General features: G+C 47.4%; 1 long non-coding RNA gene across 1 annotated transcript; it reads left to right on the plus strand.

Annotated features, from left to right (window-relative positions):
- Positions 1-16,431: 16,431 nt before the first annotated feature.
- On the plus strand, positions 16,432-29,055 carry LOC144175990 (uncharacterized). The gene is made up of 3 exons (XR_013323745.1): positions 16,432-16,783; positions 17,187-17,329; positions 27,187-29,055. It is a non-coding gene; the product is annotated as an uncharacterized LOC144175990 (long non-coding RNA).
- The last annotated feature ends 43,034 nt before the right edge of the window (positions 29,056-72,089 follow it).

The raw sequence follows: 72,089 nt of genomic DNA on the forward strand, positions 1-72,089 counted from the left end.
GGCCACGCAAACCGTCGTCTCTCAATATGATAAAAGGCAATTAAAAGGCTATGTATGGACTATATACATACACACTCAGGTTATATACAGACTATTTACATACACGTACGCACGCGCACGCACACACGTGCACACACACACACAAAGGGCAATGGAATATTAGGAATATGATAAAAGGCAATTAAAAGGCTATGTATGGACTATATACATACACACTCAGGTTATATACAGACTATTTACATACACGTACGGACGGGCACGCACGCACACACGCGCACGCACGCACACACACACGCACACACACAAAGGGCAATGCAATATTAGGAATATGATAAAAGGCAATTAAAAGGCTATGTATGGACTATATACATACACACTCAGGTTATATACAGACTATTTACATGCACCTACGCACGCGCACGCACGCACACACACACACACACAAAGGGCAATGGAATATTAGGAATATGATAAAAGGCAATTAAAAGGCTATGTATGAACTATATACATACACACTCAGGTTATATACAGACTATTTACATACACGTACGCACGGGCACGAACGCACACACGTGCACGCACGCACGCACACACACACAAAGGGCAATGCAATATTAGGAATATGATAAAAGGCAATTAAAAGGCTATGTATGGACTATATACATACACACTCAGGTTATATACAGACTATTTACATACACGTACGCACGCGCACGCACACACGTGCACGCACACACACACACACACACAAAGGGCAATGGAATATTAGGAATATGATAAAAGGCAATTAAAAGGCTATGTATGGACTATATACATACACACTCAGGTTATATACAGACTATTTACATACACGTACGCATGGGCACGCACGCACACACGTGCACGCACGCACGCACACACACACGCACGCACACACAAAGGGCAATGCAATATTAGGAATATGATAAAAGGCAATTAAAAGGCTATGTATGGACTATATACATACACACTCAGGTTATATACAGACTATTTACATACACGTAAGCACGCGGACGCACACACGTGCACGCACACACACACACACAGATGGCAATGGAATATTAGGAATATGATAAAAGGCAATTAAAAGGCTATGTATGGACTATATACATACACACTCAGGTTATATACAGACTATTTACATACACGTACGCACGCGCACGCACACACGTGCACGCACACACACACAAAGGGCAATGGAATATTAGGAATATGATAAAAGGCAATTAAAAGGCTACGTATGGACTATATACATACACACTCAGGTTATATACAGACTATTTACATGCACGTACGCACGCGCATGCACACACGTGCACGCACGCACGCACACACACACACACACACACACACAAAGGGCAATGGAATATTAGGAATATGATAAAAGGCAATTAAAAAGCTATGTATGAACTATATACATACACACTCAGGTTATATACAGACTAGTTACATACACGTACGCACGGGCACGCACGCACACACGTGCACGCACGCACGCACGCACACACGCACACACACACAAAGGGCAATGCAATATTAGGAATATGATTCATAGGCAATTAAAAGGCTATGTATGGACTGTATACATACACACTCAGGTTATATACAGACTATTTACATACACGTACGCACGCGCACGCACACACGTGCACGCACGCACACACACACACACACAAAGTGCAATGGAATATTAGGAATATGATAAAAGGCAATTAAAAGGCTATGTATGGACTATATACATACACACTCAGGTTATATACAGACTATTTACATACACGTACGCACGGGCACGCACGCACACACACACGCACGCACACACAAAGGGCAATGCAATATTAGGAATACGATAAAAGGCAATTAAAAGGCTATGTATGGACTATATACATACACACTCAGGTTATATACAGACTATTTACATACACGTACGCACGCGCACGCACACACGTGCACACACACACATACACACACACACAAAGGGCAATGGAATATTAGGAATATGATAAAAGGCAATTAAAAGGCTATGTATGGACTATATACATACACGCTCAGGTTATATACAGACTATTTACATACACGTACGCACGGGCACGCACTCACACACGCGCACGCACGCACGCACACACACACGCACACACACAAAGGGCAATGCAATATTAGGAATATGATAAAAGGCAATTAAAAGGCTGTATGGACTATATACATACACACTCAGGTTATATACAGACTATTTACATGCACGTACGCACGTGCATGAACACATGCACGCACGCACACACACACACACACACAAAGGGCAATGGAATATTAGGAATATGATAAAAGGCAATTAAAAGGCTATGTATGAACTATATACATACACACTCAGGTTATATACAGACTATTTACATACACGTACGCACGGGCACGCACGCACACACGTGCACGCACGCACGCACACACACAAGCACACACACACAAAGGTCAATGCAATATTAGGAATATGATAAAAGGCAATTAAAAGGCTATGTATGGACTATTTACATACACACTCAGGTTATATACAGAATATTTACATACACGCACACACGCGCACGCACACACGTGCACGCACACACACACACACACAAAGGGCAATGGAGTATTAGGAATATGATAAAAGGCAATTAAAAGGCTATGTATGGACTATATACATACACACTCAGGTTATATACAGACTATTTACATACACGTACGCACGGGCACGCACGCACACACGTGCACGCACACACACGCACACACACACAAAGGGCAATGCAATATTAGGAATATGATAAAAGGCAATTAAAAGGCTATGTATGGACTATATACATACACACTCAGGTTATATACAGACTATTTACATACACGTACGCACGCGCACGCACACACGTGCACGCACACACGCACACACACGCACACACACACAAAGGGCAATGCAATATTAGGAATATGATAAAAGGCAATTAAAAGGCTATGTATCGACTATATACATACACACTCAGGTTATATACAGACTATTTACATACACGTACGCACGCGCACGCACACACGTGCACGCACACACACACACAAAGGGCAATGGAATATTAGGAATATGATAAAAGGCAATTCAAAGGCTATGTATGAACTATATACGTACACACTCAGGTTATATACAGAATATTTACATACACGTACGCACGGGCACGCACGCACACACGTGCACGCACGCACGCACACACGCACACACACACAAAGGGCAATGCAATATTAGGAATATGATAAAAGGCAATTAAAAGGCTATGTATGGACTATATACATACACACTCAGGTTATATACAGACTATTTACATACACGTACGCACGCGCACGCACACACGTGCACACACACACAAAGGGCAATGGAATATTAGGAATATGATAAAAGGCAATTAAAAGGCTATGTATGGACTATATACATACACACTCAGGTTATATACAGACTATTTACATACACGTACGGACGGGCACGCACGCACACACGCGCACGCACGCACACACACACGCACACACACAAAGGGCAATGCAATATTAGGAATATGATAAAAGGCAATTAAAAGGCTATGTATGGACTATATACATACACACTCAGGTTATATACAGACTATTTACATGCACCTACGCACGCGCACGCACACACGTGCACGCACGCACACACACACACACAAAGGGCAATGGAATATTAGGAATATGATAAAAGGCAATTAAAAGGCTATGTATGAACTATATACATACACACTCAGGTTATATACAGACTATTTACATACACGTACGCACGGGAACGAACGCACACACGTGCACGCACGCACGCACACACACAAGCACACACACACAAAGGGCAATGCAATATTAGGAATATGATAAAAGGCAATTAAAAGGCTATGTATGGACTATATACATACACACTCAGGTTATATACAGACTATTTACATACACGTACGCACGCGCACGCACACACGTGCACGCACACACACACACACACAAAGGGCAATGCAATATTAGGAATATGATAAAAGGCAATTAAAAGGCTATGTATGGACTATATACATACACACTCAGGTTATATACAGACTATTTACACGCATGCATGCACGCACTCACTCAGAGCACGCACGCACACACACACACACACACACACACATGCGCGCGCGCACACACACGCACACACACAAAAGGAATAAAGGAAAAAGGGGTTGGATAGTAAGTTGGGTTTGACTTTGACAGTTCACGGGTGGGTGTTGAGGCCCGATTCCTCGAGGTACGAGATGGGCAGCCTGAAGACCTTTCGGTGCATCATGAGGGGTCCCCGAGGACGCAGGATGTCCTCTGGAGTGCTTGAGGGTAGCCCCAGCGCTCGCGTGCCCCGCACGAGCGCTTTTTCGCCACGGGAAGCGGCGGGCAGGCGTGCGTCGGGTCAGTGTCCAAGGAGCGGCAGTTCCTTTTTCGTGTCAAAATAGTAGAGACTGCTATTAATGTACCAAGGTTTTTATTGGAAGGGTGCCTACGTCGTGTATTTACTGTTTGCTCGTTTTTTTCATCACATTAGGCCAACCGAGCAGACCCCGCGCGCCGTGCTTTAGCCATCGGGGCTAGAGTGCGGGTACTTTTTTCTTGGTTGTTTGATTAGTTTCTATCGTGTTGTGTCAACTGAGGGATCAGCGGCGTGCTTTCGGCTGGCCAGCGTACGTCAATGTTTTCTGCGTTTGTCTTCATTTTTTGCTGATTTTTCCATCACGTTTTACATACCGAGCAAACAGCGTCGTGCGTACGCAAACGTTTACGTTGTCTTTTTCCAAATTTTACCCACACAGAACATATGACAGATGTCTTAAAACTTCAGTCAATTCAACGAAAAGCGTGCAAATACAGGATTCGCGACCGCAATTCTCAGAAAAGTACCGAGACACACGGCATCATTTTACTGGGCGACCATTTTAAAACTGCACACTGAACACCCATAAACATAAAATAATTACACATTATTTACATTTAATTAGTTACATCCACGTTACAAACAATTAAAACACAGAACCAAGAACACTTAAACAAGTGTGGTTCCTGCTAGGCTCCTCTTACAATTTCACAAACCAAGATCTTGTGCGGCGACCAGCTGGTTTCGATTACCTATGAGGATCATGTGCAGCGACCCAACAGCGGAGAGACAATGTCATTGTGTTATCTGTTTATTGTAGGTGTTCGCTTTCCGAACTTTAAATAATTACCAGTGTGTGTGCGCCCACCCGCCCACGCACCAAACGTGCGGAGCGCTTAACTATACACTATAGGAACACGATGGGAGAAGCAAAACGGAATTACCACATGTGAGAGTCGAAATGCAAGTGCGAAAGATAAGCTCGGGGCTCTTGAAGCAAGGACAGGTACGGAGAAAAAGGGCCCATCTCCCCGCGAGGGGGACTCGAGTATATGCGTCGCATAGGGGGTGGGTGTATTGCGTTAACGTTTAGTGTTTGGGGAGTTGGTGGTAGTGAATGCGTTGTATCAGCAGCTTCTTGACGTAGTTTGAATGAGTCAAGGATATAAGGCGCGTTCGTAGCCTTCCATTCTGTGTCGGCTTTGTGGCGCAGTGGGTAGAGCACCATGTACCTTGCGTTCCGCCCGCAGGGTCGTGGGATCAAAACCAGGCGCCGGTAAGTATTATTTTTTTATATAGTGTAGGGGGAGGGGTGCGGACCTGTTGTTGAGAGTGAGGAGGGTAGCGTGATGCGGGAGAGGAGGAGTGGGGGAGAGGGCGCGCCTGCGCGCTGAGCTGTTGCGGAAGCACGGCGGACGCTATTTGTGAGTTAAAGAAATGCTCTGCATTTAAAACAATCAGTACCACACGAAAGCGTCCACTCGCCGGAGCGCGCGAGCAACGCCGAACGGGTCCCGGTAATGCGCGCAAACGTCCCGCGTGGGTGAAAACACACAACACACAATACAGAGAACGAAAGCAAAAATATAACGCCACCCGCACCGTTCGTTGTGGACTGTATTCGAGGGGTAGCAGTTCTATTTCAGTGTAAATTCATCGCTGGTGTGGCGAATACGCGTTCAATAGCTTTGCGAATGCTATTAGCAATATAGCGAGGCTCTTATGGGAAAAGTACAGCTATGTCGTGCGCATGTACTGTTCATTTTTTCAACACATTTGGCCAACCAAGCAGACTGCGTGTGTCGTGCTTTAGTGATCGAGGCTATACGTGTGGATACTTTGTTTGCTAACGTTTCTGTCGTTTAGTGTCAGCCGAGGAAACAGCGTGGTGCACTTTTCACGTTCTTTTTTTTTTCGAATTTGATGCAGGCTAGAGCACTGCACAGGCCGCAGTTCCCAGGTCCGGCCCGAGCCCGACAAAGTTTTCAAATATAAGCACGAGCCCCGCCCTTACCCGACAAAATTTAATAAAATAAACCTGAAACCGTCGGTCTGTTTTGAAATATCAGCCCGCGTCCGACAGACTATAAACATGAGTCCGGAAACATTTGGTATTTTCAACCTGACAACGTAGCATAGAGCGAGTATATTAGACTTCGAATTTTTAAAACTTGGACCGAGCTAAATATATATCCGTACACAGAAAAGGAGTTTCGGGATTATCGGCGAAATATATTTTCATCGAAGCTGCAGTGACTTCGCACTTCGACTTTTTTTTTCATTCAACCTCATTCAATGAGCAAACTTGTTGGTATAAACAATCACGAATTTGCGCGCCCGACTGCGGGCTTCAGACACTGCGTGCATGCGCCCGGGCCACCACGCCCCCCCCCCCCCCCCAAAAAAAAAAAAAATCTGTTGAAGGTCGAGCGGTGCGCCGTGCCTGAGAAAATGCGTGCCACCTAGCCCTGGAACTTGCAGTGCACTAATCCACGCAATCACAAGATATGTTTTTAATAACTTCACTCGAGCGAAAAGCATAAACATTCGCCACTGTAATTCTCAGAAAAGCACCATACGGCACACTTTATAGCGCGCGATCATTTTAAAACTGTAAAGTTCATTGGTACGCTGGCTATCCATTAACATAAAAGAATTACCCTATTAAGTTCATAAAAAGTGCTGCCCTCGTCTTGCTGACGTAAGATATTATGAAACAGTTAGGAATTCAACAAATAAAATCAGGCTAAAACAAATCGCAAATACAAAACCTTTATAGCAATCACATAAATTTATTAGGGGTACACTCCCACAACACGCTATTGCACTATCCTTTCAAACTACATGGGTCATGGCCCTTCGGAAATAATAGACCGCGTAAGCATATGCCCTCTCCAAATTACAAAAAAAAGAAAGAACCAAGAACATTTAAAGATCAGCGTAGTGCCGCATATAGGCTGCTCTTGCAATTGCGCACACAAAACTATCATGTGCAGCGGCTTAAGAAACATCAAAACGGAGCGTGAATTACTCAACAGCAGCATAGCGGCAACGCGCGCCGCCTCGGGATCTCCTCGGGCGGGGCACACCAGCGCCACGCGCGGCGGTTAACAAGTTCGGCTTCAAGGGCTTCAAGGGAGAAGGCGGCGCTTTTAAATGCAGAGCATTGCAGTAACTCACGATGTCACCCGCGTTGGCGTCCGTAGTCCGCATCGCTCCCCGTACACTATAGAAAAAAAAATTTCCGCCGCGCCAGGTTTCGATCCCACGACTCTGCGGGCGGAACGAAGGTACATGGCGCTTTGCCCACTGCGCCACGACGCCGACACAGAACGGGAGATTACGAACGCGCCTTATATCCTTGACTCATTCAACCGTCGGCCACAGGTGTGCCCTTTCCCCCGCGTCCTCCTCCCCTTCTCTCCGCTCGCAACACCCTCTCTCGCCGCTGGTGAAACGTGAAGTCGCTGGTGAAACGTGAAACGTGCCGTGAACCCCCTGCCGCGGCTATGACGCAACGTGGCGCGGCTATGACACAACACAATCCACTTTAATCCAATCCAATCCAAATTCAAACCAATCCAATCCAAGCCAAGCCAAGCCAATCCAATCGAATCCAATCCAATGCCCCTCGCGAAAGAGTGTTATAGCGCCAAAATCGCGCCACCACATAGAGATGGGCAAAACGGCTCACTTCAGTGAGCGGCTCAGAACGGCTCAGTTCACTGAAGTGAACCGGTTCATTTGAACGGTTCAGCGGTTCATTTAGGTTTGTAACCTGTGTTAAGCATCCATAATCTAAATTATTACTCAATTGTTATTTAGTCATTTATTTTGTAACAACATCCGCTGTATTTGTGCTGAAAAGAATTGGCCTCACCATCATTACAAAGGTTTTTTATGTGTCAGTGGTATTTCAGAATCACTCTCGGTCGATATATATAGAAGAAAATGCAACTTTTTGTCAACTTTATAACCTCACAAATATGATCTCTACTAGTGAGCTGTGACGCCAGAAAAAATGATTATGGACATAATACAAGAAACTAATTTTAATATTGTGGTGGTGAACAACACTTTGTTCAGTTTATTCGAAGCGAGGTCGACGGGTCCGCTTTCTGGCAGCGATAATAGATGACGCGAAAGTTGCACACAAGACCCAGCTGGGTCGGCCGATACGCCTCTAATAACTCTACCGGAACGTGCCGACACGACTCCTTCAGAGCCATGCTCAGCACGATTCTCTAATCGAGCGAGCAGCCGCTGAACGTCGGTTCTTAGGAGAGCCGCTCTGCCAAAGAACCGCCGGGAGCCGATAATCGCCGCGGAACTGAGCGGTTAAGAAGATGCGGCTCGTTCCTGATTCGGACAACACCTACACGCACAAATGTAACTGTAGTGATTCTAGTGAATTATATGGTCACAGGAGTTTATTTTCCTATTACTTTGAAAATACAGACGCAGTTCGTTCACTGCTGCCATTGCGGCCTCCCGATCTGTCATTCACCGCCGCCGCCATCGCGGTTCCCAAATGGCGCCTCAGAAGATCCGCTTCGCGAGGAGCGGCTCTCGAAAAGAGCGGGAGCCGTTCTTCGGTTCTTCGGTTCAGTAACTGAGCGGAAAGAGCCGGAAGAGCCGATGAACGGGTCAAAACTGCATCCGGTTCTCCTGGCTCGAATTGTCTACTCCCACGACAGTTCGCGCGCTGGAGGAGTTTGAAAAATTAGCCCCAGCCGGCCCGGCAGTACAGTTGCTTTCCCGCGCCGATAACAGATGGCGCAGAGCGACGGCTCATTTGACCCGGGTCTTCGGTTCTTTCGCTCACTGAGCGGATCCGCTCACCGGAAGAGCCGATGAACGGGTCAAAACTGCATCCGGTTCTCCTGGCTCGAATTGTCTGCTCCCACGACAGGGGGCGCGCTGGAGGAATTTGAAAAATTAGCCCCAGCTGGCCTGGCAGTACAGTTGCTTTCCCGCGCCGATAATAGATGGCGCAGAGAGACGGCTCATTTGACCCGTGTCTTCGGTTCTTTCGCTCAGTAACTGAGCGGATCTGCTCACCGGAGGAGCCGATGAACCGGTCAAAACTGCATCCGGTTCTCCTGGCTCGAATTGTCTGCTCCCACGACAGGGGGCGCGCTGGAGGAATTTGAAAAATTAGCCCCAGCCGGCCCGGCAGTACAGTTGCTTTCCCGCGCCGATAACAGATGGCGCAGAGCGACGGCTCATTTGACCCGGGTCTTCGGTTCTTTCGCTCAGTAACTGAGCGGATCCGCTCACCGGAAGAGCTGATGAACGGGTCAAAACTGCATCCGGTTCTCCTGGCTCGAATTGTCTGCTCCCACGACAGGGGGCGCTGGAGAAATTTGGAAAATTAGCCCCAGCTGGCCCGGCAGTGGAGTTGCTTTCTCGCGCCGGCAATAGCTGGCGCGAGGGAGCGTTGACCCGGCTTTTAGGCTCCGTTGGCTCTTTCTCCATGGTTTGCAGTGCTGTGGCTCGCCCCGTTCAACACTGATCACTGAGGGGGCGAGAAGGGTCTCCCCCTCTCCAAAAGAACCGCCGCTCACTTTTACTGAGCCACGGCTCACTCGTTCTTCAAAAAGAGCGGCTCAAAAGAACCGGATCACTCCTGAGCGACGCATCTCTACCACCACACGAACGCGTGATGTTGACGTCACGATCACGCCACAGATGTTAGCGACCGGAGCACGCGCGAACGACATATGTGGTTGGACACATGTACGATTTGTACACGCGATTCGCATGCGACTGATCGTCACGACTGTCACCACGACTAGTCGTACGCGTGAATTTGAGACACATGACCCGATGTGTGCATGCGATGCGTCGTCGGCGTCGCTCCGCCCACCGTTTTTGCTCCATGGTCAACTACGACTATCGCTGAGCTGAATTTGTAGATTCCGCGCGTTTAATCGCAAAAAATGGATAAAGCAGGCAATCGTGAAGCGTTTCCTGCCTTCGGAAACAGTTCGCGCACACGCCGGCCGCGCCTGCCAGCTCGGACACTCAGCGGCTCGAACCGGCGCAGACCACGGTAGCAACCGCTTGTCGCTGCTCTTCTGAATCAATCTGGTCGTTAAAATGAAGTTCCACATGCGAGAAAGTAGGTGTTAGTGTGGTGAAAAATTGTGCTTGGGATTGTTATCAGGGCTTATTTTAAAAGCGGCGATCAGATATCTGCCGCGATGCAAGCGTATACGCTGACCGGCCCCCGCGGCGCGCGGCGGGCGGTGCGCCGACCGGTCGAGAGATGGCAATACCTGCGCGGAAGCATCGAAACAGGCTACGCAGATGTTCAACTACGACGATCGCTGAGCTGAATTTGTAGATTCCGCGCGTTTGTTCGCAAGAAATTGATAAAGCAGGCAATCGCGAAATGTTTTCTGCCTTCGGAAACAGTCCGCGCACACGCCGGTCGCGCCTGCCAGCTCGGCACACTCAGCGGCTCGAACCGGCGCAGACCACGGTAGCAACCGCGCTTGTCGCTGCTCTTCTGAATCAATCTGATCGCTAAAAAGAAGTAGCTTATGCGAGAAAAGGGATGATACTGTGGTGAAAAGTTGTGTTACGGATTGTCATTCGCAGTTAGACAGATAGCGGCAATCAAATATCCGCCAGGATGCTAAGCCTAGAGTTTCCAACACCCGAGCCGACCAGAGCAACGCACGCCGGTTGCGGGGTGTTGGGGCTCAGCGGGCTCTCATTGGCTGTGGCCTCACGACGATTGCAACGATGGCACGACTGCATCTGGCTTGCCAGACGCACGTCGTGAGCCTCCTCCGACCTGCGATCGACGCCAAAACGGGTCCTAACGATCAATCGTAACGATCAGTCGCATGCGAATCGCGTGTACCAGTCGTACATGTGTCCAGCGCTATGTCGTTCGCGCCCGCTCCGGTAGCTAACATCTGTGGCGTGATCGTGACGTCAACATCACGCGTTCGTGTGGTGGCGCCATTTCGGCGCTATAACACTCTCTCGCGAGGGGCATTGGATTGCATTTTTCCACTACCTAAGTATTCTAGTTCACTATTCTAGTTCACTATAGGCCTCTTGCGCTGCCCAGGGGGCGCTGCGCAAGCGGCTTCCGGGCAGTACTTCGGGGTAGTACAAAGCTGCGCGGGTCCCATAGGATCCCGTGTTAACAGAAGCAAAATGAGCTCGACGCTCCCGATTATTTTGCGACGTGGTCACCAGTTCATCCCCGACGCGTCCGATCTATTTCAGCGATCAACTTGGCATTAGGGGAAAAAGCTTTGCAGCGCTTAACACGTTTACAGCGCTGACGAAAGTGCCGGGACCGTGACGGCGTCTGCTACTCGCAGGTTCACCGATCGATGGTCGTACGAAGTGAAATTTTAAGTGAAATTTCTAGTTTAAAGTAATCGTCTAGGTGACAGAGACTTCTCAAAAACAGCCAAGAAGAGTGACGCAATCGGTGATGATCGCGCTTTAAAAAGCGAGCGAGTCCGGCGGACCGCAGGCTCGCCTGCTGCGGTGCGCCGCTCTTTTGCGTACCTGCACACTATGCGTGCACTTTCATTAAACAGTGCTCGTTTGCGTCGCCGTTACGAATACACGGTGCAGCGTTAGCTTGCCGTTTTGTTGCGTGTCTCAGTTACAAATTGCCGCGACCGTCAGGAGCGTGAAATCTGTTTTGCGATTCCGAAATTAGTGGCCGTAAAACAAAGTGGTCGGGCGAACTAAGAGGCCGCTCGCTTTCCTTGTTTGCTCTCGCTTTACTTAATTACGCTCTTGCAGTATAAATTCCCAGTTCGCACTTAATCGCCTAGAATGAGGGTCAGCAACGGCCGAGTTCCATGCAGCCGACACGGCGGAGGGCTGGACGGCAAATCGGAAGGGGGGGGGGGGGGGAGGAGGGGGGCTTTGATGCAAAGACAAAAAATGCAGCGAATTTCTAATAATATTCGACAATAATCCGGCGAAGTGTGAAGATGGGGGTGCAACTCAACTGGAGGACGCCAATAGACCCTATGCAAAATGCGCCCCGCCATCTCACGTCGACTCCAGTAACTAGGTCCGCCATTTTGGTACGGTCGTTTGAAACCGAAACCAATTAGCAAAACATAGAAAGCGGGCATTGACCGCTCTTGGTGATGGACTACAATGCCGGGGCATTGCTTCCTGCCGCAGTGCACGCAATGCGGACCGGTCCAAATGGAGAAAAGGTCCGTGAAGTTCCACGCTTTTGAACTTTCTGACGCGAACTATGCCGGCGCGCACAACCTTTGTGACACGCTGCGCGTGGTGCGCTGGGAGCGAATATTTGTCGTTGGTTCGCTAAGCGCGGGATTCCGTAGTCGCTGTCTGGATGAAAAATACAGCTACGTTGGAGTTCTGTGGTCCAACCTTTGTATTCTAAATGAAGCCTGAGCGTGCGCCACCTATTCATGCGACTGACAGCGGCGCTCGACCGGGAAAACAGTACCACACGTTGCCAAAATTAGGCTGTTTCTTCACTCGTCCCTGTGGCTCTGCGCCCGCTTCATTTTATTGTTAAATGGTACCGATTAGCCCCTACACGAGCCTTTATCTTACCTAGGGCTATAAACAAACTTTTCTTGTCGCACTACGTCGTCACGGCGCGGTTGACAATTTTCTCTGTGGCGGGCGCGCACGGTCCGTTGCATTTAGCTGCGTGTCGTTGCAGAAGTGGCGTACACTGTTTTATGATGATCTAACGGTGGAAAATTCGAGCTTTTGCACTTGGCTCCCGATTTGCCGGGCTGAAAGGTTTGTTGTTACGTCAAGTTAACTTGTTGCCCCTTGTCATTTCAGCCACGATGTATTTACTGTCGAATATTTTCTAAAATACACTCACTCCTCTAGTTTGTCACATGCTGCATGCATGCCTCCGTCGTAATGATAGTGGCCATTGATGTAGGTAGCTGAGACAATTTTCAAGTTTTATTCAAAAAGGACGTTTATCCGCTTCCTTGGATTGATGACGCCCTAGATTGCCTCCATGGTGCATCGTACTGTTCTTCTGTTGACCTTCGGTCGGGGTATTGGCAATTTGGTGCTGATGCCCCGGACCGCGAAAAGACCGCATTTGTGACACACGACGCGCTTACCACTTGAAGGTAGGTCGCGAAGGCCACAGTAATCAACATGATTAGTGGCAGTACAGGACATAGCTCCTGAACAACTATTAAGAGTGCCTGCAATAAGGCGCCTTGTGCCTCAATGGCTGCTAGCTGGCGGTTCAACCCGGCAGCTACAGTCTCGAGCACAGCTGTCTGGCGCTCCTCTGTCGACGCAAGCCTGGCCAGCACCTCCTCCAGAGCCCTGTGGTGGCGGGCAGTCTCCTGCGCAGCAGTGCATACACAGCAAACATTTCTCCTATGCTCCATTACACGGCATTCGTAAACTTTTTAATAGAACCTACAAGCATTACAGCTTGTAAGAAACAATTGTGATGTAGCAGCAGCAGCACAGGTGAGGCTGTGTTTCATTTAAATCAGAGGTAAACTGGTTATGTTGGACTGTTTCTTTAATTTTTCCTTCTGCGTGCAGATGTCAAGATGAAATTACAGCTTGTAAGAAACAATTGTGATGTAGCAGCAGCAGCACAGGTGAGGCTGTGTTTCATTTAAATCAGAGGTAAACTGGTTATGTTGGACTGTTTCTTTAATTTTTCCTCCTGCGTGCAGATGTCAAGATGAAAAAAATTTTACACGGCAACGCAAAGTTCGGCTTATAAAGTTATAATACTAAATGTACCAAAGCATTCATGGCTTTCCATAGAGCAGAACAGAAATGTACATAAATTTCAAATCACGCGCCATCAGCCGCAAAGGGTTCGCACAACATCCGACAGATGGCGACGAGTGTACTGGCCAGTAGGAAGCCGCAGTGAAACATGCCCCTCGCGAGGGGCACGATCAAATGCAGAGCATTTCCGGGGGCGCACGACGTTAAGTAGTTTGCGTTACGTTAATGTTGTTGCACTTGTGGTAACTGCTGACGAAAGAGCGCTCGTCAGCAGTAATTTGAAAGAGTCAACGATATAAGGCGCGTATATAGCGTCCGATTTTGTGTCGGCTATGTGGCGCAGTGGTTCCACCACAATGTACATAGCGTTCCGCCCGCAGGGTCGAGGGATCGAAACCTGGCGTCGGATAGTATTTTCTTTTTATATAGTAGGGACAACGACGGTGCGGACTACGGACGCCAACGCGGGTGACATCGTGAGTTACTGAAATGCTCTGCATTTAAAAAATTTTACACGGCAACCCAAAGTTCGGCTTATAAAGTTATAATACTAAATGTACCAAAGCATTCATGGCTTTCCATAGAGCAGAACAGAAATGTACATAAATTTCAAATCACGCGCCATCAGCCGCAAAGGGTTCGCACAACATCCGACAGATGGCGACGAGTGTACTGGCCAGTAGGAAGCCGCAGTGAAACATGCCCCTCGCGAGGGGCACGATCAAATGCAGAGCATTTCCTGGGGCGCACGACGTTAAAGGGACGGACAACCGATTTTTGTCGAGTATATGTTCTCTAGCTCATATGAAAGCCAGCGTTTTCTATAGTCCGGTAACCACAAGCAATTTTTAAAAAAACTGGCGGAAATAATTTTAATTTGGAAGCAAACTTCCTGAAATCGGAAGGGTGGCGGTTCGTAGTGTCGAAACTTTACACTACAATATGTGTCCCTGTCACGTGACCTGCAAACCTAGCAACTACTGTAACTGCCTGAAACGTTTATTTACGTATTGAAAACCTTTTAACACAAGTATTTGTACAAGCTTAAATAGTATATGTATTTCTAAACATTACTTTGAAAATTCTAATGACACGCCGCCCGCCGCCGCTGGGCTGCTCTCAGTGTGGCTAACTGAGCCACCATGCCCAGAATCAACGGCAGCGTTCAGCAAACAGACCCAGCAAATGAGCTTTGACTGTTCTGTCTTAGTCAGGGTTGTTTGTTCTGCCAAAATATTTTATTTCAGTCTCCAAATACGCCAACGGCAGCTTCAAAAAAAAAAAAAAAAAAAAAAAAGTCGCGCCCGGGGAGAATCGAACTTCCCGCCTCCACAACGTGTAGCCAGATTCTACCTATCGTCTATCCCAACAGATGGCGCATTCGTACAAAATAGACCGTTGGATTAAAAAAACACATAAAGAAACAGGAAAGCCTGCGATTCAAACTTTTTTAGCTGGGAACAAGTTTTTAAATATTGTTTTTCATTTCGCATACAGACAAAAGTATGTTGCCGAGCTACTCTATGTCATGGTTGCCAGCATTAATTTTGGGAGGGACACATACGACTCGTAGATCAAAAAATTCGATTTAAAAAGTTCTAGAGCGTTATTAGCAAAACCGTTTCTCGTCAAGGTGCTTTAAGTGATGCCCTTTCATTTGGGATAGAGAATATATACTCGACAAAAATCGGTTGTCTGTCCCTTTAAGTAGTTTGCGTTACGTTAATGTTGTTGCACTTGTGGCAACTGCTGACGAAAGAGCGCTCGTCAGCAGTAATTTGAAAGAGTCAACGATATAAGGCGCGTATATAGCGTCCGATTTTGTGTCGGCTATGTGGCGCAGTGGTTCCACCACAATGTACATAGCGTTCCGCCCGCAGGGTCGAGGGATCGAAACCTGGCGTCGGATAGTATTTTCTTTTTATATAGTAGGGACAACGACGGTGCGGACTACGGACGCCAACGCGGGTGACATCGTGAGTTACTGAAATGCTCTGCATTTAAAAAAATTTACACGGCAACCCAAAGTTCGGCTTATAAAGTTATAATACTAAATGTACCAAAGCATTCATGGCTTTCCATAGAGCAGAACAGAAATGTACATAAATTTCAAATCACGCGCCATCAGCCGCAAAGGGTTCGCACAACATCCGACAGATGGCGACGAGTGTACTGGCCAGTAGGAAGCCGCAGTGAAACATGCCCCTCGCGAGGCATCCGACTAAAACCCGCCCGCGACCGCCGCCAAATCGGCCTAAACGCACCAAACTATGCTGGCAACGCTGTCGTTTTTGCCTTAAAACGTCTCCAACTTTGGTCTGAAAAATCGAGGGCCTTTGGCCGTGCTGACAACATTGTTTTGCGCATTTCTTGCTGGTCCGTCCGTGGGGGCCGTGCTTCTCCCTGCTTCTCCGGCACCGTTTCGACTTAGCGGCCGGACGGCCTGTGCGCCTTCGTGGTTTGGAATCGCAGCTTTTACTCCAACTGAAGTTCCTAGGGTCCTACTGTCCTACCGAGCCTCACGTCAGTCTGCGCCTCAGCTTCGACGGCGCAAAGTCGGAGACTTCGCTAGCTCGGTTTCGTGGCCGTCAACGTCGGTGGTAGCAACAAGGTCGTGAGGAGGTAAGTGTTTAGACTTGTCTCATCGCCCTTTTCATACGGAGAAGAAAACACACAAGGTGATGTTGCCTTTAGTGTTCGTGGTAGAAGTGTAGGCTAATTTCAAAGTGGATAAGCTACGTGCCATTTCTTGCGAAAGCACACCCGAAACACACGCTAGTGTCGTAATGTTTTTCTTTTTTAACTTACAGGCTCATATGCGTAACTGTTGGCTAGAATCTGCTGGGCTGTCACTATGCTTACCACTAGTGACAGTTATTACATGGAGGCTTACTACGTTAACAGCCGTAGTAAGCAGAACAGGGGTTTTAGATTGCACGCACAAATGTAAAGCAAGCAATGTTTCGGAGATATTTATTTCGTATCATGTGTCATCGAGACGCCGCTCACTGCGCTTTCGTTACAGGGGCTGATAAATTTCCACCACAGTCCCAGCATGTGTACGAGTCGCTGATCGGTGACCTGCTCCGTTTCTAAGAGCCAGACCTACCTCAAGAGACTGCTTCTCCAAGCCTTGGCATACAGGGTGCCACTGTTCTCATTGCGGATGTAAGTGTTTAGCCGAATCTGCGCTCCCGAACCTGTTTTTCGTAGACAGTGCAGTGCAAGTATATTTCTGTTGGGGAGTCACATATATTTGTGGCGCGCGTGCGTGCGTGTGTGTGTATGTGTGTACATCGATACAATTTGCACCTGTCCTCACAATTTCTGTTCTAATTTTTTTTTAAACAGAATGGAGAATTTTCAGCGTTTGTATGCAGGAGTTGGAAGATGGAATTTATTTCACGGAATGCATGTCATGACATTCTGTTGGAGGGAAAGCGCAATAGAGATACTTGATGCTTTCAATGAACAAATACTGTGTAGCATGTGGTGGGCCCACTTAACACACTCACGTTTGATTCCCGACAGTTGGTGTTGAGTGTACGTAATGCAGCTGCTTATCTTTTTAAATTGCTATATTCGCACTACAAGGGTTGCTGAGCATGGTCGTTTTATAGGTTATTGAATTGCTAAAGATTGCAATTTACTAACGTAATTGCACTTCAGAAGAAATTTTCTCAAGCAATGCAAGTGTGGTTTCGAAATTCCAGGAGTCTCGTAGGTAATCAAAGAATAGGTAGCAATCGCTACTTTTCGCTAACACGGGGCACTTCTTGGCCAGTCTCGCATCACTAGACGAGAATTTTTCTCGCATTGCTCATGCTATAGTCATCGTCCTGAGCCTATTTGTGTACACTGTAGAACAAGAACTAAGGCCTGCCTGCTGCATTTCCGATTGCTGCTATCTTGCTTTGTCCATATCCATTTGTTGCCCCAGAGTTTTCTTCTCTCACACCCCTCCACTGAGTGGTGTCTTCTTCAGGCCTCTCGTTCCTTGGTGGCATTGTCATAGGTGTGAGCAAGCTTTCATGCGACAAAAGGTGCTTTCGAACGAGTAGGTCATGCCAAATTCTTTGATGAAAAATTAATCCTGAAAGCAATGTTTGACTTCGATCTTTACGTACAGGTGCCGTCATAAGTGGAGCACGGGAGCTGCGGCCGAATTGTATCAGAGCGCCGTGTAGCTGCACCGGCGGTAAATGAAAGCACGAGAACACGCATGCGCGCCTGCCGACGGCGATAGCCCATCTGTACTTCTCAAACCACTTTTTTTTAACCTGGCTTCAAGCATTGTTCGCAGCATACTGGTCTCGGCGAGAGCGCTGATAGCGTGCACACGTAAAAATATTTGAACGAAAAACTCACTACAAATTCCCGTGACAGCGCGCCGCTTCTCCGGCAGCTGGAAGTGCGCCAGAGACGCTGCCAGAATCGTCTCTGCTATCAGCGCCGTCGCCGAGAGCAGCACTGTGCTGCGAGCAATACTCGAAGCCAAATTTAAAAAGGGGTTTGAGAGGTATAGATGGGCCATCGCCGTCGGCAGGCGCGCATGCGTCTTTTGGTCCTTTCATTTACCGCCGGTGCAGCTACACGGCGCTCCGATACAGTTCGGCCACAGCTCCTGTGCTCCAATTACTTATGACGGCACCTGTACACAGTCACAGTCTGATTTTTTAGATTGTCCAATCATTCAGACACATCAGTGGCGCTGCCCTCCACCCTATTGTGCCACTGTATAACGACATCTGAAACTTAATATGCTGAAGCCATTCACCATCTGATTTTTCTGACTTTTTGTTTGCCGTTACGAGAGGTTAAAATGGCAATAACCGCAGGATCCCTATTGCTGTTCGCTTTATCCTACAGCTTTCAACTAGAATTTTCATGTACTACCCTCTGCTAACCTCTTTTTTTTTACTTCATATTTTGGCCATGCAGCATATGAAGAAAAGATAAGACGGTAGAAGAGAGAGAGAAGGGGTACAAAATCACAGGTAGTCAGGAAATTGATGCCCACAACGGAGAAACTTGTGATGCTTCCATGTGAAGGAGGTGAAAGAGCAGGCTCAGAAGAAGTTGTCCAGTGCCAACCTCCTCTGAGCCTGCTCTTTCTCTTCCTTCACATGGAAGCAGCACAAGTTACTTCGTTGTGGGCATTTACTGTGCGTTAGATACCTGCTTTTGGCATTTCTTTTTTTGCTCCGACCCTGGTTTCTACACACGATTATTACCAGTGAGATTTCGTTCTCTGTGTACATTAGTTTTTTCAACTGCTCTCACATTCCCTAGAAAGTTTGAACAATTGGTCAGCTTGTTCATTCATTTAATCTTGCATAACATATTAACTAGAGATGTGCAAACAGGAAATTTCAAACTGTGCATAAAATACAAATAGCAAAAACTGACTGGATTGAATGAATCAAATATATTCGAATACAGATATCTTTTTCATTGTTTATAGAGTTTTTAAAACAAAGTGAGAAAAAAGATAACTTAGGCAGTCGTCAGGACCTGAGGCATTAGATTGTTTATGTATCGATAGGAAAATGGTACAAAAAATGGCAAGTAAACGGCAACCACATGCAGCGACGGCAAAACGTAACTCAATGGGTACAGCAAACTGGTAGTGTGGATGACGGTGACAAGCGAAAATGTTTATAAGCATGTTGCTAAGGGAGTCGACAGCAGAAGGCGACGGGCTGATGCCACCGCTTGCTTTTTGCTGGACAAAAGCAGCCCACAAGTGAGCAGCAGCGACGAACGACGACAACGCAGGACATTGGCGGCAGTTTGATCATTGTTTTCACTTGTTGCTGTCACTCGTGCTATCTGTTTGGTGTACCCATTGAGTTAGTTTTCACGTCGCTGCGTGTGGTTGCCCCTTAAAAGATTAAGACAGTATGGCAAGGCAGCCGAATGGAATTTGGCACACCCTGCCGTGGAAAATGCGGTTTCCTCAACATGTTGTGACCAGAGAAATTATACAGTTGGCTACCATTAGTACAAAGTCCGCAACGAAAAAACAGAAGGCACAATAAGCGCATTGCTATTGGTCCTCAACAGTCTTATCTTCTTGGTTTTGTTTTGTTGCCTATTCGAATGTGACACAGCTTGCCGTGATAGTTCAGACTTGTGGTTAAAATTGAAGCCTGAAGCTTTCACCCCGCAAACTGTTACACGGAGCTGTGCGCAACAAAGAAGGTTGAGGGCCTCAAAAGAGAGATGCTTACACTGGCACAAGTCTCAGGTGACCAGCTGCTTTATCAGCTATGCGCTGCCTCGGTTGTGATGGTGCCAACATTGCAGGACACGGCGGTGTTTTGACGCTTTAAAATTTCCAATTTTATCAAGATGTGAAGTTCACCTTGATGCTTTTTATTCGAAATAACTTTCAATTAATCAAAAAATTGGGTTTCAGTTTTAAATTACCAAGCAATTTCTTCTACTGAATTGAATGTAACATTGGTGGGACCTGAGCATTGCTTCCAATTACCCGAAAATTCCAATTAGGTGATGATCAAGAGTCGACTGCATTTGAATGGCTTGCTCAGGCATTGAAAAGACGTTAGGTACGTTAGTGGTTGGTATGACCTTTACTTTAATGCAAGCATTTCCAGCAAGTAATAAACCTTGATTTCTCACTCATATCACCATATTGATGGGAAACTTCTTTCCAGTTTATAAATTTTGCCCAGGTAGCGTTGCACCTCAGCCAACATTGGCTGCCAGAGTTCCACTCTTGTGCAAGGCTTTTGTGGAGGCTTTCTTGCATGGCTTCGGCGTCGTGCCAAAAAAGCTAACACTAAAGAAAATGCCATGCAGTGAAGCTTGGAAGTTTGCATGTCATGTGGCAGAGCCAACTTTTATTTCCCTATTAATGAGCTGCAAACTTTATCTGCTCCATGAGGATAAATATTTAGTGTTATAAGCAGTGAAGAGCCACTATAATCCCTGGGTACACATGGAGCATGGCTTACAAGGAGAAATAACATACAAAACGAAAGCAAGTCCTTGGTGGCTCCACAACACTGCAGGGCTCCATAGCCTCCCAGCTGAAGCCATCAGATTGCGTGGTATTCATCGGAGCTGTCTGGGGCCCTCATGACTCGTGCCTCGACAGTGCACCAGGCGAACCTATCAGTTTACGTGGTGTTTGTCGAAGGTATTATAGTTACTAGCACCGTGTCTCGGTATGGAATATGGTTCGACATCGGGTGCACTGCTAGATTCTGCGCCAGCTAATACAACATATAAATAGACATCTCATTTTTTTAAATGTTTATACCCGTGGTGGACCTACTTCTTTTACCCATTTTTTAACTGTAAATCTGATACTTCACTTAATTATTCTACTACTTCGAGTAAAGTGGATCAGGAAATTTGTAATGCAAGTGAAAGGTGTCGTGACCATACCACTTTTTACATTCTGTCTTGCATGCTCATGCTCCCAGCGCTGCTGCAGCAGCAAAAAAGAAATGTAAGGAAAAACAGGGAAAAACACTTCTTAAAAATGAAAAAGGGCTGGAGTTATACAGCTGTATATCATACTCTTCCTGACTGGGATAGATTGAACAAACTTCAGAAGCAACCAAATTTCAGAACTGTTCAGCTACAGAAATAATTTCTTGCAACGCAGCTTGCTAAGGCAGTCTGCTTGCCATTTCTTTTTTAGAGCACACCTCTTAAGTGGCCAACGGCACTCAAATTTCACCTCGACCAAATTTATTTTAATGTCTAGTAAGTACCCCCACATCAGCTGGGACACGAGTGGTAGCCCCGTGAACTGCCTCGTTAATCAGTCAGAAGCGTTTAAAAAAGCTCCGCCGTAGACCACGCTTCACCTGTCGGCAGATTGCGTAAACAGCCATGACACGCCTGTGACGCTCCAGCTGACGGTGGCTTCTTCCTCTGGCCAGCCATGCAGCTAGAGAACCGGTCAAGCTCTGCTGCGAACACTTCACCCGTTTGCTGCCCCGTACACCGTCCGGCCGCTCGCTGGATGGCTGCAATGTCATTTTAATGGCCACGCTCTCCTCGATTTCGGTTTCAAAATCGCCGGTTTTTGCTGACTGCTTGCGGCGTCCACACGCGTATTTCAGCCGTTGTATTTTGCATCTTGCTTTCTTTTTCAGCAGACTATACGGAAATGGTGTTTTCAAGAGGTCGAAAGAGGTCGAAATTAAGTGCCCGCTTGACTCCTGTGGTTTCGTGTGGCCGTCGACTTTGTTGTAACCGAATGAAGAAGAGGGCACTGGAGATCAATGAGATAGAGCAAGCAGGAAGGCGGAGGAGGAAAGTAAAATGAAAGTGTGAAAGGGAGGGCAGTACGCAGAGGCCACGCGAGACATGCTCAGTGGCACCGAGGCGCTGTGAGAAAACGCCAGAGTAGCGTCTGCGTCGTGTGTTCACTGATGACACGATCACTTCCTGAGACACAGCAGCTACACGCTGTCACCGAGAAGACTGCAGTTCGCACTGCGCTCCAATTTTGCATTAGGGAGTATCGTATTCTTGAGCCGTCTTTTTTTCTTTGATGATTATTCGTAGCGCAGTGTTCAGAAAAGTTTGCAGTATCTTAGTTTTGTATCATGTTTACTTTTAGCGCACCCAATGCAGATATGCTGCTACCAATAATCTCAAAATCACACACCGTAAACAGCTCACTGCAATTGAAGAACAAAACACACTTGGTCTGCCGACAGTATTCAGCACATTTATTTTGCATTCCGAGTTTTCGAATGATACTTCAGCTTTATATGCACAGAGGGCAAAGGTATCATCAGGCTGGACTCCAGTGTGCCAGTGTATTTTTCCAACAATACTCCAACCATACACAAGAAATCGCTGTTTCTGAACCAAAAGAAAAAAAACAAGGTATTCTTGGTTGCCCGCCGCTTTTCTTGTTTTTTTTTTGTCAGATTCATAGCTTGTTCTATTTCACCCGTTTGGAGAATGCAGAAATTTGTGGAAGCTTACCTCAGGTGTCACATACACCTGATGGAACATAGCTTGCACCACATGAAAAAGACAGTGAAAACGTGTCTGTTACCAATGGCTGGTCACACAGAAAGGAACGTATAAATGCGGGGCTTTCTTGAAAGAAAACTAGCAGCAAGCCACACAGTCAGCAGCAGCGGCATGACGGAAAAAAGCGCGCTTACCCACCGAAAGACAGCGTACCTAATTAACAATATGTTGTCACCAATACTTAACAAGAGATTAGGTCGAACACTGTATACAAATCTGCTTGTATGCATTTAAAATTTGCCGCCAATCTACCATGCTGTTGCTTCTGCTACAAGCACATTCATGCATCATGATTTGCTACAGCGGTTTTCGCGTTTTTGTGGATTAATACCGTGATATTTTGGCTTTCTCAATTACCATTTCATATTTGCTTTCTTTTGAAGCTTAACGAGTACTCAGATCGCAATAACTGTAAGTGGCCGCTAAATTTAGCGGAATGTCGATGCTGGTCTGGTAACATTGATGTAAACAAACATTCAAGATGGCGGCGCCCATGTATGCTTACGGCAATTGAGTTATCGAACTCAAATACCGCTTATTCATTAGCTACGGTCTATATTACGCTGTTTTTGAGCTTACGTGACGCACCCGAAGCCGTAAAAGCTTCGGAGCCTAGCGGTTCTGTACAGTTAACCTGTGTAAAGTACTAATATTAGCCAGTGGAAGAGGCCGAACTGCTTACCGGCGTTGTCGCACGTCCCGTGGCTGTAACTTGGTTGCTTCATTGGGGCTCTTCGATTCACAGTCTCGGACTCACCATGGGTGGTCCGCGGGTAGTCCGAGGATTCCCCGAAGTCATAGGGATACATGGGAAAATCGAATGCCGGACTGCTTCTCGGGGAGTCCGCGGCGAGTCCGAGACTGGAAATTAAAGAGCCCTACTGTTTGCGGTTGCGCCCTTGTTTTTATAGTACTCCTTGGATGTTCAGGCATGATTTGCAGTCAGTGTAACTTGCCTTGTGGCATCGATTTCGTTAAAAACTACGTAGAATGACCGTTACGATGATGTGCCGATATTCGGATCAAGAACTTGCAGTGACGATGCGATGACGATTGGATGTCTTGCGAGTAACGATTGTGCGAATCAGTCAGTGATCGAATATTATTCTCTAAACATTTAAATTTGATTAAATCTGATTTTTATGGGGTTAAAATTTACGAGTAAATTAGTGTTAACGTATGATCCTATTGGACCGCGGTAAGGCGAGGGCGACACTCGCAAAAATTGCTCACTGCATCGGTGGCGCAGCTGGTTGTGGTGCGGACGTTCAATGGGCGTGTGTAGCGAAAATAAGAAGTTCATTAAACACTGAAAGCGTGCATAATAGCCGAACATAATAGACAGGACGAGATTGCAATAGACGTTTGCATGTTTTGGAACATGCAGTGAGCACCTTGCTCACACATTGGTTGACTTCCACGACCAAACGAATATGGTGCTTTTTGCTTAAGCTATCACGTATTACTTCACATGGAGTAACCTGGAATGCTATACTCATACACTGCAGGGTTTCGTTACGTTCCAATGTCCATGCAATTCATCCAGTACCAGCACTCCACTGTCGCTCAGCTGAATGCTGGGGAGTGCCACATTTTATCAGAAAATGTGATGTGTACCTGACTATATCAAAATTTTCCTGTATCCACAGTACAAACGTCAGGAGTTCCTCCACCACAATTTCATCTGGCTAGCCTTACCTTCAGGTGGTGTTGTAGTTGCCAAGGCCAAAATGCATTGGCTCAAGCTATACACAAGTTTATGTATCTTGCCTATGCCACTAGTCATATGTATACAACATATGCTGGCACACATATATACATGCACCAGCATATATGCTTACAGAATGCAATGCATGCCGGATGAGAAAAATTTGTTTACCTTATGTGAATCGATGTGGTAGCGCTCGAACAGTCACTAAGCACTGCTTAGTGGCTGTTACTTATCTTGTTTTGTGCAACTAGTTGAGCCATTATTCTGGGTTCAACACTTCATGATGACCTTGGCAGTGTTTACTCTGCGAAGTTCTAAAAGCGTGATAATGAGCACTAATATCAGCTGAATTACATGGCCTCTCTCCCTGAAACTATTGGAAGGTGATAAAGGCGATACACTGCCCTACCACCAGACGATAAGGCCATGTAAGCTGGATCCTGACTATATATACCCTAGCCTCCTCCTCTTACTGCCGTCTCTGTGCAGTTACTGCACTCTCCATTCGTTCTTGCAGCAACTGCTGTACCTAGCATACTCGACGCCCCTGGGCATTGCCTAGAAAAGCTCGTTTGCTCACTTAACATTCTTTCGCTCTGTGAACTTTTGTTATGCCCTGGATGCTGTCCAGCAGAAGGGAAAATGTTTGGGCGTGTTGGTTCATACTCTCACGAGAAACATAGCGCAGTAAAAACAGAATAAGTCGAGGACGGGACAAGTGCAAGGTTTCAACAAATGCTTTATTGCAGGGCCAGCACATATAAAGACACCTGGCTCGTAAGAGGAGGAAATAAAAAATAAATAAACAACAAAAGATGAGACGAAATCCGCCACATGCCGCCTACACCAAGAAATCAAGCTCTGGCTTTGATAAAGCCACAGACAGTCTACGGACACACTGATCACCAGAACATGCTATCTCACTTGCTTGCACAAGTTTCTCGTCAGCCCAGAGCAGTGGTAATGAAAAACAATTGTCCGGTTGTACATGGGATAACAAAGGTTTCCCGATACACACATTTTACAATGGGCAGCTAGGTGGCTGTTAGTGGGATCAATGTCTTGTTCACAGCCCCGAACAGGCTTTTGGGCTTGTGCAGGTTAACCTGCCTAACGCGTGTGCAAAAACCGGTCTGCTCTAAGCTGGTACGCTGTGGGCATCATGCTGTCTACAAAATTTCACTCTCATGTGGCAGCGACTATACTGGCCAAACAAGCAGATATTTGAATGTCCATTTAAGAGTACAAGAATAAAGTAAGCAGCGTTGCCACTGACGGCCAGCTGGCTGCCCATTGTAAAAAGTGCGTATCGGGGTACCCGTGTTATCCCCTGCACGACGAGATGATTGCTTTGCATTACCACCAGTCTGGACTGACGAAAAAACTTCTGGAAGCAGCTGAGATGGCGAGTTCCGGTGATCAATGCATCAATAGACCATCTATGGCTTTATGAAAGCTAGAGATTTATTTCTTGGTGTAGGCGGCGCGTGGTGGTTTTTGTCTCATCTTTCGTTGTTCGTTTTGATGTTTTCCTTTCTTTCTCTCCTATTATGAGCCAGATGTTTTTATAAGCGCAGGTCCTGCAATAAAGCATTTGTCGAAAGTTAGCTCTTGCCCCAGCCTCACCTTGTCCTTTGTTTCTACTGCACTGTGTTTTCTGTGTGGTCTAACATTGTTACTCTCTTTTTTTCTGTCTTGCACGTCACTTTTTTGTTCCATGCCCATTGACTCCACAGTTCGACAAAATAACAGATGCGATTCGATAAGGTAGGGCAGCTACCAAGCTTGGGCTAAAATTTATCCGTACTACTTGCATCACTACACACCGTCAAAGCCGCCACTAACTCGGGGGAGGAGCCGCAGCCCGCTAAGGAGAGGGTGGGGAACAATGGGCGGGATCACGACTGTGCTTACAAGAAGATGTGGACCTCACTAATGTAAGAGTCATGAAGTGGTGCAGCTTCTTATGTGCGACAGTTACGAATAAGTAGAATGCCGCTGTTTCTGTTCCACATCATCATTCCTTCCCTCGGGTCTTGCCATCCTTGTCATGCTGGCCATGCCATCCAGCAAGATGAAGAGAACACACCTCCCTTCCAAAGGGGCAATGTTATGTCACCCATGCCTCATCGACATGAAGCCTCCATTAAGGAGTGCATGTGTGTTTGCTAATGCATACGTGAAATCGAAGTGTGTCCTGCAATCATTTAAAAGGAGAAATTGATTTTTTTTCCCTGCAATCCCTTGTCTAACTCTCACTGCACATTTTTTTTTCTTTTGCCAGCAGGGAGCCACAAGCCAGGTAGCAACAAACTTGGTGCAGATTGGTACAACTGGTGTTGTGTCCCTGGAGCGAGCCAAGAACTTCTGTTCGTGGTCAGCGGGGTAGAGTGTCTCATCTGTTTGAGCGGTGGACTGGAGCCATGGCACTTGCAGAGCAGCAAGAAGAAAGCGATTGTTGTGGAGCAATTCAGTGACATTTTGTTGCTCATGCCCTGCCAAAGGGCACAAAGAACAGTTTTATGAAGAGTTACTGACACTGCTAAACTTTTTTCTTTGCGTGTACATATATGACAGTACTTCGTGGTGCCTTGCATCATTCAGCACTGCATTTTTGCTCTGAAAGAATTTCTAGCTCTGTTATAAGGAATTTTAAGTTTACATTGCTGTCAGCACATATATTTAAGAAGCTTGCTTTCTTTTCCGTACAGCAGTTAAAATTTGTAGGTTAATGCACGGAAGCCATACTTGAGCTGTAATGCATACCGTAGTTGCAGACTATCGGCTAATTAAACCAGTTGGTGCAATAATGTTGTCTAAGACTTTGCGCACGAAGGCAATTTTGTTTGCCTTCATAAGAAAAACAGCTGCTCTAGAAATGCACACCTCGTGCAACTGTTTTAATGACAGCGGCGGAGTGAGGAATGAGTTTAAAAAAAATTGAGAGGGGGTTTATGAAAAACAGTTTTGCTCCGACCGACTTTATATACAGTGACCTCCCATGCTCGCTGATGCCAAATGTTTTTTTTTCTCCTTGTTTGGCCTTTTTTAGTTCTTTCCTATGCCAGTGCACCAGCTTGTGCTGCTTGTGATCCCCATTGAAGCATTGTGAGCTCTTTGTCCGGCCTGTTGTCAATGGTATTTCGCCTCCTCCTCAGTTTGTTGCACTTTTTATAGGCTCATTGACACTGCGCCAAGTACACCTGTGGGCTCGACAGTGTGCTTCAGTGAATCACTTTCTAAATGCGAAAATATTACTTGCTATGTTGCGAAACGCTTGCACCCAGTCGGTGTCCACAGAATGCACATTCGGATATTGTCTGCAAAAAGCGTCCACAACAGCTGACAATTTCCTAATGCATTCCTAACATTCCATGTCACAGAATGGTGCGCACATCCATGGAATTCCATGGATGGTTGTTCCATGGCATGGACCAGAAAGAAATAAACAAGAAGCACTTGGTGTGCACTGTTGCATATACTGTTGCAGAAAAAGAAACATTTGGCGCTTGCTCAATTCCGATTTCCTTGCAACACGCTCCGTAAAACGTGCAACACAAAAATAAATGTGCATTCAAATAAATTGCTACTGCAGTCTTTGTTGGCCCTCTGCTTCAGTCGAGGCAGTGCCGCAGCAGCATGGATAGTGATTCTGTAATGAGTGGCTGCACCAAGTTCACTGTCAGGATTGTAGGCTATAGGCGGCATTGGCGGAACGCTCGACAACAAACCGAGCCATAAAAGAAGCTGTCGCGCTCTCACCCTGTTAGAATATGGTGAGATCCTGTGCAATTTTCTTGCGTTGCACTTTGAGTCAACCCGATGGTTTACTGTTGCATACAGCTGAGCAAGGCCAGCAGTGGCATGGCAAAAGCATTTTCTTTTTCTTTGGTTCTTATCGCTTTGGTATACGGGCGTGGCTCAAAAAGATATCACAAAGATAACTATGTGTACGGTTCTCATCGCCGGCCCTGACCAGGGCCAACTCTCGTATACCCAACTTTGCCATTTGTAGGGCTGGCGAGCCACCTTGAGGACGGTGCTACAAGAGTGGCACAGTTTATGTGAAAGAGCCGCAGCCCCTGACGAAGTTTGGATCAACTAGTGCTCCTGCAGCTGGAAAATTGTTATGCTCCCGCGCAAGAATGACGGCATTTCCTTGCTTTAAATGGCCAATTGGGAAATGCTTTGCACAAACTCAAGCGTTTTCTGTCAAATTTCGCATGTGCGCAAATGACCGTCACGCCAAAAGAAAGCTTCTCCATGTAGAGCCAAGGTTAGTAAAGGTTATGAATGTTTGAATGAATGGGAATGCTCAAAAATTAATAATGGTAGTCGAGCCAGAAAGTGTGGTACCCGTGTGGTTTAGTTGTATACGTTGACTTTTCCATTGGTGAGAGTCAGGTCTGGACGAGCCATTGTATTCTAGGTGCTAACCGGTGATATACATACTAACTAGATCGGTCGGTTGTTATTGGTACAGGCACTGCATTCCGTGCCAACAGTCACTCTGTGAGCAAAGTGAAGCTGGTGAGGTTGGAGATTATTTAGCACCACCTGATGGAGTGCGCCGTCCCTACCCAGCAATTTTCAGCACGCTGGCCCTCATTGTCGCCGGTTGCCATGGGAAGGTCGCTATCTATGAAGCCAGCCTGGTTTTAGCCGCAGCGGAGTAAAAAAAAACAGCGCAGAAGGAAAGATCCTTTCATTCATCCTCTTCACCTGACCATACACATAATCCACATGGATTATAAGTGTATTGTTGTTGAAGTGCAGTTGCAGCATGCCAGGATATAATTTTGAATGGGCACGTGTTTTCCTCTCATGGCTATTGCTATTCTTTCTGGTGCCTATAGTTTTGTTCTGTACACCTCGTTGTAACCACACAAATGGCGTGTACAGTGCATTTGTGTAAATAAAATTTATTTACAAGAGCGATTCCTTTTCTTGTGTTGCACCTTTTCAATATAGTTTGCATCTACTTGTCCAAGTGTCAGTCCTACGAGTAACCTTCATCGCCAGGTCCTGCCTAACAGATTAAAATGAAAACATGGCAGCAAAGCAAGTCATCAAACCTACTTTATTTTTCACTAAGTGCATACAGAAAATTTTCACTGAAGAACTGTCTGTTGGTCTATGTACACTAGCTGGCCGGAAAGGCCTCCATGGAAGTATTACAAATTGAAGGAGCTCCCATTCGTAACATGACTGGGACAACAACTCGACCGAAATGTTTACAGAGGTGGCACAACTTTGCACTGCTACAAAGAGCGTTGCCTACCTGTCTGCTATTTTTGTCTGAAAAGGCAATATCTGGTGTACACCATGGTTTGCTCACTGTTGAAAACAATACCCCAAATTCTGAAAGGCTGCAATAAAATAACACTGGCCTGTCAAAGCAGCACTAAATTTTTGAGTCGTAATATTATAAAATCTGAAAGTAAAGGTCCTATATTGGTCTATGTAATTGAGCAACCCCAACAGCTGAAACTTATACCCTTTTTGTGTGTGTGGGAGGGGGGGGGGGAGAGGCTTTGTTCAACTTGTGTGCCGAAGCTGCACATGCACCTCGAAGCACACCATATTGGGGGCTTTTTTGACTACTTGGGGACCTTGAAATGTGCAGCAAAATCTCTACACACAGGTTTTCTTTTTCGCCTCTACCAGAAAAATGGCTGCCATGGCTGGGATTGAACCCACATCTTCGATCCTGTCAGTGATACATCCTAGCCGCTGGGCCGTTACAGTGGGTAGTACATAATGGTTTTAATTTAAACTGGATCTATTTCTTGTTAGCAGAAACGTAATTTAAAACAGAACAAAAAGTGGTTTTGGTAATTTTTGCTTGCATCAATAACCTTCTAAGGTTCCCTACAGAACGCACAGCTCCTTAAGTTGTATCAAGCTGTAGAACACATGGCAGATCCTGAAGACGTTTTTCAGAAGATCGCAAAATAGAGACCCACGATTAAGGCAAATGTGTTATCCAAACTTATATGGACCGAGCTTTCAAAATGTAAGTAGTGAGAAAATGCGATGGAACACATGAACGCAATAGCCTAGAAACTTCTAACAGCACCTCTAAAGTGAGTGACCTAGCGTAAATTATGCTGTGTTTTTCCTATTTTGATTATGCCTCAGGCAGGGCCACATTTAGTCAGGAAAGCCAGCTTGCAAATGTGACGTCCAGCTGGATATCACAGGTGCCACGCATGTATACCTCAGTTAACGCTATTTTGCTACTATAGAGAGCAAATGGCAGATTTATGCTGTACGCTTCTTCTATCCGAAGTGAAATTTTACCGTTCTAGGTATTCAAAATTTACGAACAGAGCTATAAAAGTTTGCTCTGCCATACGATGATGATGATGATGATTTCTATTGGTTTCCCCTTTGTATCGGGGTGATGACATGTCATCTTACCAAAAAAGACTAATATATCTTTGTTTTGCACTTTTGGTTCAATACTAGCGCTGCTTAGGGTAGGCACAAAAAGCTTATTAGGCACAAAATACTTTTTTTTCTGTTACAAGTGGTAACTGTCCTAGGCAATATTCCCCTCTCTGTTTTTCGTCCACCAGCATTCTAATCTTCTTTTCGTCCCCTCGACAGCCTTGAAGTTAACTTCCTCTGTGATACCTTTAAATCCTAGGGCTTCTGACAGCCCAATATTCCCTTCATGTAGATTTGGATGGATACCCTCACATTCTAGCACGATGTGCCGCATAGTTTCTGTTTCTTTTCCGCAGACCACGCATACCCCATCATTTTGTGAATACTTCCCCACAAAACTCTTAGTTCGCAGGCAACCTGCTCTAGCCTCAAAAAGCAAAGCACTGCCCTGGGAATTATCGTAGAAATTTTCCTTTCTGATGTTCATCTTCTCAGCCCTGTACATCTCTAACGACGTTTTAGCTTCCATTTTTTCCCTCCATTTATTCGTTTCAATCTGCCTTGCCTCTTTTTTGGTTACCTTGGCTGTTTTGGATTCCCCACTGTTCTTTCCGTATTTCATCGTTAGCCTTCTAGTCTTTCTTAACCACTGCGTGTCCACGCTTTTCAAGTATAAGTACCTAAAAACCTTAGCTGCCCACCTTCGTTGATCCATTGCCCTCAACCTCATCTCAAAGCATATTTTACTCTGAGCTTCTCTAACTTCAAACGACGCCCAGCCCATATCTCCCTGAACTGCTTCGTTAGTTGTTTTTCCATGCGCGCCTAAGGCCAGACGTCCTACCGTTCTCTGGTTTACTTCAAGGCGTGATAGAACGTCTGATTTTAAGCAGAGTACAGCATTCGCAAACGTGAGACCCGGAACCATTACTCCTTTCCACATTCCCCTTACTACTTCATATTTGTTATACCCCCACAGAGCTCTATGCTTCATTATAGCTGCGTTTCGCTTTCCCTTAACCTGAAGTTGCTCCTCGTGAGTACTTAAGTAGCTATCCCCTTCGTTTATCCACACTCCCAAATATTTATATTCCTTGACTCTAGGTAATTCGCCTTGCTGGATAGACACTACGTCGGTGGTAGCGTCATTGAAAACCATTATTCCTGATTTTTCTGCACCGAAATTTAACCCGAGGTCAGTGGCTTCCTGGCCGCAAATATTTATTAGCCGCTGCATATCGGTTTGGTTATCAGCTAAAAGAACAATGTCGTCTGCGTATAACATTCCCGGAATATGCTGTTGTACCACTTCGCCTTGCAGCATATGGGTTAGGCTAAACCCTACTTGACTTTCTTCCAGTTTCTTTTCTAACCCTGCCATGTAAAGCATGAACAGTATTGGGCTCAAAGGGCATCCCTGTTTCAGTCCCCGATGGATGTTGACCTGCCGGGCGCATTTCTGTCCTTCCCAAGTAAGGTGCACTCTATTGTCTTTATAGATTGCCATAAGGAACTGTACTAACTCGTCATCTAATCCCTGGAGTTTCAACATTCTCCACAGCCGTTCTCTGTTTACGTTGTCATATGCCCCTTTAATGTCTAAGAACGTAATCCATAGTGGTCTATTCTGTGCTTTCGCAATTTCAATGCATTGCGTTATCACGAACAGATTGTCATCCAGTCGCCTGTCTTGTCTAAATCCATTCTGCAGTTCCCCAAGTATTTCATTTTCTTCCATCCATGCTTGAATTTCTGATTTTATCGCCTGCATTACGAATCTATACACCACTGACGTTACTGTGAGTGGTCTGTATGACTCAATACTGGCTTTGTCTCCTCTGCCTTTATATATTAAATTCATCCTACTTTCTAACCAGTCCTCTGGTACTTGTTTGGTTTCTATTACCTTATCTATTGCCCTCATAAACCTATTCCTTACTTTTAGGTCCAAGTAGGTTTATCAGTTGCATTGGTATTCCGTCCGGGCCCACTGCTGTCTGAGGGGAAACCTTTTGCTCTGCTTTTTTCCAATCAAGGTTGCTCAAACTTATTTCCCTTTCCGCAGTCTTTTGTGGCGCTGATGTTATCGGTGCAGGTTTCCCTACCACTATTATCCTAAACTTCTCACTTATAACTCGATGAATATGCGCCAACGCGTGCTCTCCTTCTAAATGTTCCCCCTCCTCATCAATCAGGAATTTTTGATGGTTATCGTTTTTTGAGCTTAGTGATTTTACATGGTTCCAAAACTTCTTGGATGCGCTTTTGTCCTTCTTCCGTATTTCTGCCATCCATTGTTCGCTTTTCTGCTTGATCTTCGCTTGCACCATTTTCTGCACTTCTAGTTTTTTCCCACGATAGACATCCCACTTTTCCTTCACTACCTCCGGTTCCATACTAGTTCTTTTTGCTTCTCTATGTTCTCTGGACGCCTTTCTTCGCTGGTCGGTAGCCTCTTTTATTTCCTTATTCCACCAGCTTCTCGGCTTTCTCTTCCCTTTCCATCGGTTTCAACATGCAATCAACATGCAACATGCAATACAACATGCAATCCTTCAAGCTTCACCACAACGAATGCCTGTTTGGGTCGGCTTTTCTGCACGACGACTAAGCCTTGCAAGAAAGCCTAATGCAAGCAACACCTTGAGCAAAGCCAGAGTGGTAACTCTGCTGTACAGTAACTGAAGTGGAATGTTACCTGTGCAAAGTTAATAAGCCGGAAAGAAGTGTCCGGCCAATGGGATGGCATGAACGAGAAATTGAGTTATTACTTGTTGGCTATGCCTCGGTAGCATACTGGTCCTAGTAGGCATGCATAGCAAGGGCCTTATTTCAATGACTGGAGGGGCTGCAGCCCGTCAAATATACTTCTATTTAGAGCACGTTGAAGAACCCACATGTCTCCAAGAAAATGTGTGCCAAACTTTTTTCACTGCTCCAGTCTCTTATTCACCTTTTTTTTTGTACCATTTCTAAATCAGTGCACAAACTCTACATGTCAGGTTGTGATTAACCAATTTATCTTTTCTCTCTCTTTGAGCTCTGCTTTCAAAGCTGTAAACACGCTAAATCAATGATATTCAGTCGAACATATTTTATTCCATCTGCAGCCACTTTTTGTATTCGTGTGTGATTTGCGGTACAAAATTTGATATTTGTACACCCCTGCAAAAAGGTGTATCGCAGGAGTAGTAAATCTAATTTCTTTGGAGGAAGTGGAAGTTTTTTTTCCCCCCAATCTGAAGCAACGCGCACAGCATGCTTTTTCTGTAAATTACATAGCCTCCATTATAGAAAAAAAAAATTTGGCAGTCGTTTGATTTCAGTGTGTGAGTAGTAGCGCTTGAGCGGGGGAAGCACAGTTTGATTATCGTTCTGATTTTTTTTTGTTCAGACTGACGAGTGTGACACTGAGCATTGATATCAGTTGAAATACTTTGCCTGTTCACCCGTGAGACTATTTAGCTTGCAGAGCCAATGCACTGCACGAATATGAGGCAATAAAGCCGCAAAGGCCGGACAGCGGATATATATATATATTGTAAGAAAACTAAGCTTGAGCTCCCCGCTTCTCACAGTCAGCGGCTGTCCTCTTTGCTGTTTTAGTAAATTGACCACTGGTTGTGCTCAGCTCTCTTTTCCCAAACCTTCACGCCTCTACTCCAGTTAAGACGAACTCCATGAATGGGATGAACACTTTTGCTTGCTTGTAACATCCACAACGCAAAAACCTCAGCTTAAAAGAAATTTCTGGTAATACATATTTTTACGGTTTCCTCGAGTTTGTCTTAATGAGCGTCTACTGTATATATGCTCTACCCTACTCTCCTTACTGTCGTTCTGTGTATCCTGTGCAGCTACAGCCCTTACTAAGTGGGCCCAGATGGAACCCGCTTGTCTTTAGCGTGTGTGAATGAGACGCAGTATAAGTTGCTTTTCCTTTGGTTTTTTTTTCTTTAAATGGCTAATTTGGAAATGCTTTGCACAAACTCAAGTGTTTCCGTCGGAGGGGTTCGGCTTTTGAGGCACCAGACACGTGCATGAATATCTCGTGGTCAGCCTCCCTAGTGCGTGTGCACTAATAATACCCTGCCCTTGCCAATCCTCGAGTGGGCATGCGCCATTCTTCAGCACACTTGCACACAGTTGGTCGTAAGAAGCATGCTAAGCTTCTTGTTAAGTGTGTGATGAGACACCCTTGACTTGACAAGTTTACATCAGCCAAATGACCTAAATTATTAGGGACCATTTGAAAACACACACTTTCGGTAGAAAATTACCCAGGCTGTTTCATTGCAAAGGTTGTAATTGTGTACCCAAATTGACAAACAAAAATAGCGGAAGGAAGCTGTGGTGTAATGGCACATTAAGTTTGTATCAAATGAAGGAGAACAATATATGTGAGTAAGGCCCCTCTTTATCAATCAACTCCAGTCAATCAACTTCCTAGATAAGTTCTTTTTGTGTGTGCTCTGGTCGAATGCTTGTGGCCCTTTGTTATTGCTTTTCTCATACATGATGGACATACCCTAAATAAATCAGTTGCAAGTAGCGTCCGTCCTGTTAGTTCAATCCTGGGTGATTTGGTATAAAACAGCGCCTCATCCTAACGCCAAATACAAGCATAAAACAGCGCGGCACTTTTCTGTTGTGTATGTCTTTGTACCTACCTTGCTGAAATTAATAAGCGATGCAGGCATCATAGTGGGTAGCACAAGCCACATGCAGTAACTAGAGCTTCTATGTACAGTTAAAATGCATTGTCCGTTTCCTTGTTCACCCTTCGCACTAACTTAAGATTACATGCTTTTTTAGATTCTTCTAAACTGAACACAAATGCTGGCACACGTCATATTATGCAACGACTAAAGATCCAACAGGCAAGAATACACTACAAATTCAAACAGACTTGACAAGCTGATACACTACAAACATACCGAAGCGGAGCTTGCAGGCTCTAGTAGAATGAGGTTATTCATAGACCTGGGTAATTAGTCACTATTGCTAGGCATATTCCATCACAACTACGAGATAAAAGTGACGGCCGGAAGCACGCCGGCTAATACACGAAGAAGCACAGGCACCAATGTCGAAAGCTTGCAGGGAGCGTAAAGCTAGCCTTCCACTCTCCGATTACTTGGCACAAACGGGTGGCGGTGCTGCACCAAATGCACCGAGGTGAGCCAACTTCACACAAGGATCGCACGGAGAACACTCAGCAGCAGTTTGATGAAAGCAACCAGCAAGATGGGCACATTTCCGGCGCTGCACAGTGGAGATCGGCTTCTTCTGTAGATCGGCTGATGCGCGATACCCGCTTCTAGGTTCTGTAGTGCTGGGCCGTGCTGTGCAGCATCACAGCAGACCGCAGTGACTAAAACCCACGACCGGAGCCGGTCGTGGGTCGCGCCCGGAACCCGCCCGCAACACGGTCGTTGTTCCGGGCGCGTTGCAAGTGTTGCCAGCATAGCCATGAGGGGCAGCGTCCAGCGTCGGTCGCGGTCGGAACAAATCAGTGTTGCCAGCACGCGTTTCTCGAGTATGCTGGCAACAACGTCCGGTCGGCGGGCGGGTTTTAGTCGCTTCGCCTCGCGAGGGGCACGATCAAATGCAGAGCATTTCCGGGGGCGCACGACGTTAAGTAGTTTGCGTTACGTTAATGTTGTTGCACTTGTGGCAACTGCTGACGAAAGAGCGCTCCTCAGCAGTAATTTGAAAGAGTCAACGATATAAGGCGCGTATATAGCGTCCGATTTTGTGTCGGCTATGTGGCGCAGTGGTTCCACCACAATGTACTTAGCGTTCCGCCCGCAGGGTCGAGGGATCGAAACCTGGCGTCGGATAGTATTTTCTTTTTATATAGTAGGGACAACGACGGTGCGGACTACGGACGCCAACGCGGGTGACATCGTGAGTTACTGAAATGCTCTGCATTTAAAAAAAAAGAAAACGGCCAGAGTTGCATTAGGCCGCCGCGCATCAGCTTGAGTGCCTTTTTTTTGTATCCACAGCGAAGATCCCAGTAAATTAAACTACCTCGCTGATTTATACCGCGTGCAGTATAGCAAACTGTGAATATAAATGGAACAAAGGGAAGCATTCGCGCACCCCTGCATGCCACGGTCTAGTAAACACGACGTTGCCCAGCCTCTGCGTGCTCGCGAGATGACCACGGCGTAATGTGGCATGAATGCTTAAGCTGGTAGCTCATAGGTGACCCTTCAGGTGCCATGCCAGTCCTTGTTTCTGTCACTGTGGGGGGTGAGGCCAGCAAAAGTGGGGCAGAAAGTCCATTCCCAAGGCTACCAAGTTTTCTCCCAAGCGCCTGCACGGCACTTTGTTGCTGCTCGCATTGCTCGTGTACTCTACGTGCATCGAACAGACGCATTGGCAAGAGAAGAGAGGGGCAATTTTTTCGCGGGCGTCTCCAGTAAATGTCTTGGCTGATATGCCCTGCTGTCTGGAACGTCCCCACTGTTGTGGCAGCTCAGTGCACGCAAGCTCTGGTGGCGCCTCTTAAAACCTTCGGCTTGCGAGAGGGCGAGTAGGTGCACAGCAGCCAGGATGTCATGACTCCATGCTCCACTGCAACCCGCCGGGCAATCGCACGCTGCCTCACAATCGCCCCACTGTCCGTCTCAAACGTGAGGCACACAACATAGGGCCGGCCACTTTCCTTCTGGGAGCGAAAGCAGCGGCTGAGCACATGGATGAGGCCCAACCTGCAAGAACAGAGAGAGTAACAGTAAATAGCACTCAGGGAAGAACAGGACTAGTCCGCTACAGTTTAAGGTAAAGGGACATAGCAGAAAGAAGTGGCCGCCAGGAACAGACTCAAAATGACCAGATTTTGTGTCTTGCTTAACATTGTTGCAAAGGCAATAATCTACACCTCAAACAGCAATGATGTCAACATTGTTTGTCAAGTTCGAGCGTGTAAGTATCTCTGCATGCTTTGTTAATGCATTTTCAAGAGAAGGAAGTTTAACATTTAAAAACCTCACCGTAGGTAATGATACCAGTACCCGCATAATCGTGTTCGTCATAACTTAAGCAAGCAATACTTTATCTGGAACTCACTTCCAGAACCTTTCGAGATAAACAGGTAAACATTCGGGCTATACGGATGGCCAATCGAATTTTTAAAAAATCTTCTAGTTCAGTGAGTTCGAGCTAACGAGGTTTTACTGTATTATCTATTCGTGCACACCAAAAACATGCGCTTTAGAAACAAACACAACCACCACACGGCCAAAAAAGGAGAATAAAGACACACAAACAGATTTTTGCGGCAGAACATGCGCAATAAATAATCAAAACACACAAAAACATAAAATTCAAGGCTTATGTGCGCTTTTGTAGTTGACTTCGCCGCAAAGCGCGATTGCTTTGCGGCAAACGCGCGGGCCGACGACCGTCACGGAAAACGGCCGCTACCTTTCCTTAAACATATTCGCCAAAAATCATCCCGTAAATTCGATGTACAGCATTTAAGGAGTTACGTTCGCCCGGTATTATAGTTTGGCTGCGTCCTATTTTCTGGTCAGGGATTGTCGCTTTCCTCTTTCAGGTTTACTGCAACAGGGTCGCCGCTACGCATTTGCATGATAAACAACGGTGAACAAAGTGCTATACAAATGCTCATACAGGTTAACACGCGTCAAGTAAAAAACAAAGAAGGATTTACTTACCGCGAGTCGCACGTGTTTGTCCGCACCGATGAAGGCGAGCAATGCGCCTCGGTGGCTAGGCGGCATGCCCTGCTCCGCTGCCGCTCGGATGGGTCTTTGGCGCGGCACCCCGAGTGGTATGAGTCTTCAGACACAGTAGGCAGCGCAGACAAGTCCTTCGTCCAAAATCCGCGGTCGGGAGCCGGAAAGCGCCGTCCAGTTTGAGCCATACCGCGTTACCGTCACCTACTCTTCCACAGTAAACAATACGAGACTTCCCGATCGGCGCCCGTACCAATATGGCCAACGGTCTCGTTTACATCAGTGTTGCTAGGTCACCAAGCAATTTCGCATAAGGTCTGTCTAACTCCATTTGAAGTCAAAACTGGCGTGTCGGCGTTCAGATTCGACGACCCCTGCAATAGAAAACCAACACAGTCAGTGATGATCGTATGTAAATATTCGGGGCCCCGCGCCGTGTATGCGGCTGTGTTATGTTATGCTGTGTTATGTGGTGTTATAGAAGTACACATCTCTGCAGGCAGCGGGCGTGTGATTTGGTGCATGTTTTGCGTCCTTTAATAGCGCTTAATTTGTTTATTTGGCGCTATTGCCCCACCCACTCGCTAGTATACATGTACCATCCCGTTCGTAAATCGTGCGGCGTAAAACGTTACGCAAGAATCATTTAGTTTGCGAAAATACGAAACAAAATTTCCACTCGTTTCAAAGGCGGTGCCAGGCCAGCAGTGTCAGCTGAGTCGGCTGCGCCATTCTTGCGTTCGCTTGCATGCTCCCGCTCAAGCAACCTTTTGCAGTTACCTCAGGATATAGGATGAGCAGCGTTCCGTGTTTATGCTACTCATGAACTTTCCTTTGTCGACCGCACGCAAGAAGAAAAAACTGTAACTGTCGTGAAACAGTTAAACCACCCGACCTGGTGATACTGTCCCACGCCGCGACCATCGCGAAAGCTCGCTAAAAGAAAGCCGACAAATCGGCTTCTTTTAGCGGATATTATTTTGTTTAGCCACTGCAACTACTTTAAGGGCTATTTCATACAATATGCAGTCATTTAAACTCGCCACAAAGCGCCACAACCAACTTTCACTCTGGCTTGTAATTGAAAACACATGGAGGGCGGCGAGGGTCGTCGCTTTTGTACTACCCAGAGGCGTTGGCCGCTAGGGGGGCTGCATGTCACCAAAACTCCAGCGCAGGAGGCTGCACCAATGGAAAAACTTTTGTGGGGCCGCCGGCCTGGCCGGCCCCCGAGGAGCATGAAATAACGGCGTAACGTCCCAACGCCACGGGCAAAACCTTGGTTGCTTTGGTCGCTTTGGTGGATTTGATTTATTCAGTTTTAGACCAGAACTGCTGGGTTAGAACTGCTTGCATAACCAAGCAGTTGACGGACAGCTTATTGTGAGAAGACCGACGACGCGACTTCATGGTGCTTGCAGAAGCGAATTTCTCCCGTGCATACACTCCACTGTGCCTCGTATGTACGTGTCAGGAGGTGATTTGATGTGTTATGTGTGTGAAATTGCGGCGAATGGTTCGTGTGTATATTGCTACACCAAGGATATGCGGCTTCAAGAGCCCGAAGATTCAGGTTTGTAGAGGCAGTTATTTGAAAATGCAGCTGCTTGGGTAAACTCTACCTCAAACTGCTGAAACTACGATGAGTTCGTTGGATGGGCTCAGAAAAATATCGCAATGCTTTTTAAAGTGTTTCCATAGGTTTATAAACGCGTACTTAATATGCGAATACTTTTGGACGTATATGCGCGAGACGAAGCTTTCATGAAAGCCTCTGAACGTTTATTTACCTTGTTGTTTATCGCTCGACATGGACACGGGCACAGATAGGGTAGATCACACAACAGGAGCTTTAATTGTGCACAAATGGTTCCTCTGACGATGAAAATATAAGACCATTTGGAATAATGGAGATTGTTTCAAGCTGACAGAGTTGTACGTGATGTTTGTGTAACTACATGTCAGCGCGAATAGTTTTGCTGGTGAAGTTATCTTTGTCAGCAAAAATATTTTGCGCAACAAGCCCCACTTGCACTCGTTTTTCACCGACTGCCGCAGAAACGCAAACTACAAGTTGTACAGGAACATATGTTTGAGTTATTTGAAAGACATTTCAATAAAAGTGTAGATGCGAGTCTCCGAATTGTGGCTGGCGTGTGTCCATCTGTTTACTGTTGTGTCGCTGTGTAGCGTAAACATTTACGTTTCTGTTTTCATTTTAAAGCTTGATATTTTGCTGGTATGACTACGTACAATTGAAGCATGCATATCCGTTGGATGTTCCATGTATTTTCTGATGCGTGCACCGATTATACTGACACCAAAGGCTATTTGAGGCACTACAGAAATAAGCATTCGTTCCGTTTTGTTGGATACATGGCATTTTTTCTCAGCAGACTTACGCCAAGTAGCGTGCAGATACGCAAATGCACCTATGGATCTGATCTTTTTATTTCTTTTCGGGTACTATGTGCTTTGTGCACTGTTGCGACCGCGCGGGGGCACCCGATCCGAGCTCCGTGGCCTCCGACATACGAGTGGTAGCGTGTATGATGCGAGCGGCCAGCCGCTGTTGCAGCCGTGAAGAAGTCCAGAAGCCGTAGGCTAACGTAACTGTTTACTTCATAGCGAGAGGTGAGCCGAAGCCAAAGAACAATGCCCCGACGGGCGAGGTTACAATACAGGACTCGAGCAGAGCGACAACATCGATTTGCTGCTCTAACAGGAATGAGTTACAACGCTTGGGAAGCTCTATTTATACCCAAAAGCGATAACGGTCAAACGCCAACAAGCTGGAACACGCCACGAACGTCACCGACACACACAACGGTCTTTCCCGAGTTCGTTAGTCGTTCATAGCCTCGGCGCGCGTTGAGTCCAGGAGAGGGGAGAGAGGAGGACTTCGTTGAGTTCGCGGGGCCTCTGTGTCCTTATAGAGCGTGGAGACGAGCCTCGCAGGCAGCCGCCGAAGTTTTGAAATGCGCCGAAAGTGAAGCGTCTGACGCGGCTTGTCGCAACCTGTCACCGACATGGTGGCGCACGCACGTAGTGGCTTCGCCGCACAGCCGAGGAGTGATGCGGGGAAGTACTGCGGTGCTGGCCGATTCGTAACAGCACGTCGGCGTCGCAGGCAGCTGATCCGTGTATTGTCGTCTGCTTTTATTGAAGAAGGGGCTCTTTTTAAATTATTTCAGCTTGTATTATTCCCGCACAACTCGCCAGCGGAGTATTTCTATTAATATAACAATTGTGAATTGAATAAAACGTGGTAATTGTTGTATACTAATTTTCCGGTTCAAACTGAGGCCCGTAGCGAACTGCTATTTATGTTTTTTTTTGTTCTTCGGAAAAAATTCCGCCGCCGATCTCTGGTGGCGCCACATGTTTACTTGAAACTGCAGTGCCCGAGGCCCATAGTAACCCGTCGCAACAGAAGCAGAAGTTCAAGACGCTCCTGCTCAAGGCTTGCACCGCTGCAAGAAGCCACACGCTGTTAGCGGGCGGCGACTTCAATGCGATACACCCGGCGTGGGGCTACAGCAAGCACATGGCCAAAGGGCGATATCTGTTGCAAGATGCGACGCACCTCCACTTTACACTGATAACGGACCCGGCGCATCTGACGAGACTCGGCAACTCGGTGTCCAGGGGTACGACGCCAGACCTAACGTTCGTGAAGAACGACGAGAGGGGCGCGACTACCTGGCGCAACACGGGGAACGGGATTGTTAGCAACCACGCCATCGTGGAGGTCATAATACCGAGGAACGAACCACGAAAAAAAGCAAGGAATATAAATGGATGGATTGGGTGACGTTCCGCGACCTGCCGTCGGGCGACGAGGGCGAGATCGAGGACATCGAGGAGTGGACTGCAAAGATCGAGGCGAGGGTGAAGGAGGCAACGAAGACGATAGAGATGGAAGCGGAGGTCCCGGGGGTCGACAACCGACTGGAAAACCACTGCCGAGTTCTCTGCGCGCAGCAGTAGAACGAGATCTGCAACGCAGTGGACGGGCAGATGCACTGCGGCGAGACCTGGAACCTGCTGCGTCACCAGCGCGACCACCTGGCCAAGCTCATGCACCGGGCGGTTCGGTATCACGGGGAAGGAGAGGTCGCCAAAAGAATCGATAACAAGTACCTACCGGTAAGACCCACAGAGCGGCATCCCGCTTACGGGGATGAAGCAAACGAGGAACTCGACCGGGACATAGACGTCGAGGAGGTGAGGACGAGTCTGCACGAGCTGAACGGCAAGTCCGCGACCAGACCGGACCGCATCATGAACAAGGCGCTCAGGAACAACGACGAGGCAATGGAGAAGCTGACCAAGTATTGCGGGAAGCAGTCAATGCGATCGAGGACCAACTCGACGGTTCCGGCCTGATATGCTCACCGAGCAAGTCGGAGCTGCTGGTGCTACCACCGAAAAGGGCGAACCGAAGCAAGTCCACTTCGAGAGAGTACGAGAAGATCAAGGTCGTGACGAGCAGCCGGCAAGTGATCTCCGAGGTCGGTAAGATCCGGGTCCTAGCCATGATGGTCGAGAAGCAGCGGAGAAACGGCGAGACCATCGCCCGACTGAGCGCCAAGGTGGCCAACGCGATGCGACTTATCAAGAGGGTCGCCAACCGCAAGGCATGGATGGAGGAGGAGAGACTGATCAGGCTCGTCCAATCCTTTGTGATTGGTCACATCGCGTACGTCGCAGCATACTACAACTTGCTGCAGAGCGAGCGCAACAAGATCAACGACATCATACGGCGTGCTATAAGGCGGCGCTCGGGCTGTTCGAGGGCACGAGTACGACCAAGTTCCTAAGCCTGGGCGTGCACAACACGTTCGAGGAGATCGCAGAAGTCAAACGGATCGCCCAGCTGGTGCGGCTATCTACGATCGAGGAGGGCAGGAGAATACTGCGAGACCTCCATGGGGTACGAGAAAGCGGCGGGGAACGCGAGCAGCAAAGTTCCCATCCCCGACGAGACTCGGTGCCGGATCATGGTGGAGCCTCTACCAAGGAACGTAAATTCGCAATACAACAGGGGCAGACTAGCGGCGAGGGCCAAGGCCTTCATCGATCTGCACGCAAGTGGCGGGCACGCGAGGTACGTTGACGCGGCCGAGTATCAAGGAGAACAGAAGCGTTCGCGGCGGTCGTCGTCGAGGCATCGACCCTTCCCACGACGGCGGCGGTGAGCGTTCCAGTAAAGGAGGCGTCCGAGGCAGAGGAGGTGGCCATCGCCCTGGCCATTGCCGACGCCGGGTGCCAGACCGTACTGAGCGACTCGAGGAATGCGGTGCGAAATTTCGCCAGGGGCCGAGTACGCAAGAAAGCTGAGCGCGCGCGCTGCGAACGGCGAGGTTACAGCTGGAAAACAGAATCATACGTCTCAAATGGTTTCCGGCGCACGCAGGCGAAGACGCGTCGGCAAAGAACGACGACCACAACGAGAGGGCACACGCGACGGCGCGAGCGCTAACCAACCGCGCCGCGCAACCGACCGCCTTAGTGGTGTGGAGTCAAGGACCGCATGGCAGACTACATATAACGAGGTCACAAAGTTCCACCGCCTGGCTTGAAGGACTCTCCCACTCCCTCACCCGGGGCTGAGCCGCGCAGAGACAGTGTTGTTACTACAGCTGCAGACAGGGTCGCGACCCAGCCCGGTCCTGATGAAGCACATATATCCAGAAGCCTACCCGACCGACACGTGCCAGGTATGCCAGCGGGGGAGGGCGGACTTCGTGCACGTGTTGTGGGACTGCATCAAGTTTACAGAGCGAGGGTCAACAAAAAGAGGACGACTGCCGTCGAGGCTAGAAGCAGCGATGGCGAGCTACGATCACGGGGAACAATCATGGGCCGTCCAGCAGGTCCTGGAGGCTCTCGAAAGGCAGAAGTCGTGCGAAAACGACGGGGATGCGCCTTTACGGGCAACTTACCGCGGGAGTAGCAGAAGCCGACGCCGAGTAGAGGACCCCGCCAGGATGACGTAGAGGCCCGCGTCGCGGCGCTCTAGGGCGTCGATCTGCGCTAGATCGATCTGCGTTGACGCCCTAGATGGACCTGCGTCGATCTAGGGCGTCGATAGGGGCTCTAGGGCGTCGATCAAAATATAACTTGACCGCGGCAAATAAACAATGGGGGGCAGTTAAAAAGCAATTGAAGGAACCAGCGACCTTCATGCGGTCGGAGAGGATGGAAAAGAAGGGATCACTGGGAATCTACAAAGCAAGCAAACAATAGATCCGGAAAGAGAACTTTTATGACAACACAGGTAGTGCGTTTCTGTTTGAGGCCCGGGCTGGCTGCTTGAGAACTCGAACTTACATGAGCAAATAGAGAGGAGATGGAAGGAGAAAAAAAAAAAAACGGGTAAAACAGCCATGGGCTCGCCTTTTTTTTTTTTGAAAGACCTGTGAAGAGTTCCTCTGATGGAAGAATCAGATACTCATGCGCAAGAAAGTACGAATGAAACGAATGAAGCGTAAAAACACACCGATATAGTTTATTACGGCAAAGACTTGCAGTAAAACAGAACAAGAAAGGCCATTCATAGGATACTACGCATACATAAGATAGAGCTTACGAGAACAAATTTAATAAGCACATATAAAGTTGTACTATCACGATTGTGGTATACATACTTCATGCCATAGCACATTCAAAAACATTAGAGATATAGATATAATTATGAATGATAATTACGATTATAAAGTTCTATACATATATAAAACTCAACCCACAAAATAAAAAAATGCAATATCTTACATTGCTCCCCCAAAAAACGAAGACTAAATTATCAAATCTCTTGAAAGGAATGAGTGAATAAAAAGATATTGTGAAGTAATCAACCGTGCAACGCTTTGCATTAGCTAAAATGCATACCTGGCAGAGCTAACAAATTTAATCCTTATAATAGCACACGTGGCGATAATTATTGGTCGAATGGCATTTTGGAAAGCCAAAAAAATATATTAAAAAATGTACACATTAAAATTATAACAGTGAGCTGAAGAAATAAAAGATGTGGCTCTTATACATCTCCCCCACCCCCAAAAGCGAAGATGAAAATAAAAAGCCCGGGAAATAACGACTGAAACACGCGGATTGAAATCATAAAGACCGAACCACCGTGTGACGCCCTACATTTACTTTTTTGCACAAAAATGCTTAATCGGTGGTATTAACACATGTGCTAGTAATAACGTAAACAGATAATCGGTCGATTGATTTGATTGATTGTAGGGTTTAACGCGCCGACGCAACGCAGGCGATGAGGCGCGCCGTAGTGGAGGGCTCCGGATTAATTTTGACCACCTGGGGATCTTTAACGTGCGCCGAAATCTCGTACACACGGGCGTTTTTGCTTTTCGCCTCCATCAGAAAAGCGGCCGCCGCGGCCGGGAATCGAACCCGCGACCTCGTGCTCAGCAGCGCAACGCCTTAGCCACTGAGCCACCGCGGCGGGTAGATAATCGGTCGAAGTTAACTAGAAAAACTCCAAAACACAAATATACAGCACGAAAAAAATTGTCTGGCAAAAAATTATGGAAGTTAACTTACGCAATAAAAAAATATTGATCTTATGTTCGTGACCATGGCGACTATAGAAAACATATAAACTTCAGGTAACTGAAACAAAGACTTGCAGCTGACGCCGCCGTTCGCCTTTTTCACGCTGGCGAGGAGCGCTGAAGACCAGTGTTCAATTGCAAGTGGCGCAGCCAGCATCCGGAGAAACATGAATCACGCGCTTGAGGGGCTGGGCTTCTGGGCTTTGTGGGCGACATTTTATAACCCTCCCTCGAAAAACAAAGGCGAAAGTAAAAAAAGGCAAAAGAAAACGTGGGAAATGAGAATAAAAATCATTAAAACAGACCAAGCGCGTACCGCCCTGCGTTTGGACAAAAATGCTTAATTTAATTGTTCTAATCGCGTAAATGAATATACTTGGTCGCACTAAATTTCAAGAAACCAAATAGGGCAAAAAATATAATAACCAAAAAATTATAAAAGCTATCTTAATTACCAAATCAAGCATATGCATCTTATACATCTCCCCACAGAAAGCAGACATAACGGGTCTAGGACATTTCTGCGCAGGACGTTTCGGTGCAGCGACATTTCGGTGCACGGACATATGGGTGTACGGACTTTTCGGTGTTCTCTTTCTCTCTCGCTGTGTGAACATTTCGGTGTGCGGACATTTTGGTGCGCGGACATTTAGGTGCGGGGAAATATGGGTGTACGGACTTTTCGGTGCGCGGACATTTTCGTGCACGGACATTTTAAATGCAGAGCATTTCAGTAACTCACGATGTCACCCGCGTTGGCGTCCGTAGTCCGCATCGCTCGTGGTCCGCATCGCTCCCCCTACACTATATAAGGAAATAATACTTACCGGCGCCAGGTTTCGATCCCACGACTCTGCGGGCGGAACGCAAGGTTTTTTTTTTCTTCTTTATTACCGGTTTCAGACATCACAAAAACGTGCTACAGATAAAAAACGCTAGCTTTGCCTAAGCCAGCGTATTATGTCTAAAAACGGGGCATAGACAACACTTTCTCTACTTCCTGCAGCCACTCGGGTGTACAAGGTTGACCCTTCCACATTTCTACAATGCGATGAACGCTTTCACAGAAATACTGCCTCGCGGGCCGTCCATTAACGTCCGAGTAACGAGCTGCCAATCGAGACCTCCATATTCCGTGGAGGACCAGCAACATCAATAGGTCGTAAGGCACTCCATTATCGTTCTCAACTGCCAGAAACCGTATACCATGAGGATCCAAGGGGAGTTCCTTTTTCAAAGTTCTCTGAAGTACATCCCACAAAAACACCGCATCCCAACAGTCCAAAAATACATGTTCAACAGTTTCCGGCTTCTTGCATAGCCAGCAGTCTGCTCCCCAGGGCACGAACAAACCCTTCTCAAGCATCCACGTTTTAACCGGGAGCACACCAACATGAAGCTTAAAAAAAACGTTTTAACAGCCGGCGGAACAACCATTGCTTTTACACGTTTCAAAACATTTTGTCCTGGTCCACTTCGAAACATGGATCTGTATAGTGGCACAGGAAAGCAGATTTCAACGAGATCTTTGTACAACTTCTTCTTCGACACTGAAGTCAAATACTCCATGGAAAAACGCGAACATACAAATTGTGTTGCCTGTACGACTTCCTTTAGATATCCGTGAAGTCCTCCGGTATAACACAAAGATGACGTAATAACAAACTGAGGCAGAAATCTACCTAACCTAACCTGAATTACAGTGCGAAGTAGGGGGTCCTTCACCTCACGCAAAAAATAAAATCTATTGACTACTTGTCGCAGGAAAAGATGCGATAGTGACAAACCACCATCACGCACACGTCTGAAAAGATTAGTTCTACTCGTCCGTTCCCAGGTCGAGCCCCAGATAAAAACAGCACATACACGATGTAACCTTTGTACATTTGCACGCGAACAATGAATAACTTGCAAAACGTACCACAGTTTAGCGAACAGAAACACATTACATACCGTCGCCCGTGCAAACACAGACAACGTTTTACCCTTTCCCTCCCACTTTTCCGCTTTCTCTCGCAACGCCGCTGTCTGGCTTCGCCAGTACGGCTCGCTGTCGGGGTAATTTTCCAGCGGGACACCTAGATACTTCGCAGGCGTAACTTGCCAGCTGACACCTTCAAACACACTGGGTGTCCAGTCCCAGCACCCGTGCCAGAACCCCAGACACTTTTTCCAATTTACGGAACTTCCAGTATATTCACAAAAGGAATTAAGTATTTTAATGGCACTTCTGATACTTTCTCTATCACGGCACAAAAAAGCAATGTCGTCCGCATAGGCAAGTACACGGACCTCACATGCCTGCAACCGAAAGCCATGAATACTGTTGTTGTTATTTACGCTTGCGCAGAGGGCCTCAATTTATAAACAAAAAAGTAAAGGCGAAAGCGGGCATGTGGCGAATCGACGTGTGACCTTGATTGGACGACACACTGACTTGTTAATAACCAAACTTGTCGAACACCCTTTATAAGCAATTTGTACGCCCCCCGCTATTATTCTCCCCAAGTTTACTTGTTCCAAGATGCTAAAAAGCATTTCATGAGAGACTTTATCAAATGCCTTCTCGAGGTCTATTTGGAGCATGGCTACATTTAAGTCCATACTGTCACAACATTCTAGGATGCTTCTCGCTGCGTGTATATTACTTGTTATAGATCTTCCTTTTATACCACATGTTTGGTGCTCCCCCACTATATCTGTTATCACCATCTGTAACCTTCCTGCTAGAATTTTCATTAATATTTTATAATCGACGTTAGTTAACGTGATTGGCCTATACGCTGTGACCTTTAGTTCATCCCTGTCATCTGTTTTAGGTATGAGCACAGTGTGCGAACTTGAGAAAGATGCACGTCGCTCTAACCACTGCGCCACAAAGCCGACACAGAGTAGAAGGTTACGAACGCGCCTTATATCCTTGACTCATTCAACCGTCGGCCACTGGTGCACCTCTCCCCCGCGTCCTCCTCGCCTTCTCTGCGCTCGCAACACCCTCTCTCGCCGCGTTCGGTTCGCGCGCAAGAATAGGTGGGGGCGCTCGCATCGCGCTCTCTCGCCGCGGTCGGTTCGCGCTTAAACCACATATGTCGTTCGTGCGCTCTCCGGTCGCTAACATCTGTGGCGTGATCGTGACGTCAACATCACGCGTTCGTGTGGTGGCGCGATTTCGGCGCTATAACACTCTCTCGCGAGGGGCATTGGATTGGATTCGATTGGATTGGCTTGGTTTGGATTAAAGTGGATTGTGTTGGATTGTGTTGCGTCATAGCCGCTCCACGTTGCGTCATAGCCGCGGCAGGGGGTTCACGGCACGTTTCACGTTTCACCATCGACTTCATCAACAATGTCTACGCTGGAAGACAACAATTACAACAACAACAATCAATACGTAATTCATACGACTTGCAGGCGCGCACCCCGCGGAAATGCTCTGCATTTGATCGTGCCCCTCGCGAGGGGGATGTTTGCATAATGCGTCGACGCGGGCGACGACTGGATGGGAAACTTTTCGCTCCGAGCAAGTTTTCTCGTCGTAGCCGATAAGCCTTCCGTTTCTGCTTTGCTTTCGTGGCTTTCTTTTTTGCGAACGAATTATCGCGTTGATTGTCTGAAACAGCCGTTACACCTCTGCGTACGTGGGCTATGAACAACAAACCACAGGTTGCATATTTAGATTGATGCCTCGTTCAGGAAACTCCTGTTATTCAGCCAACTGATTAAATTCTTTTGCGGATATTGTTAATTTATATTATTCTACATTCACTCCTTATTGCCACACGCACATCAGCTGGTGTTTAGAATGGTATAGTGCATTCTAGAACTATTTTTTTTAAATTAAAGCACACTCCAACTATCTATAATGAAAGCAGCCAGCCTTTAGAAACATGCTGTTGCTCCCGTAATGCATAAAATTTTATGAATTGTTTTGTATGGGCTGTAGTCACCTGCTGTGGTCATCAGTTTATTTTTTTTACGGACACGTCTAGAATATCGTCTTGTTGGCATACGGAGAGAGTAACTCAGAAAATTGCGACGGCTCGATTGCCTCAGACGTAGTAGGATTCCTGGGTCCCATACCCCCACCCAAGACTCCATTTGTACAGATAGGCCTTCTACACCAACCTTCAGTACATATTTTCACACTTATTTTCATCTCATATCATATTTGTTGGTCCCAGCAGTCAGCCCCCTTCTTCAAGTTTCCATTCTCCCCCAGATTTCTTTTCCGTTTGATATTGTCGGTTTCCCCCGCAAATCGGACAGGCCGAGTGGAGTTCACGGTCTCCGACGCGTCACCGCAAAGACGCAAGAAAAGCTATGAATTCACATGAGCTGACATAATAGCGAGATTTCGTATAGCATTCTGTGCCTTTGCGCTCGCTTAAAGGGGCCCTGAGATGGATTTCAAAGTGTTTTTGTTTGTGTCAGAAAACTACTCTATAGTTCTTGTAGAAACAAGTCCAAAAATAGTAAGCATATTCGCTCACGCTAACAAAAGTTATTACCCCGACGAGACAGAACTATTTGTTGGCTCGGCGGCTTGCGATGACGACATAGTCCGACCTCGTCCGAGGCGAAGCACTCTTTTCATGGTTGGCCGCCGGAATGTCCGCGATTTTTGACGGCGGCGGTTTGGTTTAGAGCGTCGTCGTTACCATGGTTACTTCAGCGAGTGGGTCGCACATGAGACGACGACGTCCTTTTTTTTTTTTAAGCTACGTTTTCAGTCTTTACGGACTTTGAGCAGGAGATACTGGTGATTGCGGAAGTCGACCTTGCACGCGCGAGAGTTTCCGTGAACGGTAACTTATTTTTACCGTCGCTACATAGCGATACAGAGGCTAGAATTTCTACCGACTGTAGTAGCGAGCCCCCTGCGCCGGCGAAATGTACGCTCGCGTTTGGTTAGATTACCGGAAAGTTCCTAGTGAACGCCCTCCCCCGAAACATCGCCCACCCCCTTCTACGGGTGAAATATTCAATTTACTGAAAGACGCGCGCCCACCCCGTAAAATCCATGGCTTTAGCGCCGATGAGCGAACAAAACAAACCCGAATCATCTCTTCATGTGTAGATGCGGTCACTTATTCGTCCTTTCCGCGCTTGACCCGAAATTTCGCCCATCTCGTATTTTTCACATGATATCACTGTACTTAAATTTGGGTGGGCGTTCTTCCGGAACTTTACGGCACAGCAAATGCGCTGTGCTCTGCGCTTCATGCAAGCAATCTTAGTTGATGTTGTTTACTACATTCTTGCTAAATGATGATCAGGAGCACGATAAATGACAATTTTTTTTAGAATGAGCGAGCAAAATTTCCGCCCCTACTCCAGCTTCCCACGCTTCCAATGGTTCAGATGCCTTTATGAACTAGCATAGCTCTTTCATGCTTTCAAAATCGTCTTGGGCAAGGTAATATAGGTAACTGCGGAATCATTACAATATATCTTACTCATTTGGCAGTTTTAGCATATCGGTACCGTGTTTGCGTTACCGTTTACCGTGTGAGTGCACAGCGCGAGAGTTACCGCGAACGGTAACTTACCGGCACAGGCTTCACCGTCGCCAGCGGCTTCCGGTAACACGGTAAACGGTAACGCAAACACCGTAACGATATGCTAAAACTGCCTATTTTGTATCGAAATATTTAGCGGTGGCGTGAATTCTGGTTAATGCAATACTTGGTCCTAATTGTTCCTACTAGATGGCGGCATCAACGTCATGTTTTCGATTTTTTAAGCTCTACAGTAGAAGTATACGGCTCTTTTAAAAAAAAATATTGTATTGTGAGAGTTCAATCTAAGACGTCTAAGATTCAAGCCATTTCAAGCGTAATTACAGTTCTGGGCAACAAACGTTTGTGCACGGCCTCCGCGATCGGCTGCCGGCGGCGCGCCGTTGCTCCGGCCGTCCCATTCAGCACGTCCCCCAGCAAAAACGTGTAATTTGGCTACCTCCGCAACGCGCCGCGAGGTGGCGGTGTTAGCCGATGGTTCGTAAGGTCCCTAAAATTACTAAGGTAGCGCCATCTTTAGATCTCGCCGTCTTTCGCCCTCGCCCGCGCTCCTCTCTTACTTCGTTTTTTGCCATTTTCTTTTTCGCCGGCGAACGCCGCGCGCCATTGGCCAAGGGAAAAGTCACGTGGTTTTGTTTTTTTTGCTCCGCCGCCGGGTCGCCTCGCCGATGCCTCGCCGGCTGGGACATTGCGCAACGCCGCCGCTGCGACGCCATTGCTGGCTTCCGAGCCACCGTCGCCACTCTGCTTCAGTACCGGCTTTATCGTAGGCGCCAGCTAATAGCAAAGTAAGAATTAGCTGCTCGCTTCTAAAAAATGTCGCACCGGTGTCGTTTTAGGTTGCTTCTCGGTGTCGATGTGTTGTGCCTTAGGCAGCGCGAATATCGTCAGGCAGGGCACAAGACTTCGTTATTCCGTCCGGGAAACGCGACGCCGAAAGGAGAAAAGTTTGGTTGCATAGATTTGAACGGGCATACTTCTGGCCGACGCTACCATCACTCTTTTGCGAGGTAAGTTTCTGAATGCTTGTTCTTGCTCTGTTAAATTCTGCGCGAGCTTGAGCGGTCACTTACGAAGAAATGCGTATTCCCTTCGCGACCGTCGTCCACGCTTTGTTCTGAGTAGGCATTGCGCTCAGCGCCGAGTTCGTCCCGTCGTAAGCTTTGGTTTAGATAACAGACCGTGTATTTGTCATGTGCGCGCTTAACTTCCAGCATCAATATCAGCGGCGTAGCATGTTCAGTCAGTTGTCGTAAGGGTTTCGTGACGCGAGAATTGTTCACCTGAATTCATGCTTGTTTTGGCCGACGGCAGCTTGCGTCTGACCATGTATCGTGTGCGTTCCGAGTGCGTGTACGCTCTTTTTGGCGTGAAGTCATGTTTTGTGTGTTAGCTACCCGGGTGGTATTATAATCCCGTTGTTATGACATCGGAGTGATTTGCTGCGTAATATGGGCTTGGTCGGTGCGGCGCAAATTGAGGCTGTTGCGAGAAAAAAAAAATTGCGGCTAGGTAAAACAATTTAAGGTCAGCTAATATAGTGACCGCGCCGTTGACGTACGTTTGATGCGCAATTTCTGTTATCGCTTTATTAAATTCGCGCACGTTTGAATGAGCACTTCAAATGCATATTCGCACCGTAACGGCTGTACGCCCTTTCTTCCGTGTATGCACAGAGGAACGTTAATTACGACTTACGTTTGCATTACACGTGATGCCGTACATTTGCAGTGTGCGCGCTTACTTCATCTTAGTAGTCAATGGCGCAGCGTATCCAGTCATCGCGATTTGAACCAAAACACACTGGGCGACTGTATTATTTTCAGCAGACGTATTTTTGTCCAGCAAAGCGCTTGCTAAACGGGTTTAGTGTAGCGAGTTGAGCGGACGCGGCACTGAGCAGATGCGCGAACACGAATTTGACCATGCTACGGTAGAACAGTCACTAACTCCCTTCTGCAATGCATTATTGCCTATATTTGCGGAGTGTTTGTGGCGCATCTCAAACTCGGTGGCGACATTTTTTTTCCCTTCTCAATAGGATTATTTCACGGATCAATTTGAGCAACGGATATTGGAGAAGCTTGGCGTTAAAAAAACTAAACCCAAATGCCACTCCCAACATTTTTTTCTCACGGGAAGCCACGTCAGCAGCACAAGCCACCTGCACGACGTCATTACGGACGTTTGTTCCAATAAAATATCTATTTGCTGGCACCAATTCATTTTTGTGATTTATTGTTTTCTCTTGATAATCATCGTGACATTGGTCCTCTTTCGAATTTCTTTCGGGTGTATCCCTGTGTTAGTGCAATGTACGAATCTGCCAGAATATATCCCAGCACAAAACAATTCTGTCCAGGCGCCTCCATTAATAACGGCTGTAAACGACCGCACCCGGTGAAAAAACGTATTGCATGATTAATTAACTGCAGTAACTAGTTACATAATTTGTACCTAGAGGGACTCGATCTCTGGTTCGTATGAGAAATAAGAGGCCACAAATCTGTAATTTCACTTTACCCGATCGATTGATCGCAGTCTTCTCTGGCGCGTATTCCCAGAATTACAAGTCTGCGTTTTTCACTAGGTTCGCACAGGAACGTACGGCCGCGAGTGTAGTTTAGTGTATCCGGCTGCGAAGTCGGGGAAGCAGGGGCTTTTCACGTCGCTGTACGTGCACACACGCACAACAGCATGTGTATGTTTTTAGTCTACTCACAGCAGCCTATAACGACATGAAGGTGAAGGAAACATTTCTACAAAAACGGCAAAGCACTCTAAACTGCGCGGAATTAAGGTAGGCTGTAGGTCTTTAGTAAAAGCGGGCGCAGAGTGAACGCCGCTGAGGATACACAATTATCGCAAGAAAGGCGAGTGCAAGGACGCCAGCGCAGCGCTCGAACTACGGCATTTGCGAATGAAGCGCACTGTATACTGCCGCGAACCGTGCGCAAGACCTCTGTGCAGTGATTGCACGACCACAGTCACGCGAATGCAAGAACGGAACTACCGCAACAGAGCAGTTTGAAATGTCCACGCTCGATCCTTTCGCATTCACGAGCTATCCTGAGGTGTTACAGAATGCCGCACACGTAAACAAAAACCGCGCTGTGCGTATGCGCCAGCGGCATCCGCCCCGCAAATATCCCCTTGTAGACAAAAATATAAAATAAAACACTATCACTCAGTGCCTGTTGGTAAAACGGGGCTCTAGAAATCCTATAAATGCTACCAAAGAGCGATTTCGGCGCGAAAACAAGAGCAAACTGCAACGACCGCCCTGAAGCGTAGCGAGGGCGTCTGCTCTCAAGTGGCCAACAAATATGGCGGCCGCGCCGCGGAGTTAAAGGGACGGCGGCGCCGCGGGTGAGGGGAGAGAAAAAAGAGGAGGGCAGCGGAGAAGGAGGGAGCAGTTGGCGCTACCTTAGTTCTTTCAGGGACCTTAATGGTTCGGCAGCTTGCACCGACTCCCCTGGCCGGCTTTGTGGGGCCTGAGTTGCTGCGTGTTTTCACGGCCGGAATTCGCGTAACTGTGTTGCAGCTTTATTTTTGTTGAGCTGACAAACCGAACTACCGGATCATGAAGTCCGCTTGTCTCAGAAGCTTCGAGAAACAGCACTGAAAAGTTAATCGCGCTATGACTGCTGCGCTTGATCGGTGCAGGACATTTCCGTGCGGACATTCAGGTGCGCGGATATTTGGGTGCGAAAACTTCTCGGCTACAGAATTATCGGGTGCTTGCTTGTTGGAACAGCAGTTATATTTTTATTTCCGCATAGTGTGTGTTATGGACAACAATCGAGCGCAGTGGTTGCATTTTTATATTGGCGCCGTGTTTGATTTTGCCAGTTATTTTTAGAAGTTGAACATTTGTATATTTTTGCTTGATACCTCGTCCAAGGAACACCTGTTATGCAGCCTATTGATTATATTTTTACACACATGCCTTTTTTTAAATGTACAATACTTCAATTTATATTCGCTTTTTGTGGCGTGCAACTCAGCTAACAATTAGCCGCCGTTTACGATGGTGTTATTCCTTCTTTATGCAGCTTACTCTAAACGAAAAACACACTGCCACTATCTAAAGAAAGCAGCATTACAAGCATTCGGTTGCCCCCCAAAACGCAGAAAATCTTACGAGAAGTTTTATGCAGGTGCGCTGTCACACTAAAATGATTTTGCAAACACTGTTGTCGCCACCTTTTTTTTTTATACGGACAAGACTCGCATATTTTCATGTGGAAGAACGGTCTTTAGTCTTGGGTCCAAAATAGGGAAAATTGGGCTTGCCTGTGGTCACCGAAATACGTTTAAAAATAAAATGAAATCGGGGTGCATCTGACTTCAAGTTGTTTTATATGTTGCGACTGAAATTCAAACTGTAACTTGCTTAACGCACATGTGTAGAACAGATTGCCATATCTTTGAGGCTATCGCTCAACGTAATACTCTTTAAACGTGTTAATCCTAAAAATATGACGGGTGCTTCCACCCAACAGACATTATTTCGAAGACCAGATAAGAACGCAGCCATCCGTCGTGCGTATGACGCGATCGCGCCCCGCTGAACTGCATTGACCATGCAGATTATATAAAGTACGTAAGCCTGGATAAGAAATACCTGAAAAATAATCACCTTTTAGCGAACCGAACGTTATTTATGCACCAGAAATTTTCCATTGTTAGTAGGGAATATTGTCCGTGTGTCGAAGGCGTCATGCGGCACATGTTAAAGAAGTCGCATAGCTGCAATCGTAGATAATATAAATTCATTATTATCAGGTTCTATGAGTCGCTTTGCATCCATAACATCAGCTATGCTTTCTTTTTATTGCGATACGAAGCGCGAAAGTTGACGAAACGCCATTTCGAGAAGCGTTGCAGCATACCCGGCTTTCGTTTCAACCATCGGCTCCGCGCGCCGCGGTGCGGCGGAAAACGGCGAAACGGCCTCTTCGGAATTACGCTCTCTCCGGGCGATTGGGACGGCCGGAGCAACGGCGCGCCGCCGGCAGCCGATCGCGGAGGCCGTGGTTTGTGTCATTTGCTTTGCAACAAATTCGCCAGATGTCGCTACTCGGCAGAGCCGCTAAGCCGGAATGCAGAAACCGCAGAGTGCAATCCTTTCGTTTTCAGCGGCAAACGGCTACTCTTGCTTCATTTAACACGGTAAACGGTAAAGCGCGCTAAGGACACTAGGCAACAGGTTCATTCAGAAGGCCGGTGCAGCAAACCACACTTTCCTGCGATCATGACTTGATGGGAAGCAATGAAATGAAACTCTTTGGCAGTTGTCGTTACGGAATGAGCATGCTCTTGCCCTTGTCACGACCGCCGCAGAGAATCAGCTGCGACAGCGTTTGGGCTTGAACTGATTTATTCAGCCCGCGTGAGCGCACTTGAGCGTGCGCCTTGTGACCACGAGCAGTGCCCGGCGTCGTCCAAGCGCTGCGTGCGGAGCTCCTCCTTCGTCGTCGGCGCTGTTGCGACCGGGCGGGGGCACCCGATCCTTTCTGCGTGGCCTCCAACATACGAGTGGTAGCGTGTAGGAAGCGAGCGGCCAGCCGGTGTTGCAGCCGTGAAGAAGTCCAGAGCAGTAGGGTAACGTAACTGTTTACTTCATAGCGAGAGGTGAGCCGAAGCCAAAAAAAAACATACAATGCCCTGACGGGTGAGGTTACAATACAGGACACGAGCAGAGCGACCGCATGGATTCGCTGCTCCGACAGGAATGAATATCAGCGTTTGTGCTGCTTCTTTTATACCCAAAAAACGCCCCCAAGAGTAACACGCCACGAAATCACAGACACGCACACACTCTGTCCATAGTTAGTGAGTCACCCATGGCTTCGTCCCACATGGCGTCCGAGAGGGGGGGGAGAGAGTGTCCTTGAAAGGTGCCAGGGTCGCGCTATCAACTGCTGATCGTGCCGATAGCGAAACGTCTGAGCCGGGAAGGTCAAGGCTGGACTGTCCGACGCGCAGGTGCCTGAAGGGTGTGGCGCTGGCAACCGCCGGAGGCACATTGCGAAGCTAGGTGACTGACCCGGCATGGCGAGACCGGAAGTATGATTCATCGACACGCGGGCGCACATGGTCGATTCCCACGTGGTCGCTGATGCGGGAAAACACGTGGCGCTGGCCGATTCGTAACAGCGAGGCGCTCCCTTGGCGCGCCGTTCGTTACCACCTCTGAAACAACGTCGAGGCTACGCTCGAAACACAGATGGTGCAAAGAATCCTTTCGGGTACAGCGTCTAAGAAAGCAAATGCAAAGAAAAGCGCTGAGCGATCACGCTGGCTGCAAGCGTCGTTGCTCCTGCGCTCACTGTATCCTTCCGCCGAGAACGGAGGAGCGTCAAGCCCGGTTTGGCCCGGTGTGTAAGTGCTTTACACTCCGGTATAAAACAAATATGTGTGACTGTGTAAAAGCACCCACACACAAAAGATGTTTTTTGTAGCTTTCTGATGTTTTTACGCTCGTAAAAAATTGATTAAATCAAGAGCGCACAAACACGTCACGATTAGTTCAAGAAATAGCCGTTGCGCTCCGATACCATCGACCCCCCAAAAACCCCCATCTCAGGGGCCCTTTAAAAGGGCACGGACACAAAAATTTTGCATCTTGTTTTTTTTTTGTTAGCTAGTGACCTACTTATAACCTGTAAAAACCTCATTTGCTTCAGCCTGCGACGGTTGTTTAATTAGAGGCATTTTCAATGCGGCCAGTAGCAGTTTCGGTTTCAGCGAGTGCCGCGAAACGATGGATTTTGTGTGAACAAAGCTGACCACGTGACCGTCGGAGGGATATCACAGAGCAGAGCCACCGTAGCACTGTCGAATCCGCATCGACGGCACTTTCTGCGAATGCCCCCACGTACTGATCTCGTGAGGCGCTTAATGAAAAAGCGACCGTGGATGTGACGCAGGCGCTACGAGTGCAAATGCTACCGCGGCTAAAGAACGACGCGCGACGCTCGAGACGGTGGGTGGCAAGACGCGCGCTGGGAGCAGCCGGCCGGTCTGCCTACAGATCCGCCTACAGATGTGTCCGGCTTGGCACTGCGGCGGATATTCGAGTGCCGCTCTCGTAAGCGGTGCAGATAACAATTTTTAATGCAACCCGCCATCGCAGCATTGACTCCTTTCTCATGTAAGCCACCATGGTCGGGACTTGGGGACAATTTCGTGCAGCGGTATCACTCGAGCTACCTGCGCCGGCCTGGGCCACTTCGCGGCCGTGGCCGCCGCCTGCACAGCGACCGTGCGGCTAGCTCAGTGGGCTTTTCGTGCCTCCGGCGCGTTTTCGCATCCAATGGTAATAAACAGTAATCGCTGTAAAACTTTGGTCGCGGCCAGCTGCCCGATGAGCTGACGAAATCACGGCGCCTCCGCCGCCAGCGATCGGATCGTTCGTTCTCAAGAGCAGAAGCTCCGCCCTCTGGCCCTCCGATTGGAGCGGCGAGCCGGCGAAAAACGCCGGCAGTGCGGAAGCGGCAAACACAAACTCGTGACGTGTTGAGATGTTGTTTATTTACCCGATATCCTCGGGGTGTCGATTGCGCGTGGTCCTCAGGTGGCTGCTCGGTTGCGTTTCGCACACTTTAAAATTGATTTTAAATATGCTCTAGGCTGTATTCGCCGCTGATATTTTGCAGATGATGTGTATGTGTTCCCACCAATCTATCTCCGAAGTTATCTCGCCTTCAAAATTTTGTGTCAGTGCCCCTTTAACGTCTATCTTGTGCGCAACAAAAAGCCACCGGAGAAGCCCCTGAGGACACAAGCCCCGGATACATGGACCCGACGAGGAGGGAGGGTCGAGTCGACTGGCGGGTTCAGTTACCTCGTCCCCTCCCGCCCCGTCCAAAGAATCGAGGTGAGGGGAGCGGAGGGGTTCCCGAAAAGGAGCTACGGTATATTCACGATTCTAACGCGCACCCTCTTATGCTAAAAGGTAGCCTTAATATTTGTGCGCGTTACAATCGGGCTCAAAACCGAAATAGGCTTTAAAGGAGCCATGTAGAGAAAACACAAGTTTGGTTCATTCAAAAGAATCATACTGACACCACAACGTAAACTTCGCTCAAATAACCGACATAATTAAGAAAAAAGGGAATGGCCATGCGACCCACTAGCTCATTTCCCGCAACAGAACCTATGATGTCACATGAGACAGCTCTGCGATTGGCGGAGGACGGCAAAAGCAAACGAAAATTAGGCAGAGTTTATAAGCTTGCTGAACGAGCTATTCGCGCTTAAATTCAGGTCACATTCTTTTTAAAGCCGTAAGAATGGTGGGACAAAGAGTATAAGCTACGAAAGCACATGTAAACATAGAAGTACCGATGCGTACTGCTGTTGGTACTGCGCGCACTATGCTTGTTTAGCTGCACAGAACTGAGGGCTTTGTGGTCGTCTCAGACGATACTGGCCGATTGATTGACGCTACGGTGTCTTACGTGACCATATTTGTCGAGCGAGCACTATGTTTCAGGCAACGATTTTCTCTGAGAACAAAAACAAGTCAGGTTAAACAAGGTCAACAACAAACCAAAGGCACAAAACGGCATGCCACGGTACGGTGGCGCCATCTAGGTTGAGTAACGTAAACAAACGCGTGAACACCTCGATGCCAGCGCTGCCGTACAGGATGGAGACACCCTTTCAACGGTCCCGTGCCGCTGCTATTGGGTCAACGTGCTCAAGGCGTCGTTCTTTTCGTTTCCCACGCGACCCAGCAACGAGAAACAGATAACATGATTCAAACTTCGCCAGTTAACCTCGCTTCGGCGATAATTTTAGCCCGGTTTTGATATAATGACTTGCTTCAGCGGTGAGCGAGCGACCCAAAATGGCGGCTCCAGCGTATAGTGTCTCCACTTTGTACGGCGGAAGCGTGAATCAAGGGACCCCAGGCTGAAGGGCGGTCTGTGATGTCATTGCAGACCACAAAACACACGATTTAGCGGGAAAATCAAACTTTTAACTTAAATTGAATAATTTATCGGTGAACAAAGCGTCGTTTGCATTCGGACAAGCGCTGGGGGCATTATAAAACACGAAATCTTTCGAATAACACAAACTTGTATTTTGTCTTCATGGCTCCTTTAAAGCGGCCAGCAGCATTGCCATGCGTAACGGACACGAAGTCCCCACAAAATCCAACTCAATCCAATAAAAACAATCCGTAAGCACCACGTGAGTGTATTTCCGCGCACTGATTCCTCAATGGCATGCTGCATACCTTGGTCAGCTGTTGCACATTTTTTTGTGGTTCGGCAATTATCCCGTAATGCTAAGAATTATGAAGGTCAAGGCACTTGAAATCGCAAGCAGCTTCAATGTTTCCCTCTATGACTTTATTAGCAGCAGGAACTGGATGAGCAATCTTATGAAGCGCAATCATTTTTGGCTTCCATTGCTGCATACGCCAAATGAAGTCTCCCTCTTCCACGTACGTGGTGTCATGTCTTTCAATCTGCGAAGTACCATCAGTGTCATTTTTTTTTCGAATTTTCCTGCGCGCACTTACCCGCGCGTTACGACTGGGGGCGCGTTAGAACCGCGCAAATACGGTATTCTGCTCCCCGCGGCCCGCCGACTCAGCCCGACGAGCGAGCCAACCCTGCCTCCGAGTCGACTGGACTCGCCGCGACGGCTCTCTGACCCAACCCGGGTTCAGTCCAAAAAACCTGTTTGTTGCGAGTCAACGAACCTTCGTCGGGTCAATGTAAACGGGGCTTATGAGACACGGGGCTAACGTCGCGGTGATTTTGCGACGGGGATTCTGAGCGCGGGGCAATCGTGATACACCCGTATGCGACATGCCATAATTGCAGAATTAGTGCGCCGAAATTCACTCACTTGGTGTTGACGGATTGTTTTTATTGGATTGAGTTTGATTTTTCGGGGACTTCGTGTCTGTTCGGCATAGCAATGCTGCTGGTCGCTTTAAAGCCTATTTCGGTATTGAGCCCGTTTGTAACGCTCACACGAACATTAAGGCTACCTTTTAGCAAAAGAGAGTGCGTGTTAGAATCGTGAATATACGGTAGCTCCTTTTCCGGGAACCCCACCGTCGCGGGGATTCTTTGGACGGGGTTCATATAAACACGGGAGGGGTCGAGGTAGCTGAACCCGCCAGTCGAATGGCGGGTTCAGGAGAAACTGCGGAGGTTTCTTTGTTATTCGCCGCGCTTTTGTTTACACCCGACGAGCGGGCCCGGAGACGATGCATACAAACGCGTCGGTCACCCCATAATAGCTGAAAGCGATGTAAGCTTTAGAAGGAGGATTTCGTTGCGATCGTTTCAGTAGCCGGCGGAGGGGAACCGTTGACATTTTAACGACCGCGATTACCGCCACGAGAATTCCCGAACAGGACAGGAGCTGGAGGTCAGTCAAGGGGTCAAAGAAAGGAAGAGGTCATTAGACATTCTGTCTAACACAGGTGCACTGCTCAAAGCTTGTAAGATTTACTTACGTGATTGTTCTCGCGTTGAATGTCACCCCCAGATACATGGACCCGACGAGGGAGGGTCGAGTCGACTGGCGGGTCCAGCTACCTCGACCCCTCACGCGTACACATGAGCTCCATTCAAAGAGTCGAGGCGAGGGGGCCGGGGGATTGCCGGAGAAAGAGCTACCGTATTTTTACGATTGTAGCGCGCTCCTTCTTTTGCTAAAAGCTAGTATTAAAATTTGTGCGCGCGTTACGATCGGGCTCAAAACCGAAACGGGTTTTAAATCGGCCAGCAGCGTTGCCATAGGCACGAGGTCCTCCCAAACTCCAACTCAATCCAATACAAACATCCGTCAATATCACGTGAGTGAATTTCGGCGCACTAATTCCCTAATTCCTGAATGGCACATCTTGGTCAGCTGTTAAAAATTTTGTACTACTGCAATTAGCCCGTCACACGCAGAATTATAAAGTTCAAGACACTTGAAATCGCAAACAGCTTCAATGTTTCCCGCTCTAGTTTTATGTACTGCAGGAGCTGGATGAGCAAGTTTACGAAGCACAATTTATTTTCGGCTGCCACAGTTGCACGCGCAAAATAAAATCTGCTTCTTCTAGGTAAGTATTGAAATGTATTTTACACCTGCATGGTTTTTTTTCTGATTTTCCTGAATTATTTTTCTGATTTTCCTGCGCGAACCTACAGGCGCGGTACAATCGGTGGCACGTTATAATCGTGCAAATACGGTAGTCAGCTCCCCACCGCTCGCCGACTCAACCTGACGAGCGCGTCAACCCACCCCCTGCCTGCGAGTCGAACGGACTCGCCCCGACGGCTTTTCGACTCACCGCGTCCGCTTATACATGAGTGCATTGAGTCCAAAAAACCTGTTTATTTCAACTCAACGCGCCCTCGTCGGGTCAATGTAAACGGGGCTACAGTTACCGGCGGCACGGTATGGACAATACTTTAAGACGTGCCGCCCGAGAGCCGATTCCCGTCGTTAGGCGTGATTTTAGTTGGTTCGTTCTCATTTCGGTTATATTTGTGCTTTGCGGAATACCTTTGGGTTTCCGCATGAGTGTGAGAGAGGCGAGTCACGTGACTGTTTTTAACCCACCTAGCTTTGTTTGTCACGATGGCAATTCAGCGGCCTAGTCTGTGTCAATCAATGAGCCATCCTCACTCTCAAGTTGTGACGTCCTTTTTGTGGGCGGGGTTTTGTTGGTAAAACCGAGGAGTTCGAGGTTTTTCAGGATCGAACAGGAATAGAGAGATTGAGAGGAGAGCGGGGCGAGCCCCGCTCGACGCGGGCCTTGCCCGACCTCTTGTATGCGATCATGAGCCTTGAAAGTTTTTAATACGTAGCGTAAATAAAGTGTACATATTGTACATTTTGAGTTTGCTTGGAGTAGGCCATCGTCAGGTACATGCTTTCGGCCAACGAGCCAGCGAGTCGTCGTTTCATCGGATCATCGCTTCGATCATTGACTATCGGCCGACCAATCCACATTCGTATTTTAACCAGTGTTGTACACGTTCCTCAAAAACAGGAACGAAAGCCCGTTCCTAGTTCCTTCCCAATTTTGAAATGAGTTCCCGTTACAAGTTCCTTTATTTTCAAAGGAACGCGTTCCAGTTCCACTTCAAACATTGGAACGTGTCGTTTATTAACGTCACATTTCTTTTTTTTTTAATTAAAATATGGGGCCAGATTCCTGAGGCGAAATAAAGTGAGAAATTTAAAACTCAAATCGAACTACGTATAATACAGGAATATGAACACCGCCGGCAACAGTTTATCTGGAGATAATGATAATCCAAAGAAACGCCCCATGATGTTTCTTTTTGTTTTTTCAGGGAGCACCTGACAAACTCCAGACGTGTCTAACTGCGATTTTGGCGCTCGTCTATTATGGGTGCAACACATTTGATACTTCCCACTTCGGTCTTACAAATGCGCAGTAAGGTTACTGCGCTTTAGATATGAGAATAGAAAGTTAGAGAGAGAGAAGGCTCTTTATTAGAGGAGAAAGCCGAGATGTTTGCCGGAATTTCGACACTGACATGCTACTCGGCGGGGGAAGGGGGAAAGGGGAAAGAAAAGGCCCGATAGATTACAGGGGAGAAGAAAGAGAAAGAAAGAGAAGAAATAAAAGAGAAAAATAACAAAAAGATGACGTTCAGTTCGTGTCAGTAGTGGGTGAAAAGGCTGATTTTTTTAAACTCTAAATCACTGCAATGACACCAATCCTGGCCAGATACGCGAACAACGCCGACAGTACTTTGCACTGAGCTGGTATAGGATGACCATGGACCAAGGAGTGCTTTCAAGGTAGTAGGTCCTGGGATGTGGTGCTCTAGTTCCGGCTCAAGACTGCACCTTGCTTTGATATATGCGGGGCATTCCAACAGCAGATGCTCCACGGTTTCCAACGATCCGCAGTTGTCGCAGTAAGGGTTTTTCGTGACACCAAGCCGAAAAAGGTATGACTTCGTAAGCGCTGCGTGGAGACGAAGTTGGTGGTATAGCGTCTATAATCGGCTCGGAAGTACCTCTGGCAGCCTCATCTTGAGCTCAGGGTCTATGTGGCGCAGGAAGGCATGGTGGTGATCTGGGAGGGATTAGAGACGGTTCCGTTCCATTAAAACGAGCGCCGTCGCCATAGTTGTGGCATCACGCTTAGTGAAGAAAATCTTCCTTACATTGCGCATATCCAGGCCCCTGCGAGCAGCTTCATCCGCCTTCTCATTTCCTAGAACACCACAGTGACCGGGAAGCCACTGAAACGTTATACGGTGTCCAGCGTCTTTGGCAAGGTGGTGCAGGTATGTGATGTCACGAGAGGCATGTTCATGAATGGTGAAGCAGTCGCTGCGTTGCAGGCTTTGGAGAGCCGCCTTCGAGTTCGTGAAAACAGTAGATTGCTTCAGATTGCTTCGGCCACTGGCGTAAAATGTAGCGCATAGCTTCCTTGATGGCGTGAAGCTCGGCGGTCATAGATGATGTCGCACGCTCGAGGCGATAGGAGAACGTGTGGCCACTAGAGGAAATAAATATTCCGGAGGAACTGTGCTCAGATGTGGTTTGCGTCAGAGTACAGCCGGCTGATATGGTGAAGTGTTAATTGTAGGAGTCCACTTTGAGGCATGCTCTTTTTGGAGTCCATTCCGGGGATGCTGAATCTGATATGTAGGGGCGAAAGGGTCCAGGGTGGAAAATTAGATGGCATTCCTTTTGGTGCCTGGTGGGAGCGGAAAGATTTAATGTCCTGAGTGCTTGCCCGAAACTCGAATTACCATTTTCGGCCATGCGTGTTAGCGTATGGCTTTTGGCGTGCAGAAGATGGTGCAGATGAATTCGCACGGTTTCCTGGAGTCGAATCACGTCCAAAGGCAGACAGCCAGCTTCAGCGATCGTACCTAAGCACGACGACCCTTTCGGGAGGCCGAGGCAGATGCGGAGGAATTTGTTTCTGGCCGCATCTAGCTGCTGTATGCTTGTGGGCGGAAGCTTCTGGACAGGGAGGCTGTAACGCAGTAAACCGTTGACATAGGCTTTGCAGAGCAGTACCATAGAGCGACAGTCACTGCCCCAGCGACTGCCAGCGAGATACCAGAGGATTTTCGACATTGCGGTTATTTTTGTACGTAGTTTCTTCACTTCGGAAGCCTAGGAAAGATCTCGGTATATTAGGATTCCGAGGACTCTTTGGGTTCACACATATTGTAGGGTGCGGCCTCCGAGAACCAGTGGATATCGCTTCATGTGCTTGCGAGTAAAAGCAATGGCGACACTTTTCTCGGAAGATAGGTGGATTCCTCTGGGTGAAAGATACGCAGATGTTTTTGCGAGAGCTTTCTGTAGCCTTTGCTGCGTGGTACGACGCGATCGCGACGCACACCAGATGCAGATATCGTCGCAGAAAGTGTTTTCAAGTGGAAATTTGAGCGCAAAAATTCGACAAAGACACAGAAAGACCAGACGGGACCAGTCCCGTCTGGTCTTTCTGTGTTTTTGTCGAATTTTTGCGCTCAAATTTACACTTGAAAACATGAACCAACTAGCCCAACAACAAGTTCTATTAAGCATAAAGTGTGACGTGGAAGCCAGGTGGGAGTACTCGCTTTAGATGGATAGGAGTAAGGTTGAATAGCAGAGGGCTTAAGACTGCTTGTGTGGTATAGTAGGAAGTTGGGCCTTCCGGCGTGGACATGAAAAGTTGTCGCCCTTGTAGGTAACTTGACATCCAAACGTAAAATTTTCCACCAAATCAAAGAGCAGCAAGGGATGTCAGAATGGCATCATGAAAAACTGAATCAAATGCCGATTTAATGTCTAAAAATACCGCAATAGGAACGTGACCATTATATAATTCGTCTTCAAGAGATGAAACTAGAGCAATCACATTGTCAATGGCTGCTCTATTTTCGCGAAAGCCGTTCATTTGAGGCGGATAGAGTTTCTTGCTCTCAAGATACCAGGCTTTTCTTCTTAATATCATTTTCTCCATAATTTTGCTGACACAGCTTAGCAAAGCTATTGGTCGGAAAGAGTCATACGCCGTTGGTGGTTTACCAGGTTTTGAGACGGCCACTAGCTTAGCTAGTTTCCATTGGGAAGGTACTATGTCACAGAGCCAGATTGAATTATAATATTCTAGGAGATGCAATCGAGAGTGGTGGGACAGGTGAGAAATGACCTCGTAGGTTATTTCGTCTTGACCCGGTGAAGAGCGTTTGCTAGCACGACAAATGCCTGCGTTGAGTTCGTGTATAGAAAAAGGAAGATTGATGGCGGGACAAGCTGTAACCAGTACCTCGGAGGGGGAAATTGTAGGGCGTGTTGGCGGTACTGACTCGTAGACAGTAACCTACAATACTCTTCTGCCGCCTCTTTCAGTGAAATGTCGTCGTGCAACGTTAGCGCTCGGAATGGGTACAGCTGCTGAACGTTGCTGCACATTCCCTTAACGACGCGCTAAATTCGCGATAGAGGCTTGCGAACACCCAGTTTTGAGCAGAAGTCCCGCCATCGCTGTCTGCTCAGCTTTTCCAAGTGGTGTCTTACCTGCCTCTGCATTCTGCGAGCCTCTCGAACGTCTTCTGATTTCATAGTGCGTCGTGCCTTTGGTTCCGCACGCCTGCGAAGGGCTCGTAATCTTCCATAGTCTGGGTCTGTCTTCACGTTGAGATGCTCGATCGTGGATCGGGAGGACTCCTGAAGGCAGTTGGTCATGCTTGGAATACGGTCGTCGTCTGGAGTTGCCGCCGTAATTCCAAGATTTACGCGGGCTGCGTAGGCTTCTCAGTCCATGAGTTTAATCCTCCGTCCGCCTCGACGCACAGCCGCATTGGGAAAAGATATGAGAACGGGATAGTGATCGCTCCCTCTTTTTTCTAAATCTATTCTCCAAGCAAATTTTCGTACGAAATGGCTTGACCTAAACGAAATATTCATGCAGCTGCTGATTGCTGCGTTTTTTCAGGAACGTGACACTACCGTCATTGATCAGTGGCTCCATACAGTATTTCATCATCAGCTCGGCGAGTCTTGCTCCGCGAGAATTTGATTGTGCGCTCCCCCAAATTTCATTGTGTGCATTGAAATCGCCGCATATGAGGTGTGGCGGAGGAGTGCTAGCTGGTAATGATATCATCAGGCCTGGAGGCATCAAAGGCAGTCCCTGGTTCTAGGTAAGCAGCAATTAGTGTGAACGGTTGAGTGCCAATTATAGTCCTCGCACAGACGTACTCTTCGGTTTGATGAGGCGGGACGTCCATGGCTGCAGCAGGTACATCATTGCGGAAACCTATTAACAGTCGGCTAACACCGTTTAAACGTAGCGAATGAAGAATACAATAATTCTTTAAACGGAAGTGATCCCCCACGCGAGATTAAGATATCACAATAAATTGTAATTGGTATAAACGTAAAAGTTCCCGAAAGTCGGCAAGTTTTGAACGCAAGCCACAGGCGTTCCACTGAAAAATTGTACAGTCCTTGAGATGGGTGCTTATGGACACTTTCGGAAATGGGGACGGCGGCTGCGTCGTCATTGTTGGGATATGCCATCTCGCTGTTGCGTCGTGAAGTTAGAGGCTATTAGGGGCTCCAGAGCCAGAACAGCCTCGACTTCAGCGAAGCGCCGAGAGAAAGGGTTAGCCCGTAGCAGTGCCTTGATGGCTGCGAAGAGCATCGGAATAAGCAGATTCACAATGTCGGTCTGGCCGGTCGGGCTTATTGTTTCCTCGTGGTATCTTCGACAGCGCCGTATCGAGGGAGAGGATTGGTCCTGAGAACTAGCACCAGAAGGACCTTCTGAATTTTTGAAGTGCTACTGTTCTTGGACTATTCCCTCATAGGACTTTTTCGGTGGTGAACTTTGAAGTAGTGGGTCATGCGCCGACTGCACATCACTTGTAAAGACTAGATCAGGGTTCGGCGGAGGTTCACGTCGATTTGGAACTTTGCCCTGAGTTTGCTCTACATGGCGAACAAGAGTAGCGACCTTTTTCTTTAGGCAAGCTCCGTGCGACGCAGGATGCGGTCCGCCACAGTTCGCGCCCCGAGGTTGGGCCCGTGACATGCAGTCTTTGTACGTGTGAAACCCGGAACACACTTTACAGCGTACTGGCCCTCTGCAATTTTTGGCGGTATGGCCATGCCTCTGGCATTTGAAGCACTGGGTGGCTGTACCCATGTATTCTGTTACGGGGAAGCTGCAGAAGCCAAGAAACACTCGCGCAGGTAGTGGCGTGCCAGACTTGAACTCTAGAATGACGGATCGCCGGCGGGTTTCAACAATGACGCTGTCCTCCGTGAGTAAGAAACGTGCCTGCGAGCAGGTAGCACTCCTTGGTCACGTAAGTAGCGCCCAAGCTCCTTATCCTTGTATTCTAGAGGGACGCCTTCAATCCTCCCCTAGGTCACCAAGTATTCCTTCCGAACTCGAGCTTCAACCGCCATGCCAGCGAGGGTGGGCACCTGGAGAAGACGATTGACCGCAGTCAGAGGTGACACGGTGACAATCAGGCTGCCATCCTTGTTCAGGCGATAATTCAAAATTTTTTCTTGTGCCGCTGCCACGACCTCCGCTGCTACGACGTTGGGGTTGGCTCTCCAAAGACTGCAACCCCGCCGCCTGGGCATCTCCGGGTTATTAACAGGAGGCAGAGCGAAGGCGGGAAGGGATTGAAGGCTGGGAACAGTAAAAAAAGCGAAGAAATTGCGGGGCTGCTAGGATAACCGGCGGCCCGAACTGACTTCTTCCCAATAGAAAGTTAGTCACATGCAGGAACGTAATTAAATGTCTTGCATTAGAAACCGCGTCGAAAGGAACAATACATAGGCCTTTAATGAAGACTGATTTAATATTACAGTTTATTTAAAATACCTTCCAGGCCCTTTGCAGGGAATTTAGTAAGGGGGTTACAAAACTGAAGATTTGCGGATCATACAGCACACATTTGCGAGTAACAAAACACAGCAGACAAGTAATGACACGCAGGAATTGTTTTTTTGAGAAACCATTAACCTACTAGCCAGAAACCATTGTAAGTATTGTTACAGGCGTAAAGCAATGCCTTTCCACGGCAAGCAGTAACGTCCTACTGGGGTATTTCTCTGTATACGATTACTAATGGCTGTAGTAAAGGTATTTCTGCGATATTGAACGATATTGAATTACACGGTAATTAATGAAGTTATATAACGTGGTTCATCAGAATTCTTGTTCTGGTATAAATCTTAGAACGTACCCCAAAATTTGTCTTTCCCTCGTGCACGACGCTGTTTCGTCATCAAATCTAAAGGCCAGCGCCGCACTATTCTTGGATCGGGGTCACACAACGGCTTCGCAGCAGCAGTTAGCTGAAATATATTCCTCGATACACCAAACTTCACGCAGGTATGGAAAACTTGCACGAAGGAACGCACTTGCATCTCCAGCTTCACTTCCAGCTTGGCGCATTGAACGTACGTAATTACTGAGTATGGGCGAAAATCAGACAAATGGCATGTCTAATAAAGGTTGGCTTTACCTTCAAGATTTACCCGTCTGATAAAGTTCTTGGGGTTATCTACGCTTTGCAAGCCGCGCTGCAGCAGATCTAATGGCAGAAAGCCATGCACAACTACGCTGCGCTGACCGCCAGCGGCATTCCACTGACGAGCGGTTCGCCACGGGCGGCGCTGCTCGCTGAAACGACGGTGGTGCTATACGCCTCGAGCTTTGCGATCGCTGCGCTGCCTGCCGCCGCTTCTCCGCGGAGTTGACGGGATTAGCGCTGCGCGGCCCATAGGGGCTCATGCAGTGTTCTGGTTCTCTTTCGCTTCTTTTTGCCCTTCCAATTAAGTGCTAAAAAACTTATGTGACGTCTGTAAGTAAACAGTACGTTTAGCCAACAATAGCTATCCGGGAACGCAGCTCTGCGTCCTTTTCGGCCTCTGTTACGGGCGTCGGCGACGGCAGCAGCGTACCACCGCTGTCACCTCCGAATACGTCCGGCACAAGTGAATTTTATTGTCGCCTCGTTTAAACCTGATACTGGCACAGTGAGAGGTGTGTTTTGTTTTGTAGCGCGGACAACGAATGCGGCCTCATTACGAATATATACGTCGTAGAAAAATATATTTCGGGCATGCGATTACCCAATACCTGATAATAACTTGTGCCTTTCAGAAGAATATAACCCACGCGAAAATGTTAAGTATATTCCAAGGCTCTGCGTCGTGAAAGATGTGCACTCATGGTATATAGCAAGACCCAAGAAAAGTGAATTAAACCACTGAAAAATGAATGGTCTGCAAGTCCGGAAGAAACAAAATAGCTCGTGCAGAAAGGAAAAAAAAAAAAAAAACTCAGTGCAGTTTCTGAAATGCTAAAGAGGTTCGTATAAACTTAAGCCGGGTAGGACTTACGAGACCAACTAGTGTGCGAAATGAGCTGCTATTTCGCGAGACATGGGTAGGGGGCGGAGGACACTTACGTATTGTTGCGTACGATTGCGGAGCGAAATCAAGGAAAGAACGTTTTTGTAATCAAACACACAAACTATTCGTTCACGTCACTCTAGTTTTTAGACTTCAACTAACAGCTGATCCCTCGGCGAACGCATTTTTTGAGGTATACAAGTTCAAAACTGATAAAAGGTGTCGTTAGAAGAGTGGGATATCAGATAAAGCCTTCTGATTTACGTTTGCGCTAGATTCTGCAGCTCCCTGCGTCATATGGCTATGCATCGAAAAAAAGTTTAGTCTCGAATGGGCATTACTGTGGAAGCCCTTCTCCGGCCTGCTCGCGAAGGATATATGTAACATATATGAATGTTTGCGGGCGCTCAGATCATGACATGACGCCCCAGCATTATTTTTTTTTGTCATGCGCTCATCCCGGGTATAATTTTGGATTATCCATCGTACTTAATTCATAGAATGTTCGTGAAATTTATGTCCAGGGTAGTGATCAATATCTGAGGTATGATATTGGCAAGCATAACTGGCGTG

Source organism: Haemaphysalis longicornis, unplaced genomic scaffold (genome assembly GCF_048455015.1).
Source record: "Haemaphysalis longicornis isolate Haplotype H1 unplaced genomic scaffold, Haemaphysalis longicornis Haplotype H1 scaffold_1, whole genome shotgun sequence".
Taxonomy (NCBI): domain Eukaryota; kingdom Metazoa; phylum Arthropoda; class Arachnida; order Ixodida; family Ixodidae; genus Haemaphysalis; species Haemaphysalis longicornis.